The sequence below is a fragment of the Ambystoma mexicanum genome, chromosome 14 (assembly GCF_040938575.1).
Source record: "Ambystoma mexicanum isolate Mex_15411 chromosome 14, UKY_AmexF1_1, whole genome shotgun sequence".
NCBI classification, from domain to species: domain Eukaryota; kingdom Metazoa; phylum Chordata; class Amphibia; order Caudata; family Ambystomatidae; genus Ambystoma; species Ambystoma mexicanum.
The window spans coordinates 529,266,492-529,338,580 of NC_090940.1; positions in this window are offsets into that span (position 1 = coordinate 529,266,492).

The following is a 72,089-nucleotide window of genomic DNA, read 5'->3' on the forward strand; positions in this document are numbered from 1 at the left end:
TTAGTACTAGTGTGGCGATGAGTAGGCGGTTTATCCACTACTCATCCCTGTACCTGTGCAGAGCAGTAGTCATTTCATCACACATCTTCTCCAAAGATCTTTCTAAAAGTATTGTTTCCAGAATTACGTCATCTATATATATGCCAGTGCAATTGTGTAGACTGAAGACAGGGGACACAATGTAAGTATAAACTGATTGTATATAAATAAATATGTGATTATTATTTTACTGGAGTTTGTGTTTCTTACTTGATAATTGTGCCCATGCAAATAGAAGAGCATAAGAAACCACATTAAGGTTTCATTCAGTAAGGACCCTCTCCTCCCGAAGTTCTGGTATCGATGTGTCATTTGAAAGTTGTATGAAATGTTAAGAGCTTGGGGGCAAAATCCTGTCACTCAGCTGCTAAGTAAAGAAGCACTTAGCACCACTTTTGTTAACGCTAAACACCAGCATTACATGTGCCTCCATTGTTTGCGAATAAAAGAAGAGCACCCATTATTTTGACCACAGGCCCACATTTAACGAAGCAGGGTTTCCCTGCTATCTCATTGACACGGTCTGAATGCTGGATTTTTATAAATTAGCTACCCATGACTCTGATGCACTACTTTCCTAATAGCAGTAGTCAATATGCCCATGTGCCAATTGGAGAGGCGCCAGCACAAGGGTTTGCAAAGGTCTAAAGGTGCTAGTAACACCAATCGCTATTCCAGTTCACAGCAGTGTGTTCACTGCTGTACCCTTCAGAGAGGATCCCAGCACAAAAAAGCCACCTTCTTGGTTGAAAAGTCACTAAATACATCATACATGTCAATATTGTCCAATTCTGGTTTTAACTTTGCATTCTAGGATTTATGTGGCGGTGTGCTGGCAGTGTATCGTGTGGACTAGTGGAGGAACGTTCTGTGCTACAACTGCTCTGCTGCTGACTTTTTTTGTGTGCTTATTGGAGTCCTATTTCTATTTCCAGCAACATCAAGGATGTCTCTTCTTAAACACTGCGCATGCGCGGAGAGTTGGCAGTGTGTCTTGTGTCTAGTGGATGGCAAGTGGTGAGTAGTAATTGATCCACATCTCACTTTGCTGGTAAGACTAACATATCACTGTTGATTACCACTGACTCCAATTTCAGTGCTATCATGAAATTTTATTAATGTTCAAAACTCTGTGTCGTTGTACAGAGAGCCGTTGTTGCCAGACTTTATTCGTCCTGATTCAGCGGGCTATTCGACTCACTTGCCTGTGTAGTGCTTTCTCTTTGTTTTTTTGTTTGCCAAGTGAATTTGCTTACCATTCGTCATGAACACTTTCACAGAGCGTTGCGTCTGACGACTTGTGACGCTCTAATTGCCTTTTCTGCTTGCAATCACGAACAGTGTTTTCTGAGGTTCCAGGACCAATAATCTGCAAAAGAATCGTAAATAAATCACCAGGTTGACTATTCTTTGGCTGTGAATGCGGAACTGCTGCTCTTTGAACAGCCGATAGCGCGGAACTGTTGCTCTTTGAACAGCCGATAGAACAGTTTGATCCTAGGTACCATCTGTAGGTGTTTCCACACACCAGTTGTGACGGTGGATTTCATCGAGAAGTGGATAAGCTTTTAATTTGAACTTGCTCACTTGCTGTGACTCTTTGACTCTTTGAACAGCGGTGGAAGGACTTGAACTTTGATGTCATCTCCAGGTGTACTTTTATTGAGTGGCTGTGATTGTCGAGTCTGCTCTTGGAGCAGTCAGGTGATTCAAGCAGTGTTTATCTTGAATCTTTATAAGTATTTTGAAAACTGTGACGCAGACACGTCCAATCTATGACACACGTTCCATTTACTCTGAGAACAGGAATGCCTGATAATATGCTAATATTGTGGGCCTCAGCGTTTCTAAAATCCACTTCCCTGAAACCCTCACCAGCTAATTACTCCAAACGAAAGCTGACTGGTCAGTTCTGCTCTGTCCAAGACAAAAAGAATTGTGCGGGAGATATTCGGGACTTTTGTCTTTCACGCCCTGACAATGTTAATAACTTACAGATGATCGATGATGAAAAAATGATAAGTTCCACGGTTTCGAGGAATAAAACTGCCCTGTTAGTGGCGGTTCGTCCAATATATCAATTTCTGATACTCAAATCATGGCGGTTGCAGGAGATCGGCCCCTGCACTTAACATTATTGCACCTGTGGTTGACTTAACCAATCAGGGGGAGGCGGTTGCCCAGCAACTATCGGTTTCTATCATTGATTTATCTGTTACACCTGAGATTTTTTATCTTGGGCCCAATAGTAATTTGGTGCTGGTTACTGTTCATACTTTAGCACCTATTGTAGATCATGCTGTTGAAAATATCTCTATTATAGGGTCCTCTTCTCTTACGAATAACGAGGTCAATTTTCAAATGGACAGCCTTTACCAATCTCCCAGTTTGTTTGAAAGACCAACTCTTAATCCATCATTGTCTAGTGTGCACTCGCCCTCAAACAGAATGCAGCCTTTACTGCAATCACCTGTGGCTCTTTCGGTGCTGTCAACTCCACCAAGATCTCAAACGATCTTGCTGGAGATTACCTTGAAAGCCATGCACTTGACGATTGTATCACTAATGAAGTTTTTTGAAACACTGGACTCTACAAAGAGATCAGTTTGTGAGTTGGAGGAGTGACTTCACCAAATAGAAGTTGACTGCAAACCAAGAACTGCAGCAACCTTGTGCTTACAGAGATTTAGGCAAGACGCTGCTGTGTAACACACCTGGTCGGATAAAAAATGTGTGTGTGACGATGTTGTTGTTGAGAGTGTTGTACCTTTAATTTCTGCAATTATTGGCCCAATTGGAAAAAGAAAGCTCAAACGATTGCCTCTTTAGAGAAAACAAATCAAGAACCAAAAAGGTGCTCCCGCTCGATCAAGAGCTAATATAAAACAATGTATCAAGTGCATGGCCTCTAAGAAACCTTCCTAAAGTACAACTTGCACAATACTAACCAAATATAAAAACTTGGCGAGAAAGCAGAATGATGCGAATGGCTCGGAGCCAGGGCATGCCAGTGATTATCCTCCACTGGATGACTTGTTGTTGGCCACAGCGACATCTCAAAAAGAAACTATACCCCGTTCTTGTGTCTCGCCTGTGATTTCTGTTCCTTCCCATAAAACGATTGGTTTAACTGAGAAGTCTCTGGGGGTAACTAATAAGGAGCAGACAGTTCATGACTATATCTTGATTGACATTAGAGCTCAAATTGAAAATTCTGTTGAGAATTATGTGAAGTTGCAACTTCAGGGTGTAGCTCCCACTATTGGTACACAAAACCCTCTGAAGCTGTGTATTCACACAGATGCTATAGGTGTTCATAGTGGGTTGCACCCTTCGTTCTGATCCAGGGAGAAATTTAAAAACAGTTGCAACATAAAAGGGTGCAGAGTTTGTTGCTGAGGCCTCTCAGGCACCTACGGTAGTTGCTAGTTTCACTGAGACTGGTGTTGATCCATCAAGTGAAGAGCACATTTTTCATAATAATGATCTTGAGAACTTCGGAGCTGAGACTTCAGTCAGGCCAGTTATCTATGGTCCCTGCTGCTGCATTCAGCAACCTGTGAAATTTGGTAGTGGAGCTGACACAGCTGATAACGGCAGTAATTTACACATAACACTGACCCCCTATGAGGGATGTCGTTCACAGTTAGATGTACCGTCTACAGTTGTAACACCTTTGAATAAGTTAAATAAGACTCACAATGCATCATCTTACATCCAAGTTCAAATTGCTAAAGCAATAGATGATTATGTTCAGCTAAATCAAGTGAATCCTGGATGCTCATTCCTGAATCAAAATCTAGTTACCCAAATTAACAATAGACATGTACACTTTGATTTGACACCTCAATGTGTGTAAGAACTGGGCGATCAGAGTAAGATCCTTCCTGTACGAGGAAACAATATGCTACCTCAAAGTCCATCCAAGCAACCACAAATATGGAATAAATATCATTGCCTAATTCGGAAGTGTCGACCCACTCCATATATTGCCTATGATTTAAATAGAACGAGTGTTCTTGCTATTTTTGTGGAGATTGGGTGTTTGCAGGAGGTTAGTTCTACGGACATTGAACAAGTAGAATTCCTGAATGATGCCGACTTGTCTGTGGTCAGGTTGTGGTTATTGTCAAATGTGGTAAGAAATGTAATTTGGCAGGCAAGAATGGAGTTATTGGGGTTTGGGCCTTGGGGTTTGTGTTGGCCCTAGATACCACTATTGTTAATTGTGGCAATAATCAGAAGTGTGTAAAAGATTCTAACTCTTTCTTGTCTAATACTTCATCTAAAACTTAAAATAACTCACGCCCAGATAGAGTAGTACAAACTAGAAACTATCGGCCATCAAGTTTTGCACAGAATCATAAATCATAACCGTTTCTGATACCCCAACAGCGTGCCCTATTTTTGGTAAGCTGGAACACATGTGGATTTTCACATTTACTTGGTAAAAACGCCAGCTCCTTGATACCATTTGATATTATAGCCATGCAGGAGACATGGTTAACGGAACAACCTGTTTGGGACGGCCATACTATCATTCTACATCCTGCCAAAACCTCTTCTAGAGGTCGACCGTCATCAGGGCTATCGGTCGCAGTACAAAACAACAAGGGCTTTCAAATTTTTCCCTGGATGGCTCCCAATGTATACCTATAAATGGTTTAGATTACATATCAAGGAGCTGCAATTGCACTTATTAACATCTATCGGAATCCTGTGGGTATATCAGGTAGCAAGTTATTCACCGACTTAGAAGAACTTCTAAATAATTCACTGCATTCACCTGAAATCACAAACGCCATACTGGTTGGAGATTTGAGCATGCAGCTATTGACACCTCTTAGACATACCAATAACATGACATGTAATAGATGGCATGCTCTCATGAATGAAAGAAATGTTGTGATGTGTAATGGCTCTCTTGCCGGAGACACTCCCCCGCAAAGTACGTGGCGGAGAGCGCAGAGCGAATCCATCATACATTACATCTATGTGGATAAATTTACGTTTCATCAGGCAGAAGAATTTAAGGTGATTAAACAGTTACATAGCGATCATGAAATGCTAACTTTACAATGGCCGCCTGAGTGTTTAGTTTTGAATGTCAGCAAACCTAGATTTTCCCAGTGTCTGACTATGAATCATGCAAGAAATGCGGGTTTGCTGGAATGCTTTAATTTCACTTAATGAAAACATTGTGAAAAGTCACTTTGATGTGTCTCGGTTGGGAGAACCTTACACGGCATGCTTACAGCTATATAAACTCTACTCAAGCACACAAACCCAAGCCTACTTTAAACCTATAGTTTTACAAAGGTAGCGGGCGCCCCTCTCTCGCAAGAACAGACATGATAACCTGTTCAGTGGTTATTAACCACTTGAGAGTTCGCAGCCACTGCTTTTACTCACTGTGCCTTTCACAGATGGGAAATATCCATTTGCATATCAGTCTTTGTCCTGCCCAGGGGCAGTCCAGCACCGAAATACAATGGCAATTCCAATCTGAACGAGAGTACCACCAGCAACCCCATACACGTGTTTCACCCTTGTTGGGGATCATCAGTGAGGTGAAGCTGATGCCTCTCTAAGCGCAGTGAGAGGGAGACCACGTCTGGTTGCCCCCAGGAGACCTAGGGTTACCAATCCCAGGTTCCTTAACAAATAGTTTTACAAAGGTAGCGGGCGCCCCTCTCTCGCAAGAACAGACATGATAACCTGTTCAGTGGTTATTAACCACTTGAGAGTTCGCAGCCACTGCTTTTACTCACTGTGCCTTTCACAGATGGGAAATATCCATTTGCATATCAGTCTTTGTCCTGCCCAGGGGCAGTCCAGCACCGAAATACAATGGCAATTCCAATCTGAACGAGTGTACCACCAGCAACCCCATACACGTGTTTCACCCTTGTTGGGGATCATCAGTGAGGTGAAGCTGATGCCTCTCTAAGCGCAGTGAGAGGGAGACCACGTCTGGTTGCCCCCAGGAGACCTAGGGTTACCAATCCCAGGTTCCTTAACAAATAGTTTTACAAAGGTAGCGGGCGCCCCTCTCTCGCAAGAACAGACATGATAACCTGTTCAGTGGTTATTAACCACTTGAGAGTTCGCAGCCACTGCTTTTACTCACTGTGCCTTTCACAGATGGGAAATATCCATTTGCATATCAGTCTTTGTCCTGCCCAGGGGCAGTCCAGCACCGAAATACAATGGCAATTCCAATCTGAACGAGAGTACCACCAGCAACCCCATACACGTGTTTCACCCTTGTTGGGGATCATCAGTGAGGTGAAGCTGATGCCTCTCTAAGCGCAGTGAGAGGGAGACCACGTCTGGTTGCCCCCAGGAGACCTAGGGTTACCAATCCCAGGTTCCTTAACAAATAGTTTTACAAAGGTAGCGGGCGCCCCTCTCTCGCAAGAACAGACATGATAACCTGTTCAGTGGTTATTAACCACTTGAGAGTTCGCAGCCACTGCTTTTACTCACTGTGCCTTTCACAGATGGGAAATATCCATTTGCATATCAGTCTTTGTCCTGCCCAGGGGCAGTCCAGCACCGAAATACAATGGCAATTCCAATCTGAACGAGAGTACCACCAGCAACCCCATACACGTGTTTCACCCTTGTTGGGGATCATCAGTGAGGTGAAGCTGATGCCTCTCTAAGCGCAGTGAGAGGGAGACCACGTCTGGTTGCCCCCAGGAGACCTAGGGTTACCAATCCCAGGTTCCTTAACAAATAGTTTTACAAAGGTAGCGGGCGCCCCTCTCTCGCAAGAACAGACATGATAACCTGTTCAGTGGTTATTAACCACTTGAGAGTTCGCAGCCACTGCTTTTACTCACTGTGCCTTTCACAGATGGGAAATATCCATTTGCATATCAGTCTTTGTCCTGCCCAGGGGCAGTCCAGCACCGAAATACAATGGCAATTCCAATCTGAACGAGAGTACCACCAGCAACCCCATACACGTGTTTCACCCTTGTTGGGGATCATCAGTGAGGTGAAGCTGATGCCTCTCTAAGCACAGTGAGAGGGAGACCACGTCTGGTTGCCCCCAGGAGACCTAGGGTTACCAATCCCAGGTTCCTTAACAAATAGTTTTACAAAGGTAGCGGACGCCCCTCTCTCGCAAGAACAGACATGATAACCTGTTCAGTGGTTATTAACCACTTGAGAGTTCGCAGCCACTGCTTTTACTCACTGTGCCTTTCACAGATGGGGAAATATCCATTTGCATATCAGTCTTTGTCCTGCCCAGGGGCAGTCCAGCACCGAAATACAATGGCAATTCCAATCTGAACGAGAGTACCACCAGCAACCCCATACACGTGTTTCACCCTTGTTGGGGATCATCAGTGAGGTGAAGCTGATGCCTCTCTAAGCGCAGTGAGAGGGAGACCACGTCTGGTTGCCCCCAGGAGACCTAGGGTTACCAATCCCAGGTTCCTTAACAAATAGTTTTACAAAGGTAGCGGGCGCCCCTCTCTCGCAAGAACAGACATGATAACCTGTTCAGTGGTTATTAACCACTTGAGAGTTCGCAGCCACTGCTTTTACTCACTGTGCCTTTCACAGATGGGAAATATCCATTTGCATATCAGTCTTTGTCCTGCCCAGGGGCAGTCCAGCACCGAAATACAATGGCAATTCCAATCTGAACGAGAGTACCACCAGCAACCCCATACACGTGTTTCACCCTTGTTGGGGATCATCAGTGAGGTGAAGCTGATGCCTCTCTAAGCGCAGTGAGAGGGAGACCACGTCTGGTTGCCCCCAGGAGACCTAGGGTTACCAATCCCAGGTTCCTTAACAAATAGTTTTACAAAGGTAGCGGGCGCCCCTCTCTTGCAAGAACAGACATGATAACCTGTTCAGTGGTTATTAACCACTTGAGAGTTCGCAGCCACTGCTTTTACTCACTGTGCCTTTCACAGATGGGAAATATCCATTTGCATATCAGTCTTTGTCCTGCCCAGGGGCAGTCCAGCACCGAAATACAATGGCAATTCCAATCTGAACGAGAGTACCACCAGCAACCCCATACACGTGTTTCACCCTTGTTGGGGATCATCAGTGAGGTGAAGCTGATGCCTCTCTAAGCGCAGTGAGAGGGAGACCACGTCTGGTTGCCCCCAGGAGACCTAGGGTTACCAATCCCAGGTTCCTTAACAAATAGTTTTACAAAGGTAGCGGGCGCCCCTCTCTCGCAAGAACAGACATGATAACCTGTTCAGTGGTTATTAACCACTTGAGAGTTCGCAGCCACTGCTTTTACTCACTGTGCCTTTCACAGATGGGAAATATCCATTTGCATATCAGTCTTTGTCCTGCCCAGGGGCAGTCCAGCACCGAAATACAATGGCAATTCCAATCTGAACGAGAGTACCACCAGCAACCCCATACACGTGTTTCACCCTTGTTGGGGATCATCAGTGAGGTGAAGCTGATGCCTCTCTAAGCGCAGTGAGAGGGAGACCACGTCTGGTTGCCCCCAGGAGACCTAGGGTTACCAATCCCAGGTTTCTTAACAAATAGTTTTACAAAGGTAGCGGGCGCCCCTCTCTCGCAAGAACAGACATGATAACCTGTTCAGTGGTTATTAACCACTTGAGAGTTCGCAGCCACTGCTTTTACTCACTGTGCCTTTCACAGATGGGAAATATCCATTTGCATATCAGTCTTTGTCCTGCCCAGGGGCAGTCCAGCACCGAAATACAATGGCAATTCCAATCTGAACGAGAGTACCACCAGCAACCCCATACACGTGTTTCACCCTTGTTGGGGATCATCAGTGAGGTGAAGCTGATGCCTCTCTAAGCGCAGTGAGAGGGAGACCACGTCTGGTTGCCCCCAGGAGACCTAGGGTTACCAATCCCAGGTTCCTTAACAAATAGTTTTACAAAGGTAGCGGGCGCCCCTCTCTCGCAAGAACAGACATGATAACCTGTTCAGTGGTTATTAACCACTTGAGAGTTCGCAGCCACTGCTTTTACTCACTGTGCCTTTCACAGATGGGAAATATCCATTTGCATATCAGTCTTTGTCCTGCCCAGGGGCAGTCCAGCACCGAAATACAATGGCAATTCCAATCTGAACGAGAGTACCACCAGCAACCCCATACACGTGTTTCACCCTTGTTGGGGATCATCAGTGAGGTGAAGCTGATGCCTCTCTAAGCACAGTGAGAGGGAGACCACGTCTGGTTGCCCCCAGGAGACCTAGGGTTACCAATCCCAGGTTCCTTAACAAATAGTTTTACAAAGGTAGCGGGCGCCCCTCTCTCGCAAGAACAGACATGATAACCTGTTCAGTGGTTATTAACCACTTGAGAGTTCGCAGCCACTTGGGGTTGCTGGTGGTACTCTCGTTCAGGTTGCAATTGCCATTGCATTTCGGTGCTGGACTGCCCCTGGGCAGGACAAAGACTGATATGCAAATGGATATTTCCCATCTGTGAAAGGCACAGTGAGTAAAAGCAGTGGCTGCGAACTCTCAAGTGGTTAATAACCACTGAACAGGTTATCAGGCCTTGTTCTGTCGAGAGAGGGGCGCCCGCTACCTTTGCAAACTAAATTTCAAGGAACCTGGGATTGGTAATCCTGGGTCTCCTGGGGGCAACCAGACGTGGTCTCCCTCTCACTGTGCTTAGAGAGGCATCAGCTTCACCTCACTGATGATCCCCAACAAGGGTGAAACACGTGTATGGGGTTGCTGGTGGTACTCTCGTTCAGGTTGCAATTGCCATTGCATTTCGGTGCTGGACTGCCCCTGGGCAGGACAAAGACTGATATGCAAATGGATATTTCCCATCTGTGAAAGGCACAGTGAGTAAAAGCAGTGGCTGCGAACTCTCAAGTGGTTAATAACCACTGAACAGGTTATCAGGCCTTGTTCTGTCGAGAGAGGGGCGCCCGCTACCTTTGCAAACTAAATTTCAAGGAACCTGGGATTGGTAACCCTGGGTCTCCTGGGGGCAACCAGACGTGGTCTCCCTCTCACTGTGCTTAGAGAGGCATCAGCTTCACCTCACTGATGATCCCCAACAAGGGTGAAACACGTGTATGGGGTTGCTGGTGGTACTCTCGTTCAGGTTGCAATTGCCATTGCATTTCGGTGCTGGACTGCCCCTGGGCAGGACAAAGACTGATATGCAAATGGATATTTCCCATCTGTGAAAGGCACAGTGAGTAAAAGCAGTGGCTGCGAACTCTCAAGTGGTTAATAACCACTGAACAGGTTATCAGGCCTTGTTCTGTCGAGAGAGGGGCGCCCGCTACCTTTGCAAACTAAATTTCAAGGAACCTGGGATTGGTAACCCTGGGTCTCCTGGGGGCAACCAGACGTGGTCTCCCTCTCACTGTGCTTAGAGAGGCATCAGCTTCACCTCAATGATGATCCCCAACAAGGGTGAAACACGTGTATGGGGTTGCTGGTGGTACTCTCGTTCAGGTTGCAATTGCCATTGCATTTCGGTGCTGGACTGCCCCTGGGCAGGACAAAGACTGATATGCAAATGGATATTTCCCATCTGTGAAAGGCACAGTGAGTAAAAGCAGTGGCTGCGAACTCTCAAGTGGTTAATAACCACTGAACAGGTTATCAGGCCTTGTTCTGTCGAGAGAGGGGCGCCCGCTACCTTTGCAAACTAAATTTCAAGGAACCTGGGATTGGTAACCCTGGGTCTCCTGGGGGCAACCAGACGTGGTCTCCCTCTCACTGTGCTTAGAGAGGCATCAGCTTCACCTCACTGATGATCCCCAACAAGGGTGAAACACGTGTATGGGGTTGCTGGTGGTACTCTCGTTCAGGTTGCAATTGCCATTGCATTTCGGTGCTGGACTGCCCCTGGGCAGGACAAAGACTGATATGCAAATGGATATTTCCCATCTGTGAAAGGCACAGTGAGTAAAAGCAGTGGCTGCGAACTCTCAAGTGGTTAATAACCACTGAACAGGTTATCAGGCCTTGTTCTGTCGAGAGAGGGGCGCCCGCTACCTTTGCAAACTAAATTTCAAGGAACCTGGGATTGGTAACCCTGGGTCTCCTGGGGGCAACCAGACGTGGTCTCCCTCTCACTGTGCTTAGAGAGGCATCAGCTTCACCTCACTGATGATCCCCAACAAGGGTGAAACACGTGTATGGGGTTGCTGGTGGTACTCTCGTTCAGGATGCAATTGCCATTGCATTTCGGTGCTGGACTGCCCCTGGGCAGGACAAAGACTGATATGCAAATGGATATTTCCCATCTGTGAAAGGCACAGTGAGTAAAAGCAGTGGCTGCGAACTCTCAAGTGGTTAATAACCACTGAACAGGTTATCAGGCCTTGTTCTGTCGAGAGAGGGGCGCTCGCTACCTTTGCAAACTAAATTTCAAGGAACCTGGGATTGGTAACCCTGGGTCTCCTGGGGGCAACCAGACGTGGTCTCCCTCTCACTGTGCTTAGAGAGGCATCAGCTTCACCTCACTGATGATCCCCAACAAGGGTGAAACACGTGTATGGGGTTGCTGGTGGTACTCTCGTTCAGGTTGCAATTGCCATTGCATTTCGGTGCTGGACTGCCCCTGGGCAGGACAAAGACTGATATGCAAATGGATATTTCCCATCTGTGAAAGGCACAGTGAGTAAAAGCAGTGGCTGCGAACTCTCAAGTGGTTAATAACCACTGAACAGGTTATCAGGCCTTGTTCTGTCGAGAGAGGGGCGCCCGCTACCTTTGCAAACTAAATTTCAAGGAACCTGGGATTGGTAACCCTGGGTCTCCTGGGGGCAACCAGACGTGGTCTCCCTCTCACTGTGCTTAGAGAGGCATCAGCTTCACCTCACTGATGATCCCCAAGAAGGGTGAAACACGTGTATGGGGTTGCTGGTGGTACTCTCGTTCAGGTTGCAATTGCCATTGCATTTCAGTGCTGGACTGCCCCTGGGCAGGACAAAGACTGATATGCAAATGGATATTTCCCATCTGTGAAAGGCACAGTGAGTAAAAGCAGTGGCTGCGAACTCTCAAGTGGTTAATAACCACTGAACAGGTTATCAGGCCTTGTTCTGTCGAGAGAGGGGCGCCCGCTACCTTTGCAAACTACTTTAAACCTAGACATGAGTGTGATTCTGAAGTTCAAAGTAAAAAGGCGCTGCTGCGTAAAGAAAAAAGAGCAGTCTCTAGATTACCATCTTCCGAAAAAAGCAAGACTATTTATGTTTTAAATTGTAAATATAGAAATTGGCCAAGAACTCGCTAAGCTCAACTGTATCAATCTGATGGTGATATCATGCTTAAAGCCATTTCGACTAAAAACACAGAGCAAATTTGGTCTTTAATTAACGCAGCCAATCATTCCTGACAAATGCCTGCCCAGATTAATGGGGTTAATGAGAATGATTGGGTTACATATTATTCTAAGATGTACGCTCTTCCTGCTCTATCTGAGCTGAAACCATTACTGAGCGACCTAGTTATGTTGGTCTACAAGTTCTCGAAGAGGACATTTTGTTTTACATTATCAAATCAAGTAATTCCAGGCGCCGGACCCAGATGGGTTAAACAATTTTATGTTTAAACAACATCCGAACCTTTGGGCCAAGATTCTTTATAACATCTTTACACAGATCCTAAAGTCCAATGTTATTCTGGACTCATGGCGTCGCTCTGTCATTGTCCCCATTTTTAAGAGGGGTGATCGGTCATGTGCTTCCAACTATAGGCCGATCGCCCTCTTGGATGCCCCAGGGAAAATCTTTTTCACGGTTTATATTCTGACACTTTAATAACTGGATGTCTGAGCATTGTAAACGTGATCCATTTCAGACAGGCTTTGTCGCAGGTATGGGTACATCCATCAATTTACTGACAATAACATCCATTATTTCGCATTTTTCAATTTTGAAGCAGCCATTATATTTTGTGTTTATTGATCTGCGTGTTGCGTTTGATTCAGTCTCTAGACAACTTTTGATTGAGAAGCTGATTCGTGAGGGATGTCTTTCCTATTTAGTTTCATTAATTGGAGATTTACACACTGGCACCAGCATCCAAGTAAGACTGTCATTGGATGGGAATTGAACATCATCAATTGACGCATATAGAGGGCTGAGGCAGGGCTGCATCCTTGCCTCAGCTCTCTTTAATTTCTTTATTTATGATATTGGGGCTGCATTTCAGAATATCCTTGCAGATGCTCCAAACTTGGCCAATAGGACTACTGCAACTTTGCTTTATGCAGACAACCTGGTTTTAATGTCCAATACACCCCATGGACGCCAAAGACTATTGGGTGCATTGACAACATATGTCCAAGAAAATCTATTGACCATAAACCTGGACAAAACCAAAGTGATGAGGTGTAACATCAGCAGGAGACGTAAGATTAAAAATCATGGATGGTTTTTGCAGGGTGTGCAATTGGAGTGTGTCCACCATTACACCTATTTGGGAATTGTTATTTTCGGTTATGGTGGTGCTGCTGTATATATGGAAACCTTAAAGACCAAATTAGATGTGTTTATTTCCCAAGCTATCATCAAACAGGCCAAATATGGCAAGTTTACAATGGCTCCTACCATTACGCATTACTTGCAGAAAGTGACACCAGTTCTTTTACATGCCTCTGAAACAAAACCCATAATTGGAGAAAAAGAATGGTTAAAGTTGGAGGGCAAATTTTGGCGATGTATTTTGTAGTTACCTAATTGTGTTCCGTTAGCTTGGATTAAATACGAATTGGGATTGATTTCCCTATATGCTTGATATCTTTGGCAGATAATAGCAGTATTTAGAAAGTTTATTCTTGCCCTTCAGTTAACGATGGTAATAGGCGTTTTGTCTAAGTACATCTTTTTTCTAAAGATCTGTGCATAAGAACGTGGCGTGGAATGGCTATACAAGCACTGACGGATGCAGATGTTACATTACTTGACTTAATACAAAATCCCATGAAAGTTGAGACCAAACTCTTTCAGTGGGATTGGATTAGAACTATAACTAAATGTAAGACCTATCGTGATTTCAACGAGAACCCTTTTCACACAAAAGATACATAGGGTAATTCATGGAATAATTGTGCGCGGAAATTTGTGGCTCAAGCTGGCACAAGCGTGAAAAATGGTAGCGCAAGCTGACGCAAGCTCCCTCTCTGCGCTGCCTGGGTGCGCTGCTTCTGCGCTAAAATCTATCCGGAGCCATACATTTTGAAATATCCTTCAATTATACATAGATCCGATTTTTTATGACTAAGATTTAATCTGTGGTCAACTAATGATGTTCTGGTTAAGCGCAAAATACACAGAACATCAGTCGGTTTCGTAAAAAGCCATTGCAGAGAGACACATTAAGACATTTACTGGTCGATTGTGTTGCTTTAATGGCTTTGAGAATAAAACATTTGAACCATGTCACAGAAGGCTATCGAGAAGTGTCAGCAGATTTACTATGGCTAATGATCTTCTGCGGTGTATTAACGCCAGTAAGAATTGGTTCTATTTGTTTTGTGCACGCATTGAAGCTAAAAGAGAATTAGAGAAACACCAGGGAAGGACTCCGTTGGCAACTGGAGCTCGTGTTCAAATTTTGATGCACCTAGAAAAAGGCTAGAAAAAGGCTACATGTTTTAGATAATTTGTTCATGACTATACACAAAGAGAATACAAGCAATCTTCACTGTAGTTTTGTTTTTAAACTTATTAGTTTGTTAGGAAATATCTATGATGAATAGGTTTGATGAAATATGTTTTGTTTAGATAAGAAAATATATGAAAAAACATACACGAGTGAACTAATGACGAATTTAACAACGACTATGTACTGCGTTATAACTCAATCATAGATGTTTCACTTGAATAATGTATATTGTAATCAGATCATATTATGCTATGTTAATTTATTTCTATTTTTCTGTTTTTTTTATTGTCTTTGAATAATGTTGAAATTTTCTGGTGATATATTTTTTATCTTTTTTTCCATTCACTGATTTTACTTCTTTTGGTTTTTTGTATGTTAAAACTTTGTTATGAAATTATTGTAAAGTTGATATATATCAGCTAAATCAAAAAAAAAAGTACAAAATGAAAAGAATTCTGGGATTTATAGTGTTTGATTTCCCCACAATAAAACCAGGACTACAAGTCCTAGAATGCAAACTTAAAACCAAAACTCAATTAGTATCTCCAGAATGGAAAAGATAATGTTGGCATGAATGTTGGCACAGTGTAGTAATTGGGCAGTAAATTGATGCAAATGTCACTAATCTGCTGCCAAATTCCTATATGGAGGTGTGACGCAGTGAACTGAAAAACTGCCAGCAATGATATACCTGGGGGTGCGGCCTGATGTATACAATATAACGTCCGCACAACTCTCAAGTTTCCCATGGTTATGTGTGAGAAGACTAGCCAGTCCTAGTTGTGCTTGAAATTCTGGGGCTTGTGATTTTACTAAATTTCAAATGAGAAAGAAAAAACTACAAGTCCCAGAATCCAAAGGGAAAACACTGGACTGGAAGGCCTTCTCATACATGACCACGTGGAATTTGGGAGTTCTGTGTCTGCAGAGCTCTTAAGTTTCCCGTGACCATGTGTGAGATAGCCATCCAGTCCTGTTTTTACTTGGAATTCAGGGACTTATATTTTTTCTACATTTTTAAATAGGAATGAAAAAAAACTGCAAGTCCCAGAACACAAAGGGACTGGATGTCCTTCTCACTCTTGTGAACTTGAGCACTCAGATTCATATTTTTCTTAGAGAAATGGCATTGTGAGTACTCTGAAAGAAAAACTTAACAAATTGAACTGTAAAAACTTTCAACCTCAGCTTTGGAGTTTGCACTTGCCACCAAGAAGACCTTCTGGGACTTGTAGTTTTTCTACATTTCAAATGGGGCGGGACGTTGGCGGGAATATCAATGGCGAAAAAGGACTGCGTGGTCTTCACACACACATAGCAAGAGGAACTTGAGAGCTCTGCAAACCTTAAGCAATACGTACATTCCTTTAATTGGCAAAGGATACCATAGAGAGGACTGCCAAGAAAATCGATGATTTACAACATAATTATATTAGCACGGAAATCGAAAGGGGATTTTGGAAAGGAAAAGAAGCAGATCCAGGAATCACTTAGTTTCCAATTAAAGGAGTTTCTCTCAGACCAGGAGTAGGAGGGACAAGGGGGGAGAGATCCGCGGCGAAATTATCAAACTTGTCATAGGAGCAGTTGAAAGGAAGTGAATGGTTTCGTTGCAAATAGGCCTTGTGAATTTTAATTATCCCTGCCTTTCCTGATGATTAAAAAAAAATACATTTCTGAAAAGTCCACAGACCTTTCAAGTTGTCGGACGTGCTTTTTGGAGGCAGTATAATAGTCCTTTTGCGAAGCAGGCCAGCGCGTATTAATAATGAGCAGCCTTCCGAGTGAACGTGCGCGCGAGATTTCCAGAAACCTCGCTTGAACCCGCCGCGTGAATGGAAAACACCTGGGCTGAGCGCGAGGCGGAGCCCGGCGGCCAGATGCCTTTTACATCCAGAGCAGGGAGCTTACTCACTCGACCTTTACTTTGTTTCTTTTGGCATCCAGACCTGAAAAGTATTTCTTTTTTACTACGTGTAGTAGTTTAAAAAATAATATTATGCAACAGTTTGAAAGCGAGAACGCTCAGTAATTCAGGTGCGTCATGCCTGTTTTCTCCAAAACTTTATATTTACTTTATTTGCATAGTACGAGGTATTCATTTTAGAGTATACTTACTTTGAAAAACTGGGCAACACGTGAAATCCATTAGACGCCGTCTCACCAACAGTGCCGACTCGGCAGTGTTTCCAATGCATTTCATGAAGCCCCTGTCCACGATATATGCCAGTGTAAAATATACTATCATGCTGGTTGTGCCCAAACATGCCCATGCTGACTGGGCCAGTGCAGAACAGTATCCTCATGTAGGAACGCTTATCATTTTGGCTTTGCCCATAATGCCAGTAAAAATGTCATGCCACTGTAAGAAAACGCGTCCTTACTGGTAGCATAAATCTAGAACCAAATCCCCATTTAACACTCATGTTGGCTTTGCCAATAATACCAGTAAAAATGCTACTATAAATGTAGCAGGGGGGGTCAGACACCACCCTAGTCCTAGTGTCTGACATGCTTGCAGGAAAAGGAGTGCCTACATACACATCGTCCTGCTGGCCCTACTTATGCTTGGGGAGGTACAGGAACCCATTCACTCTATTGGGCCTGCAGTTCCCCATCCACATGCCCAGTGGGCTATGCAAGGCTGGTGAAGTGAAATACCCCCTGCTTTGCAAGGCCCATCAGGCAAGCACAGGCTGGGGTACTGTACACTAAGGGAGACCACGTTTGCCAAGAACGCCAGCCCAGGAGCACACCCTCAGCTTCTTGAAGCTGCTGAGAGAGTGCTTGGTATTTTCACTGAGATTGCAATGTTAAAACTAATAATCTGAATGTGGTAAGTTTAGGTATGTGCCTGCAACTATTCATTAAAAAAAAATGAAAGTGTGGGGGTGCTGCTGAGCAGCAGCTAAAATGGCTGCTTAGCTCCGAAGCTCATCAACATCCTTTTATAACTATATCCTGCATTGGGCCACGTATGGAGGAATTTTGGTCTGAAACAACTGTTGGCCAACCGACTGTGCCAGACCGTCGGATGCTCTGAATAGTCGGATGGCTGTTCCACAAGTGAATTGAACCTCAGTGATGGGCGATGGATGATAGCATGCAATGCGAGCGTGGGTTATACACGCTGCTGCTTTGGATTGACGGAGTACGAGACTCCTCGGCTTTGCTGGGCCAGGAAGAGGGTGGGGCTCATAGCTCTGTGAACGGTGTCCAGTTCACGTTTGTCACAGTGACCACAAGGGAGCAATAATTGCCACTTCGGACATTACTGGTGGAAGAGCGGATGGAAGACACGTGGGGATGCCAGCCGGAGATGTCCCTGTGATTTTCCCCTGGCCTTGGAATTTGATCCAACATTGGGAGGAGAAGCAGGGAGCCGCTGACTACACAAAGCCAACTCGGAGATTGTGTGGCCTGGCACTGTAAGTGGAGACTGCTCACTGCGCTGCCATTTAGTGAAGTGGACCCTTGCAGGGGCTTACATGGCTACTGACTCTTAAGGGCTTTGCAGCTGGTGAGTACAACTTATCCTGAAAGTGGGGTAGATTCCTCTACCCAGTGTGGAAGCAGTCCAGGGTGCTGCCTTGGCACTGAGGGCATGAGCAGGTGCTCACTGAAGACAGTGGGGCTAGACAATAACGGGAATATATGCTAATTGAGGTGGAGACTTCAGTGCCATTGTTCGGAACACATTCTACAGGATCCCTGCTATGATACGAGGAGCAGGGAAGATGCGAGGGCCAATGGAATACTTCACCAACACTCCTGCAAAAGATCCATCTGAGAAAACCATGTCAGACAGCGCCTCAGGGGGTGGTCCCGAACCACCCCTTCAACTGGACTCGATTATGGCACCCGTGCAAGCTCAGTTCCATCAGCAAACTCTAAAGTAGACATTGCAGCTAATATAAATTCATTGCAAATTATTGGCAACCAAGCAGGATAGAGAGGGTGCTTAAATCAGGCAAACTGAGGCCTGGATCAGTGATTTGGAGTATAGAGTTGAGCAACATAGCACAGATATGGTCACAACCACGAAAGAGCTAAGGGTGCTAAGATTGAAATGTGATGATTTGGAGTACAGATCTCGGTGGAACAATATACGCATTGTGAGAATATCGGAGAGTGCCTCACAGGGTTCGAAAGAGCAATTTGTGGAGGGCCTATTGAAGTCATTACTTGGGAACCTTGAGTTCTCACCACAATTCTTGGTCTAAAGGGTGCATCGACCACTTGTTCCCGTTTCAACGCCAGGGGCACCATCTCGTACGATCATAGCAAGACGGTTGAACTCTCGTGAGAAAGAGTTGGTTCTTAAACTAGCATTGCAGTTTGAATCCAGGAGGGTTTTCCTATATCCTGACTTCGCAGCAAGCGTTCAGACGGTGCAGAGATCCTTTGACCCCATTAAATGCCTACTGAGGGAGTGTCAAATCCTGTATGCCATTGTTTCCCCTTCCAAGCTATGCATAGAACATGGCAGCCAAGCACATTTTTCTGGAACCCAGAGTGAAGCCAGAGTATACATTGAATCTTCGATTCCATTGAAGCTAGCAGGACCGTCTGGTGGGTGTCATCCGCGATGTGGCCCGACATTCGGCCTGTCAGACTCAGTGGAATGATTGCCCCTAATAATGGCTCTGTATCGTTATATTGCTGACTGGTAAAAGAGGCTCAGTGCAAGAGAGCAAAGGTGTATGCTGGGTAATCGAGACCTCTGTCTCGACGATGCTTCTCATATTGCCTACCATGAATATTCATTTTTAGTTGTTTGTGGCTAACACTATTAGGTTGGGGTGGCTGGTGAGGGTGGTGGGTGGGGATGAGAGAATTGTTGTGGGATTGTCAAAGGTTTTGGCCGATGTCATTTGTCATGTCACAGCGATTGCCATCATGATGGTGGTACAAATTGGTATACATCCTGGTTTCTGAAGACCACATGGGATCCAGAGTCGTGGGGGATGTCATATCATTCACCACTTGGATTGATTGTGGATTGAATAACCCTATCAAAGCCAGAAAGTTGTTGGTTTATATAGAACAGCATTTCCCTGGGATGATAATGCTACAGGAGACTCATGGATTGGGGAGTTTGAGGGGTACATGAGGCCTTTGCTACAAAATGGAGGACTGGGAGGTATTATACAGATTACTCCGCACGAGCCCGGGGTGTCTTGGCCCTAATATATTATTCTGTCTATTCCAGTCTACTAAAATGTGTATTGACCCCCTAGGAAGGTATGTGATTGTTTGGCGTATTCTGGCAGGTAAGCTGATTGGATTGGTCAACACGTATGGGCCAAATGTGGACATTCCAGATTTTTATGGGCAGTTGGCTGCTACGTTCAGTGGTACAGAGCACATCCCTATTATCTGAGGGAGGGGGTTTAATACTATCCTGAATTTTGACCTAGATTGTTCTTCCACAGTTCCTTGTACCCTTTCTGCAGTGGCTGAGGTTCAAGCAATGTCCCATTTGAATTGCAGGATGCCTGGAGGATGCATCAACGTTATAAAATTGAATCCAAAAAGCTTGAATTACAAAATTGCGAAGGCCACTTGTTCACGTTTTGTAATTCGAGCGTTTCGGGTTATGGTTGTTTGCCCCCCTGCTGGGCATCTAATGTGTGCGGCGGACACCGCCGCAATCCCAGCAGCCCATAATACCGAACTTGGGGAGTGAGGGACACCCCCGCAACCCCTGCTCTCATTGTTCGGTATTATGGGATTCAGTCTTTTATACCAGGCCGAATGCACACTAAATGTGCATTCAGCCTTTTTTTTCTGGTGTTTTGGGGTAACCCCATGAAGGATATCTCACCCGAGATCTAAAGAATATGCATACTATTCCTCAGTCCATGACTCTCTGGCCAGGATTAATTATTGGTTGATCATGTCCTCCCTAACATCCACTGTCACCAGATGCAAAATTCTACACCGAATATTCTCTGATTGTCTTTATCGCTCACATTAGTCCATAGTCATAGGCCACAACCGTTGTGGAGGATGCCTCCTTCATGCTATTGGAGCCAATACTGGTGATCTCCCTTTCAGAAAAGATAGAGGATTTTTTTATTCATAATTCTGGGATGGTTGCAACACTCAGTCCAACTCTGGAAAGCGTTCAAGCGCATATGTGAGGGCTGTAATGGGGTCACGGTCACCTACGACTGGGATTCTTAGAACACTCGGGTCAGATTTAAATGTCCTTGACGGGCAGAATCGGCCGCTAGAGAATGAATATGGGATCACCAAAAATAGGGAGTTGCTTGGCAAGATTTGAGGGGCTTCCTCGCATTCCGGGAATTGACATAATGGGAGACCTATTGCAGCTCTAAACCGGTCCTAGCACGTAGATATGGGGAGGTGGGTAGGCCTGGGAGATCTCTTGAGCATGCTATTAGAGAGGAAGGTAGAATACAGGAAATGGCAGTAATTACTGGGGCAGCAGGCAGAGTCCTCAGTGAGAGTAAGAACATTGACAAGGAATTTTCAAAGTATTGTAGCGCCCTATAAGCAAATGCAGAGAAATATGCAGCAACAGATGTTACTGAATATTTAGCTGGGATTACACTGCCAAGGTTATTGGAGGAAGAAAGACTTTCTCTTGATTCGCCTGTGGTGGTGGAGGAGATCTCGCCTGCAATTTCAGCACTATCATCGGGAAAGGCGCCTGGGTCCAATGGGGTGGGGAGGGGGAATTTTATAAAGAATATAAGCATAGCCTGGCACCCCAGTTACTTAGGTTATGGGAAGAAGCTCTTAACGTAGATGGGAAAATGTTTGCCAAAGTACTAGTGGCTAGAATACTTCCACATATGTCGACACTAGTCCATACCAACCAATCCGGTTTTATCCCAATCCGGTAAACCGCTCAGAATATGAGATGTCTATTTTGTATTAATTCATAGATCCAGGAGCCAAAGCAGTGGCAGCGTCATTAGATGCAGAGAAGGCATTTCACTCAGTCTCCTGGGAGTATCTTTTTTCGGTTCTTAGACGGGTTCAGTTCGGGCAATACCTTCTCAGCTGTGTGCAGCTATTATATTTTTCCTGTGACAAATCATCTTCCGGGGCACCAGTGGTCCAAGGATGAATAACGGTTTCTAAACCATCCTTCAGTCCCCCCACCTCTAGTGCACCAGAAGGGATCCAAACGGATTGGAAACACAAGCAAATGATAAACCTCCTTGTCCAATTTGGTAATGTGAATGGAACGGCAGGCTTATCTCCGAACGAAAAGTATGGATTGTTGGTTAGTTGCAACACAGAGAAAATACAACTACCCAATGATAAAAGGGACTGTCCAGTCAAGGTTGTATACAAATATCTACTTTATCATTATCACAACAGACAGTTCTAGCACTCTATAAAATACATAACACCCTAGAACGGAATGCAGAGCACAGACAGTTTCAAAGAAGCAAAGATGATGCACTCTGGATACTGACAGGAAGGTAGTCTGTATAGTAATTATCACAATAGTTCAAGAATAAATGATTTGAACACGAAGGGAGCAATGGGTCGTAAAATGTCACCAGGGGCCTTCGGAGAAGGACCATGGGGACAGAACCAAAATGTACCTTGTGCTGTAGGAGTTCTTGGTGCTCGACAGGTGTGAGTCAGTTTCAGCACTTAGCAGCTTCTGCGACAGAGTTCAAGACGGGAGACAGTTACGGGTATCAGGCAGCAGGCAGTGCGGCAAGCAAAGCTGGATGGACAGCTGCAGGCTGGCCTAGATGTCGGCTTGGGGTCAGTAATTGTTGTCTCACTGCTGCTCAGTAGTTCTGAAGCACTGTTTGAGGTGTCTCGGTCAGCTTTAGTGACTGCGGCGTACCCACAGTCAGCGGTGCAGTTGGTTGCAGCTCGAGGGGCTCGACTGGCTGAAAAATCTCCTTTAAGGCAGACGTCGGTAGATGCTTGTCGATGTACTCCTCCTAGCTTCTTCACTGAACTTGTGTCATCCTTTAAGGCCCAAAGCTGAGGAGAGTGTTGCAGGCAGCTGCCTTGTCCTTGGTTTGGTTCAGAGACTCTATGGCACTTCCCGCCTAGCAAGCTTTCTGCAGAACCTAGCAGGGCACGCTGTGTGCTGGCAGAACCCGGTTCTGGAGCTGCTGAGGGTCCTTTGGATTCGGTGCCTCCCTCTGTTCCTTGGGAGATGTTTAGGGGAAGGATTGTGCTTCCCTCTTTGGAAATCCTTGGCTCCTTTCACTGGCATAAGATGTAAGGCAGATTGTGAACAAGAGAGAATGGTGTCCACAGACTGTGGAACACTTGCGCCACCTGCACACTCAAAAGTTTGTCAATCGACAAACAATTATTCACTGATTCTCTTTGTGAGTCAAGATATCCATCATTTAAGAGTCATAGATATTTCTAAGGGTAATGTGGAGGTACTACGGAACCCTTCACATTCAGAGTCTCACTCAGATTGATAATTTCAATTGCATTTAAATCATATTTCCAAAGACGGGGAATAGTTTTTCAAAGAACATATATTTCTTAGTTCAGCAGACCAAAAACAATAGATATTCAAGGACAACAAATATTCTCTTTATGGGGTCCATTTCAACAATATTCAATCTATGTTTTGTAATCTTATCCCTAACTGGGATCAGCGTACAAGGATCAAGTTAAAAAATCAATAAAGTAAATAACACACATAACACATAAGCGCAACGCGTTTCGGGACTTTAAATCCCTTCTTCATGAGCAAAACAGTTTTAGCAAAGGTTCATGTTCTGTAACACTTGTGTAATTCTTTCTGTAAGTTCTGTGTGGTCAAGGAAAAAACATGAAGAGATTTCTAATTAGTAATTATAATTTCCCAGTAACTACATTGTAGATACACATGACATGTTGGACGAAGTCCTACCTCTCATGAGTACCTTTTTGCAGTCCCCCGTCTGGTATTCAATGTACGCTGAGTTTTGAGAGTGGATTCAGTTCATCAGCTAACCTACAAAGTTAATGGTATGTGTACTGAATAAGGGTACCCCACATAGCGTTTTGTTCCATATCTATTGAATAAAGACTCACTTCCTACCTGTTGTTTAAATGTATAGTAAATCACAGCCTTCAGTATATGGCATCTTCGGTTCTGATGTGAGAGAAAGGGCCCAATGGGTAAATGGGAATCTTCCTGATATTTATTTCTACAAGCCCGTCAAAGTTACTTCAGTGTCATCCAGTCTCCTTCATATCTAAAATTATAATGAAGGGTCATCAATCTTAAATATTTGCACCTCCTGCTTCTCTTTCTGTCACGCGTTCCACCTCTGTGTTTATTGTGCTTACCTAAGGTAGTACGTGGTCCATGTGGATCGATTTCTTTGTTGTGAATGTGACTTTACAAATTGTCACATTTCTGTAGCGTGTAGGTCCCCCCTCTGTCTGCGCTCTCTGCAGATCAAGAATTACGCAATAATGCCTGTATGAGTAAACGCCCATCTGTAGCTATTATGATATGTTTCACTGCATAGCTATTCGGTAGAAAGTCGGCAGATCTCACCTCACTCTTCGCTTGCAATTGTGGTCTCAGCTGTCCCAGTGAAATGGCGATTTATATGTGTGCTTCGTCTCCGTTGCTATGTAAAATCTGTGATGTGTGCGTAAGATGTAAGGCAGACAGTACCTTCAGCCAGGGTCCAATGATGAGTTCTCCTTGCTACTCCTGGCAAAATCTTCAGATGGTCTGCCAAAAGAGGAGCACAGCCCTCTTTTAAAGTCACATCTATCGTCAGCCTACTAAACAACACTGCCTGGAACTCGACATCCCCTCCTCCTAGCACCCCTCATCAAGCCAGCCACCAAATTCCTTGTACTAGGAGACTTCAACCATGGCTTTAATGACACCTCTGACTCCAAAGCCAAAGATATCACTAAAGCACTCCACAATCTTAACTTCACCCAACTCATTCAACCCGTGACCCATTCCAAAGGATGCACCCTGCACTGGGTCCAAACATTGAATACCACTGTGTCCATCCCCTCCATTGAACCTGTACTGTTGTCAGACCACTCAGTCATAGACGTTTGCCTTTCCTACCCCAAAACTACTGGCATCCCAGCTGCCAAACTACCACCCACCCTCTCACACAACACTTGCAGAATTACAGAAACTTGCCTAGCACTAACGCTAGTTGAATACCTCTGCAAAAACTCACCCGCTCGTGAAGACCCACATGCCCAAGCCTCATATATCCTCATGGCCCTTGAGCACACAATAGACCAACATGCACCTCTCAAGCCCAGAATCTCCAAAATCTCCAAATCCAACAGAAAGACCAACCCTTGGTTTTCAGAGGAATTCACAACCCTGTGCAGATCTACGTGCTCCGGAGAGCACATATGGAGAAATAACTAACCCTCCCCCATTCAATTTGCGGACCTTCTGCCTTGCCTCTAAAATCTTCAGAAACACCCTCATCCTCACTAAAGCCAACTCCTTAAACACAAGAATAACCAAGGCAAGCTCTAGTTCCAAAGAGTTCTTCTCCATATTGAAAGAACTTGAAAACCTAGCACCCACACTCTCTCTGACCCAGCGGGAAAAAGATTGGTACACCACCACTCAAGTAGCCCTGTCTAACAAAATGGTAAACTTCAAGACAAAATCCATTTGAAGAAACAACAACTCTTGTCAACCCCCCCACTCAATCATCGCTGCCACCCCTACTCAACCAACCTCCACCGCTCAATTCCACTTCTCACCCATCTCCATTGACGAAATGACCACCACAGTCTAACACCTCAAGCCATCTAATTGCAGAGATGACACCTTCCCTGCCCACACTATCAAACTCTGCGCAACCACACTGACGCCAGCCCTCGCCGACTTTGTTAAGGCCTACTTTATCTCCAATGCTGTGCTGACATGCCTCAAAATGACACAGGCTTCCTCCTCATCAAGAAACACTCCCTCGATCCATCCAACCATACCAAATACTGACCCATCATGACTGTGCCCTTCCTTCTCAAAATCCTTGACTGCATAGCATACTCCCATATCCAGAACCACCCTGAACAGTTTAAACTTCTAGATGCCAGACAATATGGATTCAGACCCAATCACAGCACCGAAACAGCCTTCTTGGATCTCAAAATCCAGCTCAACCTCTCCTGTGACCCAGGAAACATGGCCATCCTACTCCTCCTTGACTTGTCAGCCGCTTTCAGCCTTGTGGCCCACACTGTCCTATGTCAGCACCCCCTCTCCAATTTCCACTTCTCCCAACAGGGGATACTTTGGATCAAATCTTTCCTTGGCGAGCATGCATCCAAGATCCAAGATCTTGACAGACAACCACTCTGCCGACCCAATACCTGTCCCATGTATCTTCCCACAAGGCTCCTGCCTCTCCCCAGCACTCTACAACACCTTTACCAAACCTCTCTTCGATCACCTAGACGCTCTAGGGATCCCCTAGACAAACCTTGGGGATGACACGCAAGTCCTTCTACCACTGTCAGGGGACTACGCCCAGGTTGTCAAAATTATCAACCAGACATACAGCGTCATTCAGAACTGGATCGCAGCCCACAATCTCTCTCAATGATGAGAAAGCTGAGCTACTCACTGTGGGTCCCCCCACCGACTACGAACCGGCCTACTCTTCATTCCCCATTGACTGGATGACTATTCAGATCTCCAAGCATGTGAAAACTCTTGGCGTATAACCAGACACAGAACTCAACATGAGCCACCATATCAATGATCTGCCCTCATCCACGGCATACACTGCCAAACTCATCTCACTGAGCAGAAAATTAATTTCACCTGCCAATTGCCCCACCCTCGCATCACACCATCAGTAGGAAGCTTGAGTATTGTAATTATAATTCTTTATTTGTAAAGTGCTTATACACAAGTGAAGTGCTTCAAAGCACTTCAAGGTGGGAAGGGAACAAGGGATTCCAGTTGTTCTTCTTAGGCCTTGAAGATTCCGAATGATCAAACAACAATAGCTAGCATACTAGGCCAAAGGTATATCTACTAGTCTAAGTGCATGACAAGGAGTGAGGAGAGAGTGGTGGGGGGAACGTACAGTACAATAAACTACATTGCTAGGCCTGGCTGGGGGGGGGGGGGCAGAGGGTGGACCGGACAGACAGACTTGATAGGCCTAGTACATTCAAGGTCATTCAAGTGTGCAGAGACGGGAGGTGCGAGGAAGGGTGGGGACAAATGCGCCCAGTCCAGCAGGGGCCAGGAATAAGTGCAGAGTTGTTGGCCCACTCATGGAGCATGATGCAGTAGTGCCAAGCAGAGTGCAGAGGCGAGTTCAGGACTGGCGGGGGAGCCTGGGACCTGTAGGGCGCTGGAGGTGCACCAGGCGACCAGTCAGCGAGCTCAGCAGATTGGGGAAGAGAAAGAAGGAGGGAAAGAAGCGAGGCGAGAGAAAAGGAAGGCCTTGAGTAGTTTCCGGAACTTAAGGAGGTCTGGTTCAAGACAGAGAGAGGCTGGGAGGCTGTTCTAGAGGGAGGCATCTGCATAGGATTAGAATCTATCCCCAAATCTCTGTTTGGAAAAACGACTCACCCGCAGAGAGTCGGAGGAGGCCGAGTGGAGGGCTCTAGAACGATAGTATTTGGGAAGAGAGTGTAGATATTAAGGGCCCCGGATCCAGAAATCCCTGTGGACTATGCCGAGGGACTTGAACTTGATCCTTGCAGCCATGCAGAGCCAGTGATTTGATTTCTGCACCAGAGAGATGCGGTCCCTGGGCTTGAGGCCAAGGATAAGTCTTGCAGTTCTGTTCTGGATAAATTGAAGAGAAGAAGTAGGAAGACTGGGAAAGAGACTGTTGCAGTAGTCCAGTCTGGAGTGGCCCAGGGCTCTGGAGACAGTGAGCCTCTGGGGGAAGGTGAGAAAAGGTAGAATACCTCTGAGGAGGTGCAGCTGATAGCAAGATTTTTGGGACATGTCAGAGATGTGAGGAGAGAAGGAGAGACTAGAGTCTAAGATTACCACCAGATTATTTGCCTCACCAGTGCGGGAGCAGGAACAAGGGGAAAAGTGGGAGCGGGTATCCCAATTAGGACAATCTCTGTATTGCTAGCATTTAAGCAAGGATCATTAGCAGCAGACCAGGACAGACAGTCTGGAATGAACAAGGAGGAGGAGGACGCTGAGAGTAGCCTGAAAGAGAGCTGTGGGTCATCTGCATAACACTGGAAGTTGGAGGTGAAGGCGGAGATCAAGTGGGTTAAAGGGGCCATGTAGACGTTGAAAGACCAGGGGGATAGATTAGATCCTTGGTGGACACCACAAGTAGAGAGAGTGATAGCAGAGAGAAAGGACCCAAGTTCCACCTGGGAAGGACGGTCATATCGAAAGAACGCAAGCCATACAAGGGCCTGATCTGTGATGCCCAGGGTATCACAGAGACAGGAGTTCAGGATGTTATGGATTACTGTATCAAAAGCAGAGGAGAGATCAAGGAGAATGAGGACAGAGGGAGAGTTAGTCAAGCTTTGTGGCCAGGTCTTGACAGGTTTTCAGAAGAGCAGTTTCCATGCCTCTGGATGCTCCAAAGCCAGACTGATGGTCATAGAGACAAACAGCAGATTCAGTGTGGATGGTAAGCTGAGAGATAGCCAAATTCACCAGGAGTTTGTCCAGGAAAGGAGTGATGGAGATCGGGCAATAGTTTGCTGGAATAGAAGGGTCCGCAGAGGGTTTTATGAGCAGAGGGTGCACAAGAGAATGCTTGACAGAAGTGGGGAACAATCCAGTGGCGAAGGAGAGGTTGTCGAGGTCTGCCAAGGCTGGAGCTATAGAGTCCTTGATGGTTTTGGAGGGGCAGGGTTCACCTGTTTGGAAGAGGCTTTCATAGACCGGACTTGTCTAGAAACCTCCTCAGGTGAGGCAGGGGAGAGGGAGGAGGGAAGAGGGGGCTTGATGGGGGCAGCCTAGGGGGACCCAGGAGGTGATGGTGCTTGAGTGGTGCGGAGGAGAGGGAGGACAGGATGTCCTATGTTTTGGCGGTGAAGTACGCAGCCAGGGCTGAGCAAAGGGCCTGGGTGGGTGCAGTAGAGGATGAGGCTGCAATAGGGTTGGGTAGCTCCTTACAGACTTTGAAATGTTCGGCCATGTTGTTGGATGCAGCGGGGATGCGAGCTTGAATAGGGTGTCTTTTCTTGACCCGTGCAAAGTAGTATTTTTTGAAAAATGTTTGATTGTAAATGTACAGTAAGTGTAGGGACGGATTAAAAAGAGATTCATGCTTGCGACACCATGGGACATTATGTAGTCAATAGTCCTCTTGATGTTGCATTAAAGGGAAAGTTCACTCAAAAATGTTATTGTCCCGATCGTTCGGGCATGTTTTTCAGCATACTCGATCGTAAAAAACATTCTAATGCATCTTACCTTAATTTTCCTCACTTTTACACATGCAAAAACAGGTTGGGCGCAGCCATCTTGTGCTGATCTTATCCGTTGATCCATCTCCCTAAGTTTGAGTGCCCTCGTGGCAGTAAATCATATCACCCGTGCCTGAAGCTGACATCACTAATCCAAACAATATGCTGCACCTATTTTTATGATGTTAGAGGGCAGCGTAGCCAAACGCGCCCAGTCATCAACCACGTCATAACGTCATTTAACGTAGAACCCGGAAGATCAACACACACATCCTCTCACAGCGTGTCCCAAATCAGATTTTAAAACAATTCTTTTAAAAAAAACATCAGTAATCTGCAATTCCGCAAGTGCTTTTATTTAGCTAAGAACGCTCCAAAAACAACGTTATGATGATCCACTGATTTGTGTGTCCTTATGCGTGTTCCTTTCGGGAGAAGATGTGTATTCGACGCATCAGCTTCTTGCTACACTGTAAACGATGACAGGTAGCTCCTGGTCACCGCTACCGCCAAAGGGCATATCGGTGGGTCTATCGTCCCACATGAGGGTAATGTAAATCGAGGCATTCATATCTGCCATAGCTGATTGAAGAATCCTTCCCATGGCAGCTGAAAACTATGGCATTCGCAGAACGGTACAATATATCTGTGTAGATAACAGAATAAAAATATATTTTACTATCTGTTCTTTATTCAAATTTATCCTCTAATTCTGTAATGCATGAAACTGAATAACGAACACAAACCACACACAATGAATACACACAGACAATGTGGGTGGATATTTTAGACTACGATGTGCATGAAAGGTTAGCGCTTTGAAGTCGGTATAGCTCCCAAAGTTATGGAGAAACTGACGCAGAAATGGAACAACAGACAGATGGCATTGTAATGGAATTGGGAATATTATCTATCGAAAAGCGAACCAAGTACCCTTGGAAAATGTTCTGCCCCGGGCACATCCAATAATGCAACATTGATAGCACACCCTGATATTCCATGGGACGAAGTAGGTTAGATATCACTAGCCTGCATACAGGTTGTAGTTTTGTGTCGTCGATGAATAATTGTCACAATATGCTCCAACTAACAACCCATAACAATGTCAGTAACCAATACCGGCCAAAAAGCCAAACCTTTACTCATTCTTACTTAAACTAAACACAAATAACTATTATTAGTAGACTTATAAAGAAACCACAAGTTATGCACTTGGTTTTTTAAATATAGCACGGTATACGGAACAACGTATTCTCTCCACTATTTACGTCAAACTTTATTTTCGCACATCTCTGAATTCTCCCATATGCAAACAGAACAATTTCCCCTTTTTTAATCGCAAAAATATTATGTATAGTCCAACTTATGTTTGTTTATTCCATTCTGTTGGCGTAATGCGCAGTGTCTGCTCTGAACAACGGTTTGCATAAATTGAAACTAAATGTTCCAATGTCAACTTTCAACACAGTAAATGTTATAATTTTTTCAGGTATTCCACAGCTTCTGTCCTTCTAGCCTGCGATTTCTCTCTTTCGTCCGAGGTCACAACAATTGAAGCTTGTTTTCAGCGTGTATGCGTGGTAGGTTTTGTTTTTGTGAAAGAATGCCACAATATTAAAACATACCGGACAAGCCCCAGCAATGTGAACTGATTAATTTCTTCTATCCCCACAAGCACCATCCCACAAAGTGACCCTCACTCCATGGAGCAATGAGCACAGCTGACCCACGTGGCATTCGAAAAACCCATGAAAAATGATCTTGAATACTGTCTTACCCATCACTAGTGCGGGTTCTGAACCTATATGTGATGTCATTCACGACCCTGTGGCCTTTCCATGGGCCAAATCCTTAATTCTGGAGTTTCAACGTTCACCAAGAGCAGCCACCTTTGAGGATTATTTTTTTTATTTAAGAATAAAGTTAACCTTGTTAAACCCTGCAAGCTATCTCTTTGCTTCTTTCCCGAGAGGTTTATATTCATTATGTTGTGAGCATAACAGGGGACAGCCGTTCACACTATTTATCCCACCTAAGGCAGCACTGTCTACGTTCAAGCAAGACAGGTTACATTGCTTGCCCATACAAAGTTAGTTATATTCAAGATCCAACTAAACCTTGTAACAATCGGCTGTGCGTGTGCATGGGGTAAGCGTGGAAGGGCATTAGACAATTTTTCTGAGTTGTTCCCTGAATTTCAAATGCAGTCCTGAGAAGTCTGAAGCCTTGTGCCTAGTAGTGCGCCAGGCATGCAATGGCGACGGTCAAGCGAAAAGAGTATCTTTTTGGGAATCCCGTAGCAAGTCAGGAAGGGGCCTGATGCAATGAAGAATTGGGTCCCACTATTCCATTAGGGTGTGCCCTTGGCGTCAGATCATTTTTCAAAATCTGAAAACAGCAGGTGAGTGCAGGCCAACCCAGCCAAGATCGAATTCCTTCAGTAGACTCTATCTGTTGTACCGTGAATCTCAGCAAAAAATCCCATAGTCTATAATAGGCACGGTATGAAACTACGAATTGTATTCTGGATAACTGTCATTCTAGGAGAGTTGGACTTTGGGGTGTAATATTCAATGACAGTTGCTTTTCGGTTGACAGAGTAGGGGAAATTCATGACTTCAAATTAGTTTTGGACAACAGTTACATTCAAGGTGAGCAAAACCGATGCTACAAGGCACTGAAAGCCTGGTGTAACCTAAGATTCCTTTTGTGTCCGTCCAAAACAGACCACAATATCATGTGATGATATGATATTGCATTCATAACGCACGTATGCCCAAGTGCTTCAAGGCGCAACGAGGCAAGGGAGGGGAGACAGAGGGAAGACAGAGACAAAGATCTTACTAGGCCATAAGGAGAGAGCACAGAGCCCATATCAAGAGTCCATAGGTGTGGCGAGGGAACGACAAAGAGGATGTCAGTGTGGGTTTGCCCAGAGGAAGCACTGGTATAGGTATGAACGATATGGAGGCCTGTGTTGGAGACCAGGATATCCTTCTTAAACTTCTTCCTACCAGATTCAGTGAGGAGAGCAGGGTAGTCGATAGAGAAACAGTTCGAAAAGATAGGAGAGACAGAGAGCACCATAGAGTTGGTAGGGAGAGGAAAGAAGAGGAATGGTGTTGGAGATGGCTGGGAAAAACACAAGAGAAGGACACAGGGAGGGGCGCATGCAAAGCAAAACACAGAGTCACACTGTATGGCAACCTAGCAACAACAGTCAATTATTGCCAAAAAGTTGACAAAGAGGATACATTGGAAAATTACATTTTGGACGCTATGGTGAGCTATGTAGAGCTATAGAGAACCCAAAAACACACACTTATCAAAAGATTGAAATAGTTTGTGAGTGTGTACAAAGGTTCCCACTCGCCGAGGTGTTTGGAAAAATGATATACTGCTATAGCACAACGTTCTGGAAGTTATGGGGTTGACACAGGTCAGGCGAATGAGCTTTGCTATGATAATCTTACCCACCATAGGCCTTCAATGCCAGTGTCAAGCACTGCATATTTAGTTTGGGTATAGAAGAGGGTTTGACAAACAGCAAGCCTTAGTGTACCATTGACTGATGGCAAATATCTATTTGCCCATCAGTATTTCAGCACCCCAAATGGGCAGTGCAGCATTGATGTGCTGTGGCAATTCTATTTTCAAATATATCAATAATATCAACCGCAGACATGTGTCTAATCGATCGATGAACAGTAATATCAATGAAGGGAAGGTAAAAGAAATACATTAATGAATCATATACCAAATGTAATCTGCATAACTAAATACTTTTTATAGCATTGAAATTGAGTGAAATAGCATTCAATTGTTGTACAATGTACAAACATTGGGGAACATATTGAAAGTGTTATTGTGAGCAGATTAAGAAGACCGCTATTGATTACTTTAATCTTGAACTCAACTTTTCTATAAGTTCCTCTTTTGGTGGACATGGTTCACTTCCAATGGTGGCACTGTATGTGTCCTAGGAACAAATTCAGGATTGTTTCCATAGTTATGCATGGCCAACACATTCAATGTCAAATCTTTCACAAATTCGAAATCCATTTCCTGGTATATTGGCTAGGCCACCCATTGTTTACTTCGTTTTGTAAAGGCCATGAGGTAACAAAGCATCCCGAAGTTTCCAGCAGTTTTCGCTTGTTCCCTCCCAATGTTCTCATTGTGCGCAAGTACAGCTAGTCTTGTTCTGGCCAGGAGCCCTAGTACCGGAGGCCTTCATCTCTCTCAGTCCCTGGACTCTGCCACCCCCATGTCCCCTGGCGCACATGAGCACAGGGCCACAGGGATGGCAGATTACTATCCAGCCAAAAGTATGGAGCTCATAGGCCAGTACCATCCAGGAATGGATGGGCCGGCATCTGGTTATGGGCACCCAAGCACAATGCAATTTAGTGGGGAACCCCAGGAGAGTAGGCCCACTAAGGGCATCCTGAAAACCTCTGCCCAGTTAGGTCAGTGGGGGGGGGGGTACCCAGCAAATCCTGGTAGCAAGGAGGGATCTGAAGACTCCTCTAAGCATCACAGGACACAGCAGACCAGGTCCCCACATTCTGCCAGCCATTCCCAGGCTCGCAGAATCCGGGAAAACCTGGAAGATCAGACGGGCACCTCTGGGAGCAGTGCTTCTGAGTCGGAGGATGAATGGACCAGGGTGACCCGAACCAAAAAGACCAATAAGGCAAAAAGGGCCTTGCTTAAGGACCCCTTAAAACAGATTAAGGCAATCAGGAGTGTCATCACGCCTTATCACAAGAACTCCAAGTATTCTCTGTGGGAACACTTGGAGCTCTTTGAGAAAATGATGGAGACCTTCCATTTGAAGGACCGCAGTAGCTGCATCCAGTACGTCAAATGGACATTCTCCCCAGAATAATCCAGTTTCTTTGCGGGGCTGGAGGACCAAAATCATTCAAGATGGTCCACCTATAGGGCGGCCATCTTGAAACACTTTTCTGTGCATAGAAATCCCCAAGAGGCTCGCAAGGCAGCCTACAATTTGCAATGTGGGGAGGATTAGGCCCCACAAGAATTTGTGCAAGAATTGAAGCGTGCCTTTGCGCAGACCACCAGAAGGGTGCGCACGGACAGCAGAGAATTCGTCAACACATTTTTCCATGCTCTCCCCAAATACATAATGACCCAGCTCGTGAGAGATTTTCACGAGAAAAGATCTTTAGACTGGGTCATTGAGCAAGCCACCCGCATCTATGAGGTGCAGAAACCGGTGGAAAATAAGAATCAGCCCAAAAACCCCAAAACCAACAGCACCCCTGCTGCTGCCAAGGTGGCAGAGGTAAAGGTTGCCCCCGTTTTAGATTTGGAGATGGGAGGGCCTAAAAACCTGCCTGCACCAAATAATTCACAGCCCAGAAGGCCCTCGGGCCAGTCACAGACAGGGAGTCGAGGAGGTAGTCCCACAAATGGGGTCCCCCGCTCCCCTGACTATGTAAGTTCCTGCTACAAGGGAAACAGACCAATCCTGGGTTATGTGTGGACTCCTCAAGCCCAAGGGGGGATCCAGCCAAGCACCTGACCCAGGGAACTTCCCTCCTAACTTCCCACAGGAGGGCACACATTCCCCAAACACTGGGCAGAACTTTTTTCCCCAGGTATCCACCAAATTTCCAACCCCAAAACCATCCATCCTTCTTTCCCCAATTCCCTGAGCCCAGACAACCTAATCCACGAGAGGGGAGGCCAAGGGTGGAGGGGTACCCAAATCTTCCCAACCCAGGGTATTACCAGAGAAGGGATAGCTACCCTTCCCGGGATCAGCCCAGGGGAGAAAACAGGACCCGTATCAGCCTGAGCGGGTTTCCCAACTTGAGCGGCAGGTCCAAAACATGGCACGGGATCTGGGTCACATGCAGAGGGCGCAACAGAACCCTCAGATGAGCATGCCAGCGCAGAATGCCCCAAACTCTGGACCTGGTGCTCCAGAACAATGACGGGGGCAGCACCCCGATAACCCACCGGTTCCCAGGGAGGAGGCACAAGGGGAAGGGGGGTGTAAAGCCTTGGAGGAAGCTTCCTCCCCCACTTGTAAACAGCCCCTGGAAACCCAGGAACCGGAAACAAAATCTCCTACCCCTGAAAGTCTGCCACCCAAGGAGCAGAGAGGAGGTAGGAGAAACAAAGGACCCAAACAGACCCACTTTGTGGAGGAGGTGCAGGTCTTCCAATTTGAGGGAGAGGGATCCTCAGAAGATCCTGGGAAAAGGATCTTCTCCTTCAGAGATGGGGGAACTCCTCCAAAGGAAAAATGGGTCCCAAGAGATTCCAATCCAGACTGGGTAGATGTGGGGATTGAGCTGTCGCCGCCCATCATCCTATCCCAGAACCAACAAAACCAAACTTCCCTGGTTCAAACCCATCCGGGTGACTGCCTCCAAAGAGCGGGGGGTGGCACAGAACCGGAACCAGGGGAACCTAAAACCGAATCAATATGCTGGGTAGATGTGGGGATTGAGCTGTCGCCGCCCATCATTCTATCCCAGAACCAACAAGACCGAAACCCCTGGTTCATACCCATCCAGGTGACTGCCTCCAAAAAGGGGGGGGGGCGGCCCAGAACTGGAACCAGGGGAACCAAAAACCGCATCAATATCCAGTTGCAAACTTTTTCTTTCAGATTCCCAAGGCTCTCCACAGAATTCTGCCCAAATCTCTTCTCTCGCCATGTCCAAAACCAGAAAGTTAGCCCACCAGTTGTCCAAAAATGTGCATTATCTGTGCCCCCTTGAGGAGAAGGAGGGAAGATACTATGCCCCGGTACAAGTACAGGGGCAGGGCACAATTTTGACACTGGTGGACACTGGATCCCAAGCTACCCTTCTGTCCAAAAGGCCCTTTGATGAACTGAATTCAGGTAAGGGGGAGAAGTACCGTATTCCTCTCACCTCTCTTCCTGGACAACTCCAGAACTTTGACGGGAAGGAAATTCCCGTCGAGGGGACTGCAGATTTGGACATCAAAATTGGGCGACACAAGGTGAAACAACCGGTCATAGTAGTGACTCCAGAGTGCACGCCTTGTTTACTAGGGAATGACCTCCTGAGAAGGCTGTCACCCCTAATAGATTGCGTAAACAAGGTCCTCTGGACCCAGACTAGCCGACCAATAAAATTAAACCATGTTAGTTTAAACGGCACCTGCCACATGGTTGAACAAAAATCTGACCAAGTAGAATTTCACTTCCAGAACAACCAAATTCCAGACGTGACAGTAATAGCAGTAGGGCAACAGACTGGTGATGGGGGGTCCTCTCTATTTCTGAAAATCAACCTTCCTTCCAGTTTAAGGTGGTATTCCACACTGGAAGGAAACACTCTCAAATTCTTTACCAATCCACAATCAGACACTCCCACTCCTATAGTCCAGAAAGATGTGAAATCAGCTCAGATCCTGGCTGATATTCAGCAAATTGGAGAGCAGTTGTTCATCCCTGTTCAGTTAAATGATGGGAAGGACTCTGTTCTCGCTCGAGTGTGTGTGTGAACAAGGGTAAGAGCTTCATCAGCGAAGCCATGTTCCGCCAACTCCCAAAAGATCCAGCCATTCCCACATTCAAACTGATAGACAAATGGGAAATGGATCTGGAAACACCCAATTCGAAACATCTCCTGCCAAGCAGGTGTATGCTCAAAATCTCCATTGGCAACAAGAGCATAGTCCATAATAGTTGGGTCGTGCGAGACGTCACTGCCGCCTTTTACTTAGGCAGTGACATTCTCAATCGCTTTGCCATTAGTTTGGACCTAAGAAACTTCAAAGCTTGGTCCCGATTAGCGGATAATCCCATGGGCTTTGATGATCAAGAAAAAGCATTTAGGTCAGCTCAATTGCTACCTTATGCAGTTGAAATTCAGATTAAAGAGGAAGTCACCATCCCGGAAAGGACCTGACAAAAAAAGAGGACAAAAATTGAAAAACCCTGATGCTTATATTCATCCCTCCAACAGCAACGGTTAGGGGTAAACCCAACACCATTAGTCAACATAGAACATGACACCATTCCAATAGAGGTGGATAACAGCGACTTACAGAGTATTACTCTAGCCGCAGGCACCATTATTGGAATGGCGGTTGATGACCAACATTTCTCCATTGATTTAGGAAATGAACTGTTAGTACCAATCCCCAAGGACTGTTTTGACAGTGACAGTGATGACAATACAACACCAGACAGGATCTTTACCCGGCATGGGGGGAACTTCATGGTGTACACTTCTTGCCCTTATGGTAAGGAAGACGTGACTTGTGACTTCAGAAGTGATGAGGTGATTTTCTAGGTCCATGAGGGCTGCCTTTCCCACCTGAAGCCTCCAGTCCAAATCGGCACTCTGACCAGGGACTTCTCCACCCAGCTGGAGGAGGCCACTGAGATAGCGAAACCAGAAGTCTTTCCATGCTTCAGGCAGATGGTGGAAGAGAGAGTCAACCTGGCTGATGCCTGTGTGACTCTGGAACAGAAGCAAAAGTTGAAACAAGTTTTCTTGGATTTCCAAGATCTCTTTGCGATAGACTCATATGACTGTGGTCACACCGACATCCACACAACAACAATTCCCACGGACCCTGGAATGACTTCAGTGTTTGTGAAGCAATATCGTTTGCCTCTCGCATCCATGGAGTCCCTTACTGAAATAATTAAGAACCTTGAGTCCCGGGGAATAATCCGTCCAGTGCACAGCACCTTCAATAATCCGGTGCTGGGAATATTGAAGCCAAACGGCCAGTGGAGACTCTGTGCTGACCTTAGGGAGCTCAACAAACGGGTCCATACTTCCCGATGACCTCTGCCCTACATTGACCAAGGGCTGGCCCAGATTCAGGGGTCACAGGTATTCACATCAATAGACCTGACCAATGGATACTGGACCGTGCCTGTCAGTAGGGAGGACCAATACAAACTGGCTTTTAACTTTGGGGGCTAGCAGTACACATGGACCCGAACTCCTTTCGGATACCTCAACTGCGGCAATGAATTCAACATTTTCCTACATAAGGCCATGCCCGACCTGGGTGCGAGGGGTAACCTGGCTTATGTAGATGATGTCCTCATCATAAGTTCATCTGTGGAAGAACACATAGCGGAGATCCGTTATATTCTGACACAGTTGAGGGCCGCCGGAGCAAAACTTTCCTTTTAGAAAGCACAGTGGTGTAGAACCCGTGTTAATTTCTTGGGGCATGAGATTACTCCTCAGGGTCTCTGTCCCCAAGAAAAGAAAGTGGAAGCACTTCAGAAACTGAAGGATCCCACAACTCTGCGGGAACTAAGGAGCCTCCTTGGACTGACTAATTACAGCAGAAAGTTCATTGAGGGCTACGCAGAGATCACTAGACCCCTGATTCATCTTTTGAAGGGGGGGGTCAATTGGGAATGGGGTCCAGAACAATCCAAGGCAGTAAGACAACTCAAAAGAAGTCTCTCACAAGCGCCTTGCCTAGCTTACCCTGTCAGAAACAAGGAGTTCTTCCTGGAAACAGGGTTCTCTAATACGTGCTTGACGGCAGTATTATACCAAAACATGACAAGGTCAATAAAGTAATCTCCTATGCGAGCAAAAATGTATCCTCTGTGGAGGAAAAATTCAACGATTGTGAGAAGGCACTCCTGGCAACGGTGTGGGCATTGAAGAATTACCGCCCGTTCATCCAGGGGGAACACATCATAGTGGAGACTCCACACCAGCCTCTGCAATACCTCCAAAGTGACAGAATCCGGGCCGGAAATGTGAGTAATTCCCGAATTATTCTGTCAATGCAAGGCTTTCCTGTAGAGGTCAGATATGGCCAAAACAAGAAGAGTCCCCTTGCGCAAGGTCTCGCTGACGTGCATGATTGTGCCAGAGAAAACTGTCTCGAGGACAAAAGTCTTAAAATCAAGGACACCATGGAGGCATACCTATTCCCCACACAAAGTCTATGAAGAAGGCAAGTGTGAGGGAATGCCCACTGTCTATGTGGATAGGTGCTCTTACCATGTTGAAAACAACGGGGAAAAAGAACTGGTGGCCGGCGTAGGGAATGCATGGGTGAATGAGTCCCCAGAACCCTCCGCTGGGTACAAAATTGGTCCCCGAAGTAGTCAGGTAGCAGAGTTGATGGCTGTGCATCAAGCCATCTTCACTGCTGTCCAACATCAACTCCACGAACTGGTCATAATCACAGATTCGGATTATGTACGGAACGGGTTCGTGGAGCACCTGGTCAATTGGAAAACCAGAGGCATGTTATGTGCTAATAACAAACCCCTAAAACATGGGAAGTTAACCCAACATTGATGATCTGGTCACATCGAATGGGATGACCATCTACTGGAAAAAGATCAAGGGTCATTCCAAAGTAGAGGGACCAGACAAAACTGGAAATGACTTAGCTGATCAGCTGGCCAAAACCGGGGCCATCCAAGGGGATCTAATAGAAATAGAGTCCCTGTTGGGGGAAATCCAGGTCACTGCTAGCACTAGGTCCCAGACAAATGCTCACAATGATCTTTCAACTGCAGAATGGAGTAAGGAGACCCCTGATGCTGATTTAATTACGGCTCAAAAGGGGGATCCAATAATTGGTAAGTTTTACCAACACATTGAGGACCCTGAGAACTTTCCCCTGACGGATACCGATTACATTGGGAAAGAGGACCTTAGAGTGTTGATGAAATGTCCAAAGATGTTTTGAATCCAAGACGGTTTGTTGGTAAGGAAATCCCAAGCTAGCCATGATCAGTGGGTGGTTCCTACCTCATTCCGAAGCATGATGTTAAGTCATGCCCATGATGCGGCTACTGCCGGTCATGGGGGGTTTCATACAACACTTGAGATCTTAAGAGAGGTTGCATACTGGCCACACATGGAGCAGGACCTCGACCAATACTTGAAGGGGTGTCTTGTGTGTGCACAATTTCAGCCGACATCCCTCACACACCGGGCGCCTCTCCAAAAGAGGGGGATGACACTGCCATGGTCAGATTTGCAAATCGACTTTGTAGGCCCTGTGATTCGCTCGTCTAGAGGAAACAAGTACATGTTGACGGTTACATGCTTGTTTACCAAGTGGGTGGAATGTCTCCCGGCCCCAAACTGCAAGGCAGAAACAGCAGCTGCCCTGATGATTAACCACACCTTTTCCCGTTTTGGTCTACCTCAAAGGATTGAGTCAGACAGGGGTAGCCACTTCACCAGTGAAGTAATGACAAAGATGTGAGAGATAATGGGGGTCAAAAGGAAGTTACATATTGCTTACCAGCCAGCTTCTTCTCGGGGACGTAGAACGCTACAACCGGACCATGTGAGCATATTAAAAAAGTTTGTGGCAGATTCTGGGCCAAGTTGGGATATCCGATTACCTCTGGTGCTAATGGCAATCAGATCTACCCCGTCATCTGCAACTAAAATGTCACCATTTGAGCTGATGACTGGACGCAAGATGGTCCTTCCCCAGCATTTGCTCTACAGGACCCAAGAGCAGACGTTGATAAATGCCTCCACAACTCATGAGTATGTGGAGAATTTAAGGAAGCACCTCCAACATGCTTTTGCCTATGCTCAGCGGAATCCAGAAAGATCAGCTGATAGCATGAAGACCCGCTACGACCTGAAGACCACCAGGAAGGAATATAATGTGGGAGACCGAGTTTATCTATACAATTTCCAAAGAAACTAGGCCAAACAGCGAAAATGTTTGCCTACATGGAAGGGACCGTTTGAAATTATAGACAAGGTCTCCCCAGTAGCATATAAGATCTGCATCCCCAGAGGTAGTCTGGCGGAAGGGGGAGACAAGTGGGTCCATATAAATCAGCTAGTTTCCATCCCAGGCACACACTGCAGCAACTGGAGGAGTCCTCTGCAATACCAGAGGGGACCGCTCCAGATTAATTCAGTTCCACCCTAAAATATTCCACATATAGCCTATAAAATTCTATGATTCTTGAATATATCCTTGCCTCCTGATTTAAAAAAATGTATATGTTCATGTTTTTGACTATAAAATGTATATGCCGCCCCACTATATCAATAGTGGGGAAGAAATGTCTACGAATAGGTATTGCCGCTTTTGCTTTATCATCCTAGGAGAGATGAAACCATGGATACTGGCCAAGGAGAACGACCCAGGGACCGGGAGCAAAGATCCGAGGGGCCCGGGGTACCGCCCAATATTCCCATCAGGACAGGCGAGGAGAACCGATCGATCCAACCGGATGGAGGAAACGATGCTGAACTGTGCCATCTGCAGAATTGGAAGAAGATGATGCGGACATACCAGCGCGTAGATCAAAACATCCTTTGCACCCGACTCCCCCTCGACTCGAAATCAAAGCGCAGTCGGGCGGGGGGGCTTGTTGGGTGTCTTGGCCCACGTTCAAGTTATTATGCTGCAACACTTGGTGCTGTGGGTTTAGGAAATCCAAGAGGGCAGAAAAGCCCACATTTGCGCCAGAATCCCGGAGAACCGTGCAGTTTTGCGCACAGCAAAATGGTCTCCTGACCTGCCACCCACTAGTGCGAGCGTGAGGGGCCAGGAGTGCCATGAGTGAAATGTGTGCCAAAGGAAAAACAGCAGTGCCGGTGGCTAAAATAAAAAGCGCTTTGAAATCACCTTTGTTTCTCTGAAATGCAAGCTAAAAATGCCTATTTTAAACATCACAAGATATTCAAAAATCTCAATGAACACCAGCAGGCATTTGGCAGAATGTATTCTTGTGTGCATACTAAATCTGGAAAGAGAAAGAGCCCAAAACAATGTTCATAACAAAACTGGCTGAGCTGTGGATGTCAGCAGCTGAAGTGAAATTGGACTGAAAGACACTAAAATCTAAATGTTTAAAATAAATGAGTGACCTACTGTTGAGTGTCACATAGTTTGCAACTGTTGAAATGTCATAGTTTTGAACTTAGAATCAGCGTTCTAGCTGCATGTGTAAAAATTGTCAGTTTGATTTGAATGTAGAAAACTGGGTACCAAATGACATTTAGCTGAAGCCGGCTTAAAGAGATTGAATTCTGCCTGACAACCACCCCCGACAGGAGTTGAAACTTGATCAGCAGCTGTGTTCCAAGGCCTGGCTGCATTCTGCTGCCCCCACCAAAAGGAGATGACACCTCCCTGATTGAATCAGGGGAGGAGCACCTGGGGACTGCAGGAAACTAAACAAAGCACTGTCCTTGGCCCAGGCAAATGTTAAATTAGGGGGGTCGTAAATGGCTTCCTCTTGGAAGGAAACGGGGAGGGGCACTGCATGTGAGCAAGCTGAGCTTGGGGGAAGTGGATAAACTAGAAATTCCACCATGTGCTTTGGAAAACCACACCCCTTTGGGGCCAGAGCATAATTTTAAAAAAGATGGATAATTCATAGTGCGGACTTGTTAAAATTATATAAATAACTTCATCATTCTTGTGATTTTTCTGTACACATTTTAAGAGGTGTTAGGACTCTGGGGTATGTTCTTGGGGATAGTAGCGGAAAAAAGGTTGTTACTCCAAATGTATGCATGTTAAAAATCTGACACTTTATCATCTGAAACCCATATCCCTGGTGCACATTTGTGTAAAATCTGGAAAGGGTTAGAGATCGTTATCTGGATGAAAAGGGGAGAATTCTGTCATAAGTGGACAAGACATCTTACAAAGACAGGGATCGGATGGTTTGGTGCTACAGAAAATATGTTAACTGGACATATAATATTAGAAAAATGGTACATAGATAAATATGTATTTGGATCAGAAATAGATTTGTGTGCAATTTGACAAGGGGAGGATCCTCTGACCATAAACCTACCTCATCACTCTGACTCACAACCCAGTTCCCCCAATCAAGGGAGAGAGGAGGAACTGGCCAATGATAAGTTGGGCATAGAAGATGAGCCGACCCTCCCACTTTCTAAACACATAAAGGGAGACTGTGCAGGACAGGTAGGGACATTCACTTCCCACTTCAAGCTGATTTCTTGTGGAGCGTTTTGCCAGAAGACACCAGATCCAGCACTTAGACTTCAAATCCAGACAGAGACCAGAACTTTGAATTCAGACTTCAGAATTTGTCAGCAGGCCTCAAAATCTTTTGCAAACTCATTCACCCGAGACTTCCAAGGGGCACATCAGAGTAAAACAGCCGGGCTCAGCTGTTTGATTGTGGCCTAAAACCCTGTGCCAGAAACACCCAGGAAGCAGAGCTGTACCTGGAACCAGAGACCAGACCGCCGTGCAGTGCCAAGAACTTTTGCCAGAACCAGAGATCCAGACCGCTGTGCAGTGCCGCTAGCAGAGCTGACCCAGATCGCTGTGAGCAGAACCAGGCAGAGACCGTCCGTGGCGAGGGAACCACAGTCCAATCCTGACCTGATCCGTGGCGAAGTCGCATTCCTGTCCAAAATATAGTGTGAGTACCGCCAGAAATGTGCAAAACCCAATCTCTTAGTTTAAATTAATCTAATTCATACTATTTTAACCTATTGAGAACTGCATCCTAGAAATCTCGTGTTCCTTCTGTGATCTCAAACCTGAAAACTGTCATCTGTCATTCTGAGCGTGACTTTTCTTTTGAGAATCTACCTTCACGAAATCGTCCGTATCTCCGGAACCGTTTGTCTTAGGAACAAAACTTAACTTTCATCTTAAAGCTAAGATTCTGGGCTTTCCAACGAACCCAGAACCGACTTTCTATTCATTATACTTTTTCCGTAATCGCGCTCGACGCACTTGGAAAAATTGCCGCGATTTGGCTCAATTTCTTCACTTGGCAAAATAGCAGCTCCTTGCTTTCCTTTGCTGAAATTCGTTTGCCACCTGACAATCATTCATAGAGCATTGCTAAAGTGATCCTGAACTGATTTAAAATATCTCTCACTCACCCTGAACCTATAGAGGGAATTCAAATCATTTTAGCATATTTTTCCCTTCTTTGCATACCACCTTTAAAGTACTTTGCCTGTGTTTAAAATCATCCCTGTTTCTCTAAGCTTGCTAGGGGGAAACGGAATTCGTATTGTACTGTGATTGTATTCCTGAAGACTGTGTGTGTCACTTCCACCTCCTTACATTGCATGGGGGGGGGTGAATTGCCAAAAGGGGAAAAGGAATTATATTATGTGTTGCTGAAATCATATCAAGTTTATTCCTGTGTTGCTTTTATTCATCTTTGCATCTCCTTGAAACCATAAAGCATTCTCTGATACCTTATTCCCCTGTTCCTAGTCATAAGTCACCAGAACTGTGTTATTGTAGGATTACCTATTGCTGATTACTGCTCATATTCACAAGTGTGATATCAATTATTAATTTATTATAAAAGTGTGATATATATATATATATTGTTTAATTCTCAAACATTTTAAATTTGCAAAACAAACTTACTTCTTGGCTCAGTGGGGTCAGGGGGATTCTAAGAGAGGGGTGTTATATAAGGGTTGTCATCCAGAGTACACGAACTGGACATAAAAATATATAAATAAGGGCTTCCCTTGAGCAATCCCAGACAAGGCACTGACTTGGTGGGACTGCTTGATTGGAGTCATTAACATACCTTAGGCACATGTTGTGGAACACCTCCAAATCTCTGGTATGACACAATTCTGTCTGTCTCTTCAGGTCTCTTGAAAGTGTTTTATCGTACACAATCTTCTCAAGAGCTTTGTGTGGAGGTGAACATGGCACCAACCACTTCTTCTTGCGTTCCTGCTCCTTCGATAAAGGTCCATGTGTATGTTCGTGAAAATGTTAGGTTTCTGTCCATGAGTGTACGTTGGAACAATTGTGCATCAATGAACGTCATTCTTCAAGTAGAATTTCTACAGACCCATCACAAGTTTTGGCGCTCCACCAAAGATGGTTGCTGATAGACTGACAGGACTTTAAAATATTTTCCAACTCTTTTTTCTACCAGCAGCTGTAATTTTTGTATTGACTGATTTGGCAACGTGCCATACATCGAATTGATGACGAATGTGTGGAAACTGCTGTCGCATGGCCATGACTATTGAAACAGGCCTGTCAGGGGCTATCAGGTCTATTTACATTCCCCTCGATTGAACATGTTCGACAGATTTGATGAAACCATGTTTCTCCATGGCCACCGAAGATGTATATTCGGATACCTGCACTTTCGCCGAACTCACAATTATTTTACTTTCCATGTCTTGAAAGTGGTATGTGCAGTACTTTGCTGAAAATCCTGGACTGTCACACTGTCCGTCGCCAGCTAGCCAGAAACGTTTGCCAAAGAATGTGCTTTCGATTGACATCTGTTCAATTCTCAATGCTTGACTAACAGAGGGGAATAAGAATTCCCTTTTGATGTTTGTAGTACTGGGTTTTAGTAAGGAAGTCAACTCCCACAAATTGACAGAAACTGGAAATCTTACCGAAAGTAGACCCACTGAAAAGTAAATCTGCAGAACATAGTAGATTTCCAGCTGGCACTTTGCCCAGCATCGGTTAAGCGGACCATGAAAATGTATTATGATGTGGACACAGCTGGCTTGGATTTTTAGATTACTGCCATGTAATACATGAGACACATTCATCAATGGCTCCCCGCATATGTTCCCCCTCAATGTATGGACAAATTTCAGCATCTGTACAATCCCTAGCAGGCAGCTGTCGAATACAATGCATTTGTGCTCCTTTAATAGCCAATCGTCCGGCATGAATGTGGTTTGTGACTTGACTGTTGTGGACAAATCACCCATACTAGGCAAACTGAAGTCGAGATCTTTAGCAAGTTCCTCTGTCAATTGTGTTGAAGCTTCAGTCTCTTTTAGTTCAGGTTGTAATATTTGTACACAAATCGGAAAACAGTTCAAATCAAATGTTTCTTGGGTGGAAATGTCTTTGCGGGTGTAGATTGTGTCAAGGGGTCTGCAAGGAACTGCAATGCTCTTTCATTATATTCAGTTTCATCTTGTCGAGTTGTCACATGGTAGCAATGGTCCATGGACACTTTGCATGGTTCGCGATCACATTCCATTCAGTTTCCGGCCATTGGGCATAAGCATCGCGAGTCTCCCTGTTGATGGACCTCGCCGCACCTCAAATATTAGTTGCTCCATTGTGAAATCTGTTTGGCAAGCAACATCTTTGGTTTCATTTGTTGTCTGTGTCTCTATACTTCTCTTCCTTCCGGGCCTCCTAAGAGATGTGTTTAAAAAACATGGTCAATGTATTGCGCACAAACGGCACATACCACTTTAAAAAAACAACAAGATATGAATAAAACACCATTCTAAAAACTTCTACAAAACAAACTTGTTTGTTTGTTACCCTTGTTTTCTTGATTTTCTTTGAAACAGTGGGATTCTCCTCTGGTCCATGTGCCTCCACTTCTAATTCAACAGCTTGTGTACATTCCTTGAATCAAATATTAATTAAAAAAAGGAAAAGTCTATCATACTGGAAAACATACGGCTGAAATAGACATTATGAGTCAGGCCTTGCACATTCTTTAAAATTCAGCTAGACCTGCAGGTTTAGTAACTTAGTTTCCCTATTCAACCTAAGAGAAATGCACTCTACCCATATAGCAATGGAGGACAACACATTTAAAATGTGATTGGTGTACAATAGTGCTACACACCCACTTTGATTGGCACGCTGATGCCATCCAGAGGCCAGCCATGCACAGTGAAACTTTTTGTTTGACATTTACTGCAAAGTAAATGTTACAAACATCTCTTGCAAATGCTACTGGCCTGTCATAAAATGTACTCGACTATGCGAGTGGACGAAAATACTTTGCGAGCCACAGCTGAGTGTCTATAAAATATAAAAGGTTAGCTGCATGAATGGACACAAATAAATAGACACGTTAAAAAGGCTCTGAAAACAGTTTGGCCAGCTGTATCCTGCAGATGGTAATATATAATGCAGTCCTAATCATAAAGCAAAGTGAGCTCTGGAGGCTAACTACAGTGTTTGGTATTGCAATAGATCTGTAGATGTACAGATTGGATGGAACTATTGATCACTACTTTGCATAAGCATCTGTTTCACTTTGTTTATTCTTTATGTAAGAGGAAAGAAAGACTTAGCAGAGTGGATTGCATAGCAGGCAGATAACTGGGCAAACTAGATGGAATATTGTAGTTTGTGGTCATCTCAATTTCAGGCAACCAGGTGATAATATAGAATGTCAATGAGTATGGGTTTGCGCATGCCACCTGCAGGTTACAGAACTAGGTTTGCCATCAAAAGTATTCGATCTTGTACATCTTCAAAAGTGTTCACCCACCAATGTGATGCATCTTCTCCAACAAAATGAAATATAGGTGACACAATGAAATTTAGATACACTAACCTAAACATTTCTGTAAAGCATGGAGACGATAGTGTTTTACAGTACATATACTCTAATCATGCATTATGTAACAACCTACATTTTAGGAATGGAATTGCATTACTGTCTTTTAAAAAAATATATTAAGTTGACACATACTGGTCTTTGTCAGACAGCATATAGAAAGCTTAATAAAAGTAGCATCGCGATTATTTCTGGTTTGCAATTATTTGAAAAAGAAAAATAAATTCTTGCCTAGCACTTCCACACATGCCTTTGCACTTAAGAGTGGAAGAGATTACTGCTTGATTACTTCGATTAGGACTTGAAGTAAACAGAGAAAAGACAGGGGGAGAGAGCACAGAGAGCAAGAGGAATGCAGGGGGAGGTGTGCTTTCATTGAAGAGGGCAACTTAAATAGCTATCTTTGCTTCACAAGTGTCCATTTAATTAGCAAACTGATAGAATTGCATAGCAAATTGCTATGCGACACTGCTTATTTTATGCCTTGAATGGTACATATAGAGAGAAACACACACATGTCACTTAGTGTTACTAACCGATAGCATACATAAACATTTTCCTTTGATTTCAAATTACAAGCATAACACATTCTCGTAAAGGACAACTACAGTAAAATTACTTGATAGGTGAGTGAACTTTATCTGGACTCTGTAAAAAATTGATGCAGAATCTTGCTCCTTCATTTTACGTGCATTGTGATAAAATGGTACAAGGGAAAATTAAAGTTTTATTAGATATAAAGGCAGATCCCCAACGCTCAAGAATATCACTTTATGCATGTTGGTAGGACTCACCATTGGGACACTGGACGTGCCAGTGGTTTCGTCACGTGTGAGGGTCTGTACTTCCATCACTGTGCTCTACGCAAAGAAAGGGACATGTCAAGCAACTGATTACGAAAACATTACGTGACTTTTAAAGGGAACTATGGCATTGTTTTATAATGGTCATAATTGCTTGATTTATTGGAGGCTCAAGAAAGCGGGGACCGATGTAGTATAGTGAAACATAGTATAGTAAAAATTCAATACAATCTGGTTGCTTTGGAAACTTTAAAAAGACCGTTTTGCTGTAAATATACACAGAAAGCTCAAATCCGTTCATGAAGTTACCATTTCCGTACCCTACCAGATTTAGATTGGGAGATCATAGATTATGCAGCCCATTGTCCTACACAACAAAGACATCTAATTCATCATGTCAGACTCACCGGAAGAAGCATGTCCATAAGTTTGGTTGGAATTGCATTAGGTAGCAAGCAGAATTCTGGGTCAACGTTTTTTTGTGCACTTGGATTGTTCGTACATATCGTTGGTAAAGTGCCGGCTGCAGATGTGGAATCGATTGGCTCTCACGTCCTTCAAGACATCCTGGGCTCTACTTTCATTCTCGGCCACAGGAAAATCACAATATTTAACCCATTTTATTATTAAATCGATATCCTTCGGGAATGTATGCAGGACCATGCCCAGACTTTTTTCATGTCTGATAGGTCAACCGAGAACCATACAAGCAGGCATTCTTAATAAGTCGGTAAGATCTGTATAAAATACATATAAATAATGAAAAAAATACTGTATGCATGTGATTGATGTAATTATAGTACATCTCTCTATGCAATATTAGTTTTACTCAAAGAAGGTAAACCTGTTTAACCTTGTCGAATGAATACAGCGATAAATATCTTACAGAAATGATTGGTATACCACAAATCATAACGTGTTAAATGTATTTTCATGCATCAAAAGGGAACATGCTTACAAACCTGAACCATTAAATTTTCCATTCTATTACAATGGACATTGATGCAATATGCTATTTTTTTCGAGATCAAAATACTAGAAACATTAGAAAATGGCAAAGTCATTGAGCTAAATGAACATTACAATGCTTGGTACAATGAGTGCAAAATGGAAAACATTTTGAGATCAGCAATCGATGAATATAGAGAAGTAAATCAGTAACCTACCACCATTACCTGGACAAACAAACAAGCCGATTTAGCAATCAGGGGAGCAAGTATCCGGGGAACAAGTTGCACAATAAACAGATACTTTACAGAGCACAGAGATGTTCTCCTGTAAAATGTCAAGCTGTTTATAAATGATTAGAAAAGTGGGTGTGTATGTGAATGTGCAACGTGTTTGTTGCGGGGTCTTGCAGAGGGGATCCTGGAGACATTAGTTCTGGGGAGGCCATGAGAACAATGGTCCCCATGCAGAAGAATCCTTTTGGTGTTTGCCACCTTGGCCGTTCACACCCACCCAGCCCCCTCGTGAGTGCATGACCACAGGTGCAAAATGCCATTGATACTGGAGGGGGGATGGATGGGCATGAGGCGAGCGCAAAAGGCCCGGCACACTGCAGAAAGGAGACACACTATGGGGATTGCCAATTGTTGTGCTTGAGCTAAAACATGGCTCTGGTGCGCAGTGCATTCTGGGGGCACTCAGAGCCATAATGGATATTTATTCCATGCCTCAGTGAAAAGCTGTACTTGCTTTGTTGAAAGACATGCCTTTTAAACCTGGTATGCAGCCAGTCAAGGACATTCTGCTGGGAAGGCTGGTTTTGTTATGTCTTGCTATGAGTTATGGAATTGTTTTCCGTGGAGTTTTAGAAGAAGAGGGAATCTTTGCTCCTTGGGGTTACTGTCGGTTGACCGGCCGGCAATCAACAGTCACTCAGCAATGTGCAAACGCTAATGTCAGAAGGTTCGAGAAATTGCCACCCCTTTTGAGTAGGGCACATATATGTGGAGCTATCGGGAAGGTCAGGGGAAACCACAAAGACCTCAGTCGGAGGGGGGACACCTTGTTCCGACCTTCCTGTGGGCTGTTGGGATCTCTGCCTGGCTGTTACCGGGGTCTTCCAGCCGCTTCTGGCGAGATGAGGGATTCAGTTACGCCCACGGTGATGTATTTTCTTTTGAATTCTCTGTCCTTTCTTTGATTTGTTTCTGTGTTATCACTTGTTGCTTCCAAGCTATGAATAAATAGCCGTATAAGTGCTCATTATTTCGCTAACTGCGTATCTGGTTGTGAGTTATTGCTTCGCCTACCTGCGTTCAAATTATTTTCTTGCTCTACAAATGTACTAGTGATGAATAATTGTCCGTGCACTCTTGGGGAGCAAAACATTTTGGCGCTGTGAGCAGGGTTTTGTGATGAATTGTTTCCAAAATTAAAGAATCCGTTTAAACGCAGATAGGCTTTGCTTTCATTGCAGGTGAAAGATTGTTTTCATTTGGCAGTGAGTGCTGGGCTGTGTTAATCAGTTTTTTGTGTGTGTGTGTGTGTGCATGCCTGCGCCAGTGACTGCAGTGTTGAAAGGAGAAAGAAAAAAGAGGTTTTGCAAATTACTGTAATGATGAATAGTTTGTTCAGGAAAAAGGGCCTTCCCGCTGGCGGTGGATGTCCGGATGTTATCATTCCAGGTTGGGCTAAAGGCCCATATGATAAATTAGCCCAGGTGTGGGCGTACGGAGCGGGTCTGTGTGAAACGTGGGATGATGGCTTGGGGGATGCTGCTCTGTCAGAAGTAATGTTTTGTTTACAACAGATTTCAGTAGAGAGAGGGAAGGAATGTGCCGCGCTCGGCAGGCGGGGTTGAGTCCTCCTGCATGCCTATAGGAAAATGCATCAGAAAAATGTAGAAATGAAAGAATATTTCACGATTAGAAAAAGAGTTGGCTGCAGAAAAGCAAATTACGTTGATGCAGCAGATTCAGATGAAACTTTGTAAAGATAAAGCTGATAAATATCAGGCTGTGGCAGAGAGGGCAGCAGTCAGAGTAGCCCGGTATAAGTATAGGAAAAGACGGGGAGAGGTCAACCAAAGAAAAGTGGGAGCTGTAAACGCTACCGCAGGTGTGGATTGGGACTCTGATAAGTGGGATGGAGACATTTTTGACTCAACAAGCCCAGAAAGCAGCTCGGCAAAAGAGTCAAATCCCAAAGCGGAATTTAATCAAAAGACAGTGGCGGCTAAGCTGGTTAGAAGACGGCGTGCCGGACCCCACCCACAGAATCCTGTGGGCGGGGTTGTGGATTTAACCACGCTGGAGGATTACACCCAGCAGGATGTTGGGGAAATCATTACTCGTTTGAGGCAAAAATCAGGGGCGTCTTTACTGACATGGATGGTGAGATTGCTAGATGGGGGCGCTGCGGGGTTGTTGGTAGATTACACAGACTCACTGCGCTTTTTGCCTTTGTCAACTGACACCAATGTACAGGAGGTCTTAAGGGCAGGGCCGCCCCCTGATGATAATGGGCAAGATTCACAGGTGGCTTTGTTGCACCTAGCAGGCCAGGCATGTAACTGTAAGTATCCCATTACCACAAATTGGCCTAGCGAGGAAACAAAGTGGTACACTTTGAAAGAGACGATTCAAAAGGTCAGAGAGCATTCTATGAAGAGGCAATTCATGTAGATGATCCAGGACACATGGGGGCCCTGCCGCTCTCAGTTTCAACCAGGAATATGGTGATCAGAACTGCACCGCCCGCATACAAAAGTGTCATTATGACTTTGCTCATAGGTATGACGGGCAAAGCCACTGATGAAGTAGTGGATGCCATCCGGCAATTGGCAGACTTAGGGGAGTGGGATAAGAGTGATGACAAGCCCAGAGAGAGAGAGGGGCGTAGTGAGAGGTGAACTGAAGGCAGAAGGCAAGATAGTAGAGACTCCCGAGTGTCCAGAAAGGACATGTTTTTGGCTTTGTTAAAAGATGGTGTGCTACGAGAAGAAATTCATGGCATTGAAACTAGAGTAATGTATGAACTATACAGAAAGAGAGAGCTTGCAGCCAAAGAGTGCTATAAACAGGTTAAGAAACAGGTAGTGACTAAGCTACAGGGGGACACCTCACCTTCCGCTCCTCCTGAGGAAGAACAAGAAGAAGGGTCAATGGGGACACCTTCCCCATACCAGCCAACATATGTTGATTTGAGAAAGGCGGTGAGTGCAATGTTAGAGGCAGAGTCAGGTTACACTCATTCAAAATTTGATTAGGGTTATGGCCGAGCCCCGGTGGCGTCCGCTCACATAAAAGTTGATAGGCGGCCCCATGTTAATGTTAAGATTATTTGGGGGCCGGGAAATACACAAGGTGTGCGAGCATTGATAGACACAGGGGCGGAGGCCTCTCTGATTCATGGAAATCCAACACGATTCAAAGGCAGACGCTTTACCATTACTGGGCTAGGGGGGAAGGAGACCCCCGCAGTACAAACAGAAGTGGATATGAAAATAGGCAATTTGACTAGGAAGGAATACCAAGTGTTGATTGTCCCAATACCCGAGTAGATAATTGGCTTTGACATTCTAGAAGGATTGACTTTGGGACTAGGATTCAAAACGTATCAGTTTGGGGTGAGTGCATTGATCTGCACACCCATTACCGTAGGCAAATTGAAGATGCCCCCAGAGCAGGTGCCTCTGGCTACCAAGCGGGTAGCAATGAAGCAATACCGCATTCCCGGGGGGGCACAAGGAAATTTCAGACACCATCAAAGAGTACGTAGAGGCGGGTGTGTTACGCCCTATTACTACCGCGTGGAACAACCCACTCTGGCCTGTCAAAAAAGGGGACAGGTCTTGGAAGATGACGTTGGATTACTGCGAATTAAATAAACACACTCCTCCCTTGGTGCTCGCAGTCCCAGATGCCATCACCTGGATTGAGAATGTCCAAAAGTTTGAGGGGTCTTGGTATGCAGTGATAGATCTAGCCAATGCCTTTTTCTCTGCATCAATTGCTGAAGAGTGCTAAGAGCAGTTTGCATTTTCATGGAGCGGGCGTCAGTACACCTTCACGAGGTTACCTATGGGTTACATACATAGCCCGTCTATCTGTCACCGGCTGGTGGCAGAGCACTTAGACAAGATACTGTGTAAACCTGACATACAAATCTCTCACTACATTGATGATATTTTGATTCAGGGTAGGGATGAGCGCAATGTGCAATACCAGTTAGAAGTAATTATGGAAGGATTGAAGAAGGAAGGGTGGGAGATTAACCCAAACAAAATTCAAGGGCCAGCTGAGACAGTGATATTCCTAGGGATTCAGTGGCATAATGGGCATCGAGAGATGGTGCCGAAGGCCCGACAGAAAATTCTTGAGTTTACCACTTCAATGAACAAAAAGCAAGCTCAGCAGTTCATAGGGCTGTTTGGGTTTTGGAGACAGCACATTCCCCATTTAGGGCAGATACTGCCCCCCCTCTACAAAGTGACATGAAAGAAATATGAGAGACAATTATGCTAACTGGAGGGTGTGGCAGAAACAAGACAGGGAACGTGTGCCATTGGGGTTTTGGAGCCGTAAATTGCCCGATGCTGGTAACTCATACACTCCGTTTGAGAATCAGTTGCTGGCATGTTATTGGGCCCTGGTCGATACTGAGAAAATGACAGCGGGGCATGATGTGCTGATGAGGTCTGAAAACCCGGCTGCTGGGCTCTCCTAAAACACACAGAATAGGACATGCTCAAGAAGCCAGCATAATCAAATGGAAATGGTACATTCAAGACAGAGCTAAATCAGGGAAGGGTGGGATTGCCAAATTACATGAGCAAGTGGCCAATATACCACCCTCAGAGTACATACCGCCGGAAGTGTCTGAAAAACGCGAATCTCCTGTGAAATGGGGAGTACCTCATGGCGATCTGACCGTAGAGCAAACAGAACATGCCTGGTTTACAGATGGCTCGGCCCGATATGTGGGAACCGAGCGATACTGGAAAGCGGTGTCTTACAATCCCAAGACAAAAAAGATTTTGCCCACATCAGGGAAAGGGAAGAGCAGTCAGTTTGCAGAACTTTACACAGTTTACCAAGCATTGAAAAAAGAGACCCCTGGTCGATGTCATTTGTACACAGATTCATGGTCAGTGGCAAATGGATTGGCGGTGTGGCTGCCAACCTGGCAAAAGAATGGGTGGATGATTCATTCAAAAGAGTTGTGGGGAAAAGAACTGTGGCAAGATATTGCTGAGATGTTATCACAAAGTGAAGTCACTGTGTTTCATGTGGATGCGCATTGTGCCGCAGATTCATTAGAGCGTTGGCTTAATTCTGTTGCAGATGAACACACCAAGATTTCATCTGTGGATACGGAGGCTCAGGAAGACGATTTGGAGGGTTTGGCCAAGTGGGCTCACCAGAAATGTGGGCACTTTGGAGAAAAGGCTACTACCAGGTGGGCACAAGCTTGAGCAATCAGTATTCCTTTAGAGGTAGTGAAAACCATCATTTTGCAATGTCCAGTGTGCCAACAGCACAGGCCTATCCCTCAGATTGTCCAGTATATAGCAAACAGGAAAATTACCCAGTAAAATTTGGCAGATTGATTACATTGGACCCCTGCCAATCAGTAGAGGTTGTCAGTATGCATGCACTATTGTGGATACATACTCGGGATACATGATGGTTTTACCATGCAAGCGTGCCACACAACTGAACACCATTAAATTGTTGGATCACATCACGTTGCATTATGGGGTGCCTTTGCAGATTTAAAGTGACAATGGGTCACACTTCAAAGGCAAATTAATTCAAGAGTACTGTCAGGAAAAGAGTATTGAATGGCTCTATCATGTGTCCTATTACCCTGCAGCTTCAGGATTAATTGAATGGATGAATGGTTGTTGAAAGAGCAGCTGCGCAAATCCGGAGATGGCAGTTTAACGGGCTGGCGTGATCATGTGTTTGAGGCGGTGCAAGTGTTAAGCAATAGGCCTGTGAATAATTATGAAACTCCTTTGATGCGTCTAATGACTCCTGCTTTACAGATTCAACCCAACTCAGTCAGAGAAACTCTATTGTATTGGGAAATTACCCCGGGTTCTTTAGCTCCCTATCAGGTGACTCCAGAGTCAGCAGGGGTAGACTTGCATTCTCATGAGGAAATCAGATTAGACCCAAGAGGGATTGTTGTGATTGGAACAGGGATTGGGGTACAAATTCATCCAGAGCATATGGGATGGATTGTCCCTAGATCTGGCCTAGCATTGAAGGGAGTTCAAGTGCTGGGAGGGGTCATCAATGCCGATTACCAAGGCGAGATCAAAGTCATCCTGATGAATAGTGGGGACCAATTGCTACCGATCCACAAGGGCGATCTGGTGGCCTAGTTGATTATTGTTCCTGTTAAGTTGTCCATGATTAAAAAGGGGGAGCCTCCTACAGTGTTAACTACCCGTGGGGATCGTGGTTTTGGCTCTTCAAACAATATGGTACCGGGTGCGAAGGTGTGGGTCGAAAGGCCAAGTGGCCCACCAGTGCCCGCAGATGTTATTGCATCAGGCAAGGACCAGGTAGTCTTAGTGATGGAGCCCGGTAGTAAGAAATGGCAGTATGTGCCCGCAGACAAATGTTACCTAAGAGAGTGATTTTCAACACTGATATCTCTTTTCTGGATTTGCCTTGTAGATCCTCTGTCTGGATGGTGTAATTGTGGGACTAAATGGATTCCGTTTGGGAGAGTCAGACGGCATGCTGCTTCCCACGAAACATGTCGCATCTGTGCCAGCGATCCAGGGGAAACCGATGATGATGAGCAATGATGTCCAAAAGCAGCCCTATGCTGATGCCGGAAAGCCAGCCAGACCGAAGAGATGGATTTGTGGAATGCGAAAATCACGTCAGTTGCAGAAGCAAACAATGTTGATGCCAGCTATACAACAGATATCTTTAGGACAACGAAAATATTCACGATGATTACACAAACTGAGAATATGTGGACGTACTTGGCACAGCAAGTACTCAACATTACGCACTTTTGCCTTACTGACGTGCAACATGCAGAAGCTTTGTTGACTACATGTCTAGTAGCGGTACCGACGCCAGTTCCTGTTCTAAAACACATCTTTGGCATCACGCACAATTATTCCTTGGTTCAGTATTCCGATATTAGACAATCCTTTTCAGTCTATGAATACTGCAGGTTTTGTCAAGAAACAGATCGCAAGTGGAGGAACTTGACACGTATTATAACATACAATATAACTGAAGGCTATGTGTGTTACTTTATGACCTGCGATGTAAATGAAATTGGCAAATGCCAACAGTTGAATTTAACCAAACAGAAAAATCCAACTACGTTCGAAAAAAGGTTGTGTTCTTGAGTTCCACCCACATGTACCAGTCTGAATAATTCTATGTCTTGCAATCATAGTGTTAGCTGCCAGTCATATGTATCACGTAAAACTTCCAACAGGATGGCTCTTCTCATTTGGCAATATCACATACACTTACATTCAAGCTAACATTTCCGGAGGTCCATTTGCCTTAACTCGATTAGGGCTAATGATGTTTCCTTTACACCCAGTCATGTCTCGAAGCAAAAGGTCAACTTTTGAATCTGTAGGTTTATCCCCAGATTGTGATTCACATGTGCATTTATTATCAGAGACTAAAGATCTTACTTTTGCCCTTTCATTAGTGGGAGTCTGGGGTCTAGCTGCTGGGAGTTACAAATCTTTGATTAAACTAGCATGTTTAGTGGTAAAAGGTCTGAATCATACTTCTCAAGCATTAGAAGAGTTGCTCCTTGATAGCAAAGTTATTAGAAAAGCAACATTGCAAAACAGGGCTGCTGTTGATTATCTCTTGCTGAAGCATAATTTGGGCTGTAACGCAGTGGAAGGTATGTGTTGTTTCAATCTAAGTGACCATTCACAATCCATTGAAAGTCATATTAGAGGTTTGAGGGACCTCATTTCCCAAGTATCTCAAAGTTATGCTGGGAATTGGTGGGATTGGTTATTTTCATGGATTCCTGACATTGGGGGTACACTGTGTTACGCCTTGGCCTGCATTTGCATTATTTTAGCTATTATAATACTTGGTTGTTGTTGTATTCAATGTATTCCTAACTTGGTTCTAATGTTTCGTCGGTTCCAGAGACCGGCTCCTCTGCCACTGGGCTATGGAAGATAAATATCCAAGGGTGGAATTGTTATGCTTGAGCTAAAACATGGCGCTGGTTCGCAGTGCATTCTGGGGGCACTCAGAGCCATAATGGATATTTGTTCCATGCCTCAGTGAAAAGCTGTACTTGCTTTGCTGAAAGACATGCCTTCTAAACCTGGTATGCAGCCAGTCAAGGACATTCTGCTGGGAAAGCCTTTTTTGTTATGTCTTGCTATGAGTTTTGGAATTTTTTTCTGTGGAGTTTTAGAAGAAGAAGGAAGCTTTGCTCCTTGGGGTTACTGTCGGTTGACCGGCCGGCAATCAACAGTCACTCAGCAATGCGCAAACGCTAATGTCAGAAGGTTCGAGAAATTGCCACCCCTTTTGAGGAGGGCACATATATGTGGAGCTATCGGGAAGGTCAGGGGAAACCACAAATACCTCAGTCGCAGGGGGGACGCCTTGTTCCGACCTTCCTGTGGGCTGTTGTGCTCTCTGCCTGGCTGTTACTGAGGTCTTCAAGCCGCTTCTGGCGAGATGAGGGATTCAGTTACACCCACGGTGAGGTATTTTCTTTTGCATTCTCCGTCCTTTCTGTGATTTATTTCTGTGTTATCACTTGTTGCTTCCAAGCTATGAATAAATAGCCGTATAAGTGGTCATTATTTCGGTAACTGCGTATCTGGTTGTGAGTTATTGCTTCGCCTACCTGCGTTCAAATTATTTTCTTGCTCTACAAATGTACTGGTGATGAATAATTGTCTGTGCACTCTTCCAGGGCAAAACACCGGTGCAGGATCTTGAAGAGTGGAGCCTGGAGACACTGGGTCTGGGGAGGCCATGAGAACAATGGTCACCGTTTTTGGTAAGGAGACGATCCTTGCCCCCACCCTTGCGTCACTCTAGAAGCATACCATATGCAATAACCAATTGGGGAGGCGTAGCCACCCCCGCGGCATTCTGTTGCACCACAGCCCACAGAAAATAACCCATACCCAGCTCAGCCATAAGAAACCATTTGAACTAGTCCCAATTGCATCTTTTCTACCATGCCAGAGATAGTGAGAAGTCATAAGCCAAGTGCTCATTCATATCCACTAAACTACCTATGCCCTCTCAACCACCACCCCACCAGTCCACAGCCTACCAGCTCCGACCCCCCCCAGTTCCTTTCATGCTGATACCCATCTGATCCTCCAGCGCCCCGATCACTCCAGGACCCCCACCACAGCCCTAATCCTGTGTGGCAATATATTTTCCCAAAAAACAACAAACGTCTACCTATTTTATGAGGACCCAAGCGGGCTAGATGGCAGATCAAACCTTTGGGGTGGGCGCCTGGGTGCAGGGTTTGCGGTATCAAAGAGAATCCAAAAGGGTAAAGGTTAGAATGCCAATATATTAGCTCATGCAACCTGATTACCCTATTCATGCAAGATTGTATGTGTGCCATTATTTCTGCATGATGTTGGGACAGGCAATTTCTTGGCAGCCGTCAGCAGATGCTTAGATCCAAATAATATGAGTTTGGTCTTGGAAGCATTAAGCTGTAAATAGTTCTTCGACATCCAGCTGCTCACTTCTGCCAAACATTGCCCCAGTTTGCTAAATGCTTTCTGAGAATTGATGATTTGTACAAATATCTGGGTATATTTAGCATTGAATATATAGATTAAACAATAATGGAGACAGGGAGGATCCCTGCGGGACTCCACAGCTCAGACAGATGAAGTCCAACAGGAACTCTCCCAGTCTCACACGCTGCTGACGATTGATCAGAAAAGAGCTGAACCAGTTCAATGCTGAATCAGACTAAACTAAACTAAACTAAATCAGAGACTCTTCCTACCTCCTGTAGTCGATCCAAGAGGATTTCATGACTTCTGTATCAAAGGCTGCGGACAAGTCCAGCATTACCAGGAGTGTGAGCTCCCCTTGGTCCGCGTCCTTCAACAGTTCATCCTGTACTACTAGGAGGGTGGTCTCAGTTCCATATTTTGGTCGGAATCCTGATTGGAATTTGTCTAATAATAGTTTGTGTTCAAAAAACTCCTGGAGCTGATTAGTGACCACCTTCTCAAAAATGTTTACTGGCCATGGCAGTCCTGCAATGGGACGGTAGTTTTGCAGAACCTCTACGTCCAGTGATGGCTTTTTCAATAAGGGTGAGACAATAGAAAGCTTTAGGCTCTCCGGAACAATCCCAGTCAATAAAGACTTATTAACACAAGTGGTAATAAATTGGGTTAGCTCATGTGCCTATTTTTTGGCTACATAAGCTGGTAGGGGAGAGAAAGAATCAGTTGTGGGTTTAAGAGTCCTAATGAGCTGATAAATATCTTCTTCGGCAACTGGGTGAAAGTCAGGCAGATAATAGAGTCTGATTTTGGGGACTGTCAAGCTTAGATACCGCAGGATTTATTATACATATTGGTGGGTTTGTAGAGACTGTCTGTTCGATGTCTGCCCTTACGTTTGATCTTATCTATAAAGAAAGATTTGAACAGATTAGCTCGTGCTCCGGTGAAATCAGGCACTGCATTTTTACAGTCTGGGTTACTAAACCTAGATATGATGGAGAACAATTCTCTCGGTTGGTTGCTAGTGGACTGGAAGAGAAACATACAAACTGTAATTAGATTAACCATACAAGTGCACCACCATTACTTGAAAATGCATCCTGAATTCTATGGGCTACTTGCCCTGTCAAAAGTTACTTTATGGATAAATGAACTTGGGCTTTGAAGTCTAGACACATTACAAAAGTGAACACCCATTCAATCCATAAAAAGGTTTTGGCCACAGAGAAGTATTGTTTGACACACATGAAATGTTAGTCGTCTCAGTGGTCAAAATAACATCACACCTAGAGTACACTTACTCGTTACTTGGATTGTGTGAGCAAACTGGTGCGCAAAGTTTGTGCATAAGCACCAACATAATCCTCAACACTGACCTTGTGAGGCAGGCTGCCCTGAAGTCATGCCACTCGGTAACGCATAGCAGTGGTGTGTCTTCTTCTGATATGTAGGCCGAGCATCCAGAATTTTCTTTGCAGCAGCAGTTCTCCACCTCTGTTGGCATGACCTTGCAGCGATTGCAGGAATACCAGGTGGAATGTCTCCAATACGACTAGGCTCAGGCTCATGCTCCATTGATTCTTCTTCCCAACTATCGTTCGATTCCCAATCGTTTCAGCATATTTCTCTTTCAAATACTTCCTCCTCGGAATACTCCAGCTCGTACTGGTAGGGCTGTATTATTGCCATCATACAACACATTTTTGAATAATGCTAGTAAATATCTGTTTGCATGGGATTTGTGCTAAGAAAGTAGCTGAACAGAGGAAAAACGAGTCGCAGGCAATCCAACAAAAATAAAACAGTGAAACGATTGAAAAAGCAACTCTGATGTCTGATGAGAAGGTCTTTTGATACTTATTGAGGGAAGAGGCGTCCATCCATTTCCATGGAGACACGCCAATAGCTTGTGCACAGAGAACCTTGACACGAGACGTGCATTGGCTTTGTGAAAAGGGGCTTAAGCATCTAGTGATGTCAGCTTCAGGGGCGGGTGATATGATTTACTGCTGCGAGGGCACTCAAAGTTAGGGCGATGGATCAACGGATAAGATTAGCACAAAATGGCCACGCCCAACCCTGTTGTTTTCCGCATGTGTAAAAGTGAGGAAAACTAAGGTAAGATGCATAGGAACGTTTTTTACGACCGATAACAGTATGCTGAAAATCACATGCCCGAACGATCGGGACAATAACATTTTTGAACGCAATTTCCCTTTATTCTCTAAGTAATTTAAAGTTGATATTCGTTTGAGTCTTGTTTTCGGTAGTTATTTTTCAAAGACTGATATTTTTGTGGCCCCTTCTTAATGCGTGCAGCTTGGTTCCCCGTGGCCCATTATGGACGAGCTACCACTGCTTTCAAATCTCATCATAATTAAAGTGTTGACACTTTTGCCCATGTTTACACGCAACAATCAAATGACTAACATTACATTAAAAGTATTGCAATTTCGGGAGTTCACATTCAAAAAATGTTCTTAACAAAGCAGAACACAAATCACCCTGTGCCTGTTGGGCTCTGGTCTTGGACACCCTAGGCCTTAGAACTCCTCCCAGTTTCTGCGGCTTCATGGGCACCCGAGATAGAACCTGTCCCCACAACGCCCAAATTGTTATAAGATGCACCAGTTAACAGACGTTTCAGAGTAAGGAGGTGTTTAAGAACCGTTCTGATGCAATTGAAGGAAATCAACCCAGTGAGTATGAGCGTAAAACCTAGACCATCAGATAGCAGCTGACTGACGCAGGTTTGAATCCCGGCAGGGTGCAACTTAGCCTTTTGTCCCTCCGAGGTCGATAAATTAGTCTGATTGCTTCTCCTGCCGGTGCGCTGGCGAGGGAGTAAGCACGTGGGGCTCCGCGGGCCGTGGCCTGGCTGCGGAGCATACAAGAAAGGAGACGCACACAGTGGCTCATGGTGGGCCCAGAACTGCCCTCTCCTGGCGGGGGTGGGGGCTTTTATTATATGCGCCTTACGTCCGGCACTGGGGTGACGTAAGGCGTACACACATAGCTCTCAACTCACACGCTTTTGGCGGGTGTCACCCGCCTTTTAAAGGGCTGACTCACCCGCCAAGCCTTCTACACGCCCATGCATTCCAATGGGCGTCTCACCCGCCAAAAACAAAATCGGGTGGTTTCACCCGCCTTTGCAATACAAATGGTTGAGAGCTATGTACACAACAATGAGTACCGTGGGTAATTAGAAGCAGCGCTAAATGAGCACCGCTCACGTGGGTAGTTATAAGCAGCGCTAAATGAGCATCTAGCAGTGTCGCTAATATAAGCAACGCTCCTATGCCTGAGGGTTCGTAGTGCTATATAGGTGCACATTATTATTTTTATTATACACGAGAATGCAGACCAGAAATATGAGATGACCAGACAAGCTTATTTCTGCCTCGGCAGGTTTAGCCAGATTTCCAAAGGACAAACGCGGACAGAGCTTGGCAAAGCTTCATTGAACGCTTACTATAAACACTTCCAAATTCGTCCAGGAAAAATATGCTAATTTACAAATTTCTTGTGGCCAAAGTGATTCCTTCTTGGCAGTTTTCATTTGAATTTACCCTCCTTAGTAGCTCTGGCCTGCAGCAAGACAGACCTTTTGGCTAATTAAATGCATCCCAGGAATCAATGCTGAGCGGGCTTTTAATGAAGGGTCATTGTCCTGGGGTAGGACTCTAATGTACCTCCCGTCATATTACACTTGTGCTCTAGTACAGTATGTAATTCATACAGGAACCACCCCGGCCCGGATCACATATGAACAGGGCTTTACACTTTTAAAATAAACATGCACACAGACACTGCCTCCCACATAGATGCATCCAGACTCTCACAAATGCACACATGCAGTCTCACACACACACTAGCAGTCAGACACACTTTTACTTATCGCCGTTACCCCTTGCGGCTGGTGGTGGAAGGCTGCTGGGGTCCTAAATACTGCAGGGTCTTTCTCGTTCACAGGTGTCGTTCTTTATGATTGAAGTCTTGGCCTCTGCAAGATTGTACTGAGCATTCTGTGAGGCTAATTCAGCACCCCGCAGGACCATGCAAGGCCCATGCTGACGCCCCTCCTCTCGCTTGCCAGGTGGACACGGCACATTGCCTAAGAAAATGGCTCAAAAAGAGCTCTTTGTTTACGGAAATAACGTAACCCCAGAAATGGTGGCAAAGCTCACGTTGTGGTACCATGTTACTACTGGCTCCTGGGACACAGGTTTAGACAATGACTGGTGCAGAAATCTTTGCATAGCTACATGGAGGCAGCGCATGACTCTGGTCCCTCTTCATGATTGCAAAGTTATGGTGGAACTGTCATAAGAAATGACATGTGCAAAGCCAATAGGCCTGTCCTTCTAAATGTAGAGGACAAGATATTTTCTAAAATCCAAGGGACAAAAAAATACACCAAACCACTTGACTTTGCCAATGCTTGGTATTGTAGATTTGCCATTGAAGAGAATTTACAGGGCTTCCCCTTCATAATGTCTGGAAGATTGAATGGAAGACTGAACAAGAGCAATTTGCACACTTATTTTAGTATTTGCAGTTACACTCCAAGTCACTCATGCGCCCAAGGTATACCAAAAAAGAAGACAAATGAACTCTTTTTCAGTGTTTTGTTAATTTTGTATGTATTGACAATGCCCTCTGTGATGACACGTGTTTCGACGGTGCTTGCGTCTTTTTCAAATAGGGGCTGAATATAAAGAACATATAGGTTTGAAATAAACATTCGTTGAAAAGGAAATGGCATTTTTGTGATATAGGTTCAGTTGAATGAAACAAAAAAGCATTATTGGTTAAAATTAAACAAGGTGAAACAATACGAGAAGTGTTCCACAATTATAACATTCATTGTAAAAATATGGGATTCAACACAAAATTGAGGATTACATTAATTGTAAAACGAAATTTGTCATTTATGCTATCGTTTGTCACTGTGAAGAGATCTACATAGGGAGCACCACCAGAGAGTTGAAAACTAGAATACGAGAACATTTTTCATCTATAGGCAGCCAGGACATCAATTTACCATTAGCCCAGCATTGGCAAAAAAACACCAGTGGAATGACAAGAGACTGCTGAGATTTGTAGGCCTGAAAAAAGTGATACTTGGACCAAGAGGGGGAAACCAGGAATCAAAACTAAGACAAGAAGAAGCCAAATTGATCTGTAAATTTCGCTCAGTAGAGAGGGGTCTGAACTCAGACAATGAGATGGCTTTTTTTTGTAATTTGATGGTTCAGAGATTTGGCTTAAATATTTTTCTTTGATCATGCATACAAAGAGGAAAGTATATTTTCTTGATACTATGGCAATGAATGGTATTACTTCATAATTGACATGAGCAATTAACAAGGACAACAATGTTGAAACCGCTCCAAATAATCAATAAATGAGCATTTAGAGACAGGGAACGCAATTACACACGCATTCCCAGGATAAACACTTGGAGTTTAGGAAAAGGCCTGTTGATTCCACTTTAATAACAAAAATACAAGCGCTAAAATGTGGAAGCCGTACGATTACAAAAAACGCACACATAGAATGCTGCGCATCAAACGCAACAAACATTCACATTTTTATGATAAGACATTGGTATATAATAAAAATAAAGTTAGAATTAGACTAGTTTCCAAAATATCTGGACCAACTCAGGTATCATGAATGATTAGTATGCCAGGTCAACAAGAAAACGTGTCTGTAAGCCCAAAGCAAGGCCGCCATATTAGACAGTGAAGTAGGACCGGATTGCTAGGCAACGGAGGAAAACAGCAAAATGGTGTCCGATTCAGGCTTGCTCTGAACGCGGACAGATTTTCACAGAGCGGACAACTGGAGGTAAGCGCAGCTCTGAGCCCCCCACACTGACCGTAGCAGCACAGAGACACGTGCCCACATGTGTAAAGCACCCACCGATGACAATTTTATGGTGAGATGCGGGCATAAATCAAAAAACAAATCATTGTAACAGTAGATTTGCAGCATTTTTTAATGCGTGTAACAGAGTAAGCATTCAATACTCGAACGTTAATCAAGTACACAAGCAACAAGTACTGGGACATTTCCAGTCACTAAGCATATATATACTTATCAATGCCAGCGTCAACATACACTAAACAAGGGAAAGAGCCAATAACTGTTATTTTTAATACGTAGCTATGAATGAATTATTCCTTTTCTGCATGTGATCAACATCAGTAGGTAAACATAATTGGGCTCCAGGACACATTCAATCGGGTTATATGGACTCGGATCAGACTGACAACAGATCCGATTATAAATATGTAACTTTGTCTCTGAATAGGCTGGGATTCGATCTGAGACCTGATAGAAAAGACGTTAAGGTACACAAACAACCAAAAATTGGGTAAGCGGTAAAAGATCCTTCTTGAATCCCATACATGCCACTGTATCAAACATTTGAACACTTGAAAATGACAAATGTAATAATGTGTTGGGTGTCCTGACCCACGTTTGGACTATTATGCTGCAACATTTGGTGCTGTGGGTTTAGGAAATCCAAGATGGCGGAAAAGCCCACATTTGCGCCAGGATCCAGGAAAACCGCGCAGTTTGTGCGCACACCAAAATGGTCGCCTGACCTACCACCCACCAGTGTGAGCGTGATGGGCCAGGAGTGCCATGAGTGGAATGTGTGCCAAAGGAAAAACAGCAGTGCCTGTTAGCTCAAAAAGCGCTTTGAAATCACCTTTGTTTCTCTGAAATGCAAGCTAAAAATGCCTATTTTAAACATTGCAAGATATTCAAAAATCTCAATGACCACCAGCAGACATTTGGCAGAATGTAGTCTTGTGTGCATACAAAATCTGGAAAGATGAAGAGCCCAAAATAATGTTCATAATGAAACTGGCTGAGCTGTGGATGTCAGCAGCCTAAGTTAAATTGGACTGAAAGACACTAAAATCTAAATGTTTAAAATAATTGAGTGACCTACTGTTGAGTGTCACATAGTTTGCAACTGTTAAATGTCATAGTTTTGAACTTAGAATCAGCGTTCTAGCTGCATGTGTAAAAATTGTAAGTTTGATTTGGATGAAGAAAAACTGGAAACAAAAGTGACATTTAGCTGAAGCCTGGCTTGAAGAGAGTGAATTCTGCCCGGCAACTACCCCCGACAGGAGTTGAAACTCGCTCAGCCACTCTTCCCAGGCCTGGAAACAGAACAATGAGCCTTCCTTGGCTCAGGCAAATGTTAAATTGGGGGGGGGTCGTAAATGGCTTCGTCTTGAGAGAAACGGGGAGGGTCAGTGCCTCTGTGAGCAACTTGAGTTGGAGGAAGTGGACAAACCAGAAATTCCACCATGTGCTTTGGGAAACCACACCCCTCTGGGCCAGAGCATAATTTTAAAAAGATGGATAATTCATAGTACAGACTTGTCAAAATTATATAATTAATATCATTATTCTTGTGATTTTTCTGTGCACATTTTAAGAGGTGTTAGGACTCTGTACCATGTTCTGAGGCAAAACCCCATGAATTATGGAGATTGCAGACACAGGGTTCACGCTAGAAAAATGCAAATTTACTGGAATATGTGTAGAAAGGAGGTGTACATCTGTGTACTTTTTGGTAAAAATCCAATATTGGTAAACCAACTAAAAACTAAAATAAGATGCCATTTTTGAACCCTGGCTCTTAGAAACATCAGAGTTGGAACAGAGACCTACCCGAAGTAATATATGATATGTACATGTAATGTCAACCACTTGTGTATTTGGGAAATATGTTTAGTTATGAAAATGATTTTCAAAGGTAAAAGCAAAGTGGAGTGTTCTTTCTTTGGAGCCATAAACATGACACATGACACATGATGACATAGGATGACTCACTGCTCCCTTCTCAAATCAGGTCAAAGAGAAATCCTTGACCTATCAAATCATGAGTGGGTTGGGGATAGAAAGTTAGCATCCACACCCATTTTCAAAAGACATAAAAAGAGCCACTGGAAGCCAGACAGGGACATTAATTTTCCAACTTTCAACTGAATTCCTGCGCAGCACGCTGATGGAGAACTCCAGAAGCCAGAACTCCAGAGATCCAGACTAACTCCAGAACAAAAACTCCAAAGAGCTGAACTCTTCAGCAGGCCTCAAAATCTTTTGCAAACTATTCAACCGCCGGGCTGTGCGGTTTGCTGCTTGCTAAGAGTCCTGTGTATCCAGAACAGAACCAGTACCCAGAAAGCAGTGCGGTATCCAGAATCCACTTGATCCAGACCAGCAGAACCAGAGACCCAGACCAGACCGCTGTGAACAGAACCGTCGCCTGATTGACCCACCGAGCAGAGAGAACCGCAGCTAAACTTGTTGACCAGATCCGTGACAAGGCCATTCCTTTCAAATGTATAGTGTGAGTACCCAGCTAGAACTGTGCAGAACCCATCTCTTAGCTTAAAATAATCTGATTCAAAACATTTGAACCTGTTTAGAACTGCATCATACGAACTCGTGCGGCCATCCTGTTGATTCAAACCTTTCAAAGCGCATCTGTCATTCCGAAACTGTAATTTTATTTCTGAAAAACTACCTTTACAAAATCGTCTGTATCTTTAGAACTGTGCATCCTAGGAACGATATTTAACTAAGATTCCCAGCTTTCCAACAAGCTCTAAACCGACTTGCTACACCTTATAGCGCCTCCGTAATTGCCCTCGACGCACTCGAAAGAAAGTGCAGCTATTTGACATTTTGCTTCATTTCAACCACGTGTAGAAAGATCTGTCCTTTGCTTCCATTACTGAAATCTGTTTTCAACCTGATAATCCCTCATTAATCATTGTTAGTGTGGACCTGTACTGATTTAAAGTATCTCTTACTCACCCTGAACCTCTAGAGGGAATTAAAATCAATTTTAGCATATTTCAAATCACCTGAAAGTCTTTCGCCTGTGTTTCAAAATCATCCCTGGTGCTATAAGCTTGCTAGGGGGGAACTGAATTCGTATTGTACTGTGATTGTATTCCTGAAGACTGTGTGTGTTACTTCCATCTCCTTACATTGCATAGGGGGGGAGTGAATTGTCAGAGAAAAAGTGATCACATTATCTTTTGCTGAAATCATATCAAGTTTATTTCTGTACTGCCTGTTATTCATCTTTGCATCTCCTTGAAACCATAAAGCATTCTCAGCTACCTTATCCTCTATACTACTCCTAAGTAATTAAACCAGTGTGCTAGTATAACATCATCCATTGTTGATCACTGTCATATGTCTAAGTGTGATATCAAATATTAATTTATTATAAAAGTGTGATATATATCTATTGTTTAATTTTTCAAATAAACCGTTTTAATTTGCAAAACAAACCTACTTCTTGGCTCAGTGGGGTCAGGGTGATTCTAAGAGAGGGGCGTTATACAAGGGTTCATCATCCAGAGTATAACTTGTCAAAAAAAATATATAAATAAGGGCTTCCCTTGAGCAATCCCAGACAAGGCACTGACTTAGTGGGAATGCTTGATTGGACTCATTAACAAATGCAATGTTCTTTGTTCTTCCTTTCTATTTATTTTTCTTTTCAATGCCCAAAAATACTCCTACCCTTTACCCCTCCCCGAATTGTCACTCTTTTGTTTACATTGGGATTTTTTCTTTTGGGGTTTTAACAATGAATGTTATAATTGTGGAACACTTAAAAATGGCCGCTTCTCTTATTGTTTCACCTTGTTCAATTTTAACCACTAATGCTTTTTTGTTTCATTCAACAGAACTTATATCACAAAAATGTCATTTCCTTTTCAACTAATGTTTATTTCAAACCTATATGTTCTTTATAGTCAGCCCTGATTTGAAAAAGACGGAAGCACCGTCGAAACACGTGTCATCACGGAGGGCATTGTCAATACATAAAAAATTAATGAAACACTGAAAAAGAGGTCATTTGAAACCCATTCATTTGGATAAACACCACTGCTTTCTTCCTGGCCAGAAATACCACAAGTTGTTTGATCAAAACCCATACACAAGCGGCACCTATACCTCCCTGCAGCTTTGTAAAGCAAATACAGATTAGTACTTATTGCAATATAGTGTAAGTGTAAGTGCTCTCCTATGATATAGTGCACAGATTCATTCACTGTAGTGGTTGCATTCCACGCGGCAGCTAAATGTTGCCAGAGTATGTGAAAGGCAAAGGTTATCGAGTCATTCTCATGAAACCCACATCTACGCATAGAAGCATCATGCCCTAATATAACATGATGGCACGGGTGAAAACATTGCTTTAGTGAAGATGCAGTGGGCATTAATTCCGAGGAGCATGCCAACACATGCATGCCACCGAGTATGGTACGCATCATAAACCCACCTGCACATTATAAAGACGCAACAGAAGAGGGACCTTTAAGGGCTAAGAGCAGTGGTCTTCAAACTCTTTTGGCCTGCCCCCCCTTCAGCAAAATGTGCCCCCCCCCCAAAATGCCAAATGGACAGTAAGTCCAAATGGCTATAGACTATCACACACCGTCATCACACCCTACTCTAAGTATAGTGCCTATGCTCCCCCAACTGCTCCCATCAGATTCCCTGGGCTCCCTCATCCCCCTCCTAGCCCAGTCCCTGGGCAATCCCCACCCCACCACAGACTCTGCTCGCCTAACCCTGCTCCCACCAATGTTTCTGCGCTCTCCCTAACCTGCTCCAACTATTACGCCATGGCCTCCCCATCATGCTCATACCACAATCTCTGCCCCCCCACCACTCCCAGCATAGTTGTAAGGCCAGTTGCGGCTGGTGAATTTTTTAAGTGGAGGGGCATAAATATTTATTTATTTATGCCATAGCAACTGAGCATAGCAAGGAAGCCCGAGCCAATCAAAGAAAGTTCAAGTGTGTTCTCCAACTGTGACATTTTTTAAAATAATGGGTAAAATGTTGCATGTTAGAGCATACTTTACAAAAACATTGGGTAAAATTAGGGCCCATGTGTAGGCATGATATTTTGTACTGGACATCTACCATCACTGGGCCCCACAGCGCCTCAGAAAGAGAGCTGATTTTGCCAGGTGGGTAGGAGGATTGTGCTTTGTTGAACAACCCCCCCCCACACTTGCCAAAATAATCTCCATGGACCAACACAAGCGCACACACACACAATTACACAGCATTCACAGATCAATCACTCTATCATTCACACAAACATCCATCATCATACGCTCACTCATGACACAAGCATACCTGCATCCATACACATAAATACAAAATAAAAAAATGAATATAAACATACCTTCTGCCCGGTCCTGATGTTTCCTCCCCAGCGCTCCAGCTCCTGCACCATGAACAGGAATTGAAAAGCAAGAGCGGAGTGTTTGCCGAGTGTTTGGCAGCAAAGAAGGAGAAGGAGAAGCTCTGTTGGAGTTGGAGTCTGTTCTTTGTTTCTACAACTGGAACCCTTAAGAACCACCCACAGACGCGGAGCGTAGCGGAGTGTTTGCCGAGTGTTTGGCAGCAAAGAAGGAGAAGGAGAAGCTCTGTTGGAGTTGGAGTCTGTTCTTTGTTTCTACAACTGGAACCTTTAAGAACCACCCACAGACGCGGAGCGTAGCGCAGTGTTTGCCGAGTTCGCCGATGTGCGAGCAAATGGACCTTGAGACATCAGGAGACATGCACTCAAGAACACGGAGTAAGGTACGTGCATTAGATGTCTTGGCAGAAAAACAGTCTTTTAACGCATCATTAGCCACTACTCTTATCCCATCTAGTACAAAGACTGTCATAAAAGGCATTGGGAAACAATGCAAAAAACTGCCATCTAATTCAAGCCTCAATAAAGTTTGTAATACCATCACAAATGAAAACACCTCCCCAATCCCGCTAAACAATTGCTCCCCACCTTCTCCGGATGCTTGTGCAGCGCCTGGAGGGTCGCCGGCATGTTTTGAAGAGGCGTGTGACTGTCGCCGTAACTCCGGCGCCCTCTGCGATGAGGTGTTCGCCGAGGCTGTGGTCGGTGAGCGGCGCGGCCAGCGAGAGAAGCGGGCCGGTGGGGTTGTAATCAGGGGCGTAGAAGAGCCGCCTGCGATCGCCGTTTCAATGGCGAGCGTTGGCGTGGGCGTCGTCCATGTGGCTCCCCGCGGGAGAGAGGAGACGAGCTGTGAGCCGTGCACGGAGCCCTTGTGCTCTGCCGCGGCCTCCCGGCCAGCTAATGCGGATAGCCCTAAAGAGGCAAACGCTGAGCCCCGTAGTTGCGAGGGGCGGTGCGGCTCGTTACCAGGCGTGGGTGGAGTCATTCAGGAGCCCGAACTGGCTTCGTGTGCTGCGGACGCAGAGAGAGGAATTAACTCTCTCGTGTCCGGAGACGAGGAAAGCCAAAATGAAAGGCTCCCAGCTACTGAAAAGCACAGGCAAACAGGCCTAGCTGAAACAAATAACTTGACCTTTCAAATGTCTCCGGAGATAGCTCAAGCAGCCTCTCACCCCACCCCATCACCAAATGTTCTAAACGAAAATAAAGTGCCTGAATCTTCAAACGAAAACACACATCCCAAAGTTCCAAAAAAAAGTATCAGCATAAAAAAGTTGGTCACTGGTGCAGATGGTGGCAAAGATAAAGGACTGGAAGCTTATGGCATGCAAAACCTGAAGAAGCAGACAAAAAAAGGTGCTATTCTACATCAGAGATTGGCACTCTTAGATGGCACTTTAATGGAAAAATTGCACCCTTGGAAAAAAGCAAAATTTCAAATAGTGACAAAATCGAAATGACTAAAAAGAGCCACGAAGATGCCAGTGCAAGAACCGCGCCAAAAGAAAGCCATACACCGCTCATAGGAAACGTGACCATTGAAATAATAGACGATGACCTATTAAACAACATAGTAGAGATCATAGACACACAGACGATAAACCCAACCATAGAAAAATTGAATGCTATGAATACTAATGCACAGAAAAGTGCAGTGGAAATAAACCAGAAAGAATCTACTTCAAAACGAAGCACAGAGAATGAAGTAAATGATTCTTGGGCACCTAAGCGCCCTCGAACCTACTCACCAGAGAAAATCTCTCTGCACAATACACCGGAGGATCCTGCATATTCTGTTAATAAAGAACCTTCGACTAGTGATACTGCAACTAAAATAATGCTCGAACTAGAAAATCACAGACAAAGAACTTTTGAAGAGAGAGAGATAAACAAAAATCGTGATCTGGAAATAAAAGCATTACAAGATCAAATTAAAAACTTCTTACCACA